At 59.6% G+C, this 63,571-nt stretch overlaps 10 protein-coding genes across 15 annotated transcripts; 4 read left to right on the top strand and 6 right to left on the bottom strand.

Annotated features, from left to right (window-relative positions):
* The first annotated feature begins 25,218 nt into the window (after positions 1-25,218).
* Positions 25,219-27,056, top strand: LOC136044552 (structure-specific endonuclease subunit SLX1-like). Its single transcript, XM_065729885.1, has 6 exons — positions 25,219-25,421; positions 25,511-25,562; positions 25,897-26,211; positions 26,564-26,685; positions 26,777-26,861; positions 26,935-27,056. The coding sequence occupies exons 1-6, from the start codon at positions 25,264-25,266 to the stop codon at positions 26,986-26,988; spliced, it is 786 nt and encodes a 261-aa protein (XP_065585957.1). The 5' UTR covers positions 25,219-25,263; the 3' UTR covers positions 26,989-27,056.
* A 2,939-nt stretch (positions 27,057-29,995) lies between these two features.
* Positions 29,996-32,853, bottom strand: DLL3 (delta like canonical Notch ligand 3). 3 transcript variants are annotated; one of them, XM_065729879.1, is made up of 8 exons: positions 32,193-32,853; positions 32,001-32,058; positions 31,362-31,601; positions 31,220-31,272; positions 30,850-31,126; positions 30,327-30,777; positions 30,175-30,259; positions 30,013-30,097 (listed from the first exon to the last, which is right to left on the bottom strand). In XM_065729879.1, exons 1-8 carry the CDS (start codon positions 32,295-32,297, stop codon positions 30,092-30,094), a joined length of 1,275 nt encoding a protein of 424 aa, XP_065585951.1. In that variant the 5' UTR covers positions 32,298-32,853; the 3' UTR covers positions 30,013-30,091. The 3 variants fall into 3 exon arrangements, with proteins under 3 accessions (XP_065585949.1, XP_065585950.1, XP_065585951.1); XM_065729877.1 differs by having other exon boundaries at positions 29,996-30,259; XM_065729878.1 differs by lacking the exons at positions 32,001-32,058; positions 32,193-32,853 and having other exon boundaries at positions 29,996-30,259; positions 31,362-31,872.
* A 48-nt stretch (positions 32,854-32,901) lies between these two features.
* On the bottom strand, positions 32,902-36,071 carry TIMM50 (translocase of inner mitochondrial membrane 50). 2 transcript variants are annotated; one of them, XM_065729875.1, is made up of 11 exons: positions 35,922-36,071; positions 35,694-35,841; positions 35,579-35,610; positions 35,015-35,036; positions 34,695-34,753; positions 34,320-34,439; positions 34,128-34,232; positions 33,943-34,041; positions 33,703-33,859; positions 33,520-33,626; positions 32,902-33,422 (listed from the first exon to the last, which is right to left on the bottom strand). In XM_065729875.1, exons 1-11 carry the CDS (start codon positions 36,069-36,071, stop codon positions 33,318-33,320), a joined length of 1,104 nt encoding a protein of 367 aa, XP_065585947.1. In that variant the 3' UTR covers positions 32,902-33,317. The 2 variants fall into 2 exon arrangements, with proteins under 2 accessions (XP_065585947.1, XP_065585948.1); XM_065729876.1 differs by lacking the exons at positions 35,579-35,610; positions 35,694-35,841; positions 35,922-36,071 and having other exon boundaries at positions 32,908-33,422; positions 34,695-34,782.
* A 230-nt stretch (positions 36,072-36,301) lies between these two features.
* On the bottom strand, positions 36,302-43,704 carry SUPT5H (SPT5 homolog, DSIF elongation factor subunit). Of its 2 annotated transcripts, XM_065729873.1 has the most exons (29): positions 43,539-43,704; positions 43,309-43,462; positions 43,164-43,229; positions 42,581-42,592; positions 42,393-42,462; positions 42,229-42,297; positions 42,073-42,138; positions 41,879-41,909; positions 41,728-41,796; positions 41,393-41,644; positions 41,224-41,313; positions 41,080-41,150; positions 40,865-40,970; positions 40,516-40,609; positions 40,301-40,437; positions 40,035-40,190; positions 39,779-39,925; positions 39,432-39,578; positions 39,096-39,221; positions 38,910-38,994; positions 38,717-38,821; positions 38,539-38,641; positions 38,319-38,446; positions 38,018-38,123; positions 37,653-37,811; positions 37,287-37,455; positions 37,011-37,214; positions 36,818-36,913; positions 36,302-36,569 (listed from the first exon to the last, which is right to left on the bottom strand). In XM_065729873.1, the coding sequence occupies exons 1-29, from the start codon at positions 43,617-43,619 to the stop codon at positions 36,426-36,428; spliced, it is 3,243 nt and encodes a 1,080-aa protein (XP_065585945.1). In that variant the 5' UTR covers positions 43,620-43,704; the 3' UTR covers positions 36,302-36,425. The 2 variants fall into 2 exon arrangements, with proteins under 2 accessions (XP_065585945.1, XP_065585946.1); XM_065729874.1 differs by lacking the exon at positions 42,581-42,592.
* A 468-nt stretch (positions 43,705-44,172) lies between these two features.
* Positions 44,173-45,621, bottom strand: LOC136044550 (proline-rich protein 36-like). The gene is made up of 3 exons (XM_065729881.1): positions 45,520-45,621; positions 45,340-45,440; positions 44,173-45,244 (listed from the first exon to the last, which is right to left on the bottom strand). Exons 1-3 carry the CDS (start codon positions 45,619-45,621, stop codon positions 44,527-44,529), a joined length of 921 nt encoding a protein of 306 aa, XP_065585953.1. The 3' UTR covers positions 44,173-44,526.
* Positions 45,622-45,989: 368 nt separating this feature from the next.
* On the bottom strand, positions 45,990-47,135 carry MED29 (mediator complex subunit 29). The gene is made up of 4 exons (XM_065729871.1): positions 46,941-47,135; positions 46,726-46,784; positions 46,400-46,484; positions 45,990-46,218 (listed from the first exon to the last, which is right to left on the bottom strand). Exons 1-4 carry the CDS (start codon positions 47,133-47,135, stop codon positions 45,991-45,993), a joined length of 567 nt encoding a protein of 188 aa, XP_065585943.1. The 3' UTR covers position 45,990.
* A 76-nt stretch (positions 47,136-47,211) lies between these two features.
* On the top strand, positions 47,212-50,346 carry PAF1 (PAF1 homolog, Paf1/RNA polymerase II complex component). Its single transcript, XM_065729869.1, has 14 exons — positions 47,212-47,353; positions 47,446-47,475; positions 47,572-47,664; positions 47,766-47,887; positions 47,989-48,055; positions 48,154-48,255; positions 48,340-48,445; positions 48,552-48,620; positions 48,705-48,808; positions 48,896-49,012; positions 49,247-49,375; positions 49,446-49,551; positions 49,629-49,716; positions 49,799-50,346. Exons 1-14 carry the CDS (start codon positions 47,304-47,306, stop codon positions 50,167-50,169), a joined length of 1,554 nt encoding a protein of 517 aa, XP_065585941.1. The 5' UTR covers positions 47,212-47,303; the 3' UTR covers positions 50,170-50,346.
* Positions 50,347-50,881: 535 nt separating this feature from the next.
* On the bottom strand, positions 50,882-55,452 carry SAMD4B (sterile alpha motif domain containing 4B). Of its 2 annotated transcripts, XM_065729867.1 has the most exons (12): positions 55,005-55,452; positions 54,266-54,724; positions 53,662-53,904; positions 53,455-53,564; positions 53,265-53,351; positions 52,793-53,030; positions 52,615-52,700; positions 52,409-52,527; positions 51,772-51,967; positions 51,296-51,413; positions 51,115-51,198; positions 50,882-50,996 (listed from the first exon to the last, which is right to left on the bottom strand). In XM_065729867.1, exons 1-12 carry the CDS (start codon positions 55,198-55,200, stop codon positions 50,968-50,970), a joined length of 1,965 nt encoding a protein of 654 aa, XP_065585939.1. In that variant the 5' UTR covers positions 55,201-55,452; the 3' UTR covers positions 50,882-50,967. The 2 variants fall into 2 exon arrangements, with proteins under 2 accessions (XP_065585939.1, XP_065585940.1); XM_065729868.1 differs by lacking the exon at positions 53,662-53,904 and having other exon boundaries at positions 55,005-55,451.
* Positions 55,453-56,297: 845 nt separating this feature from the next.
* Positions 56,298-61,946, top strand: LRFN1 (leucine rich repeat and fibronectin type III domain containing 1). Its single transcript, XM_065729866.1, has 4 exons — positions 56,298-56,478; positions 57,961-58,008; positions 58,490-59,828; positions 60,423-61,946. The coding sequence occupies exons 3-4, from the start codon at positions 58,501-58,503 to the stop codon at positions 60,985-60,987; spliced, it is 1,893 nt and encodes a 630-aa protein (XP_065585938.1). The 5' UTR covers positions 56,298-56,478; positions 57,961-58,008; positions 58,490-58,500; the 3' UTR covers positions 60,988-61,946.
* An 831-nt stretch (positions 61,947-62,777) lies between these two features.
* SYCN (syncollin) lies at positions 62,778-63,355 on the top strand. The gene has a single exon (XM_065729872.1). The coding sequence runs from the start codon at positions 62,784-62,786 to the stop codon at positions 63,177-63,179; it is 396 nt and encodes a 131-aa protein (XP_065585944.1). The 5' UTR covers positions 62,778-62,783; the 3' UTR covers positions 63,180-63,355.
* Positions 63,356-63,571: the final 216 nt, after the last annotated feature.

Genomic DNA, 63,571 nt, shown 5'->3' with positions numbered 1-63,571 from the left:
CCGTGGGATTCTCCAGGAGATAAGTACAGGGGGGTGCTGGGATGGGGACACTATTGGCTGCGTAAAGAACAAGTGCCATGGCCGCGTCCATAGGGTGGGACTGTAACCAGTGTCATGTCCCAAGTGGAATTCGGGCCTGTCCAAAATCTTTATTGATGAACTGGGTGAGGGACCGAGTGCACCTGTGCAAGTCTGGAGACGGCGTCGCGGCTGAAGGAAGCGTCGATCGGCTGCCGTAGAAGAGATGTGGACAGACGGACGTGGACGCATTCGATCGCCGGGCTGAGGACGATGAAACGAAGTACAGTCGATGTGAGTGCTGCATCCCACACGGTGTGTTTACAACTGCAGGTGATGCTACGGGCCGGAACTGAGCGGTGCTGAAGAGACCTTCACCTGTAACAACAAGAGACATCATTTAGAAAGAGACATTGGTAACTCTACAAACACATAGACGCAAGTAGAGCTCGCCGTCAGCCCGGCCCTGTAAACGGTGCAAGAGTCAGGTTAGGGTTATTACAAAGAACTTTCAGAGTTGTTTGAGATATGACTTTGAAGGTCATAGATGGTCACAATGCACAACTGAGGTGTAGAGTTCTGTCGCTATGCCTGTACTGCTGTACGGTTCTTAGGTTACAACTACACATGCACACACACACGCGCACTCTACGCTACGGTGACCCAGATTGAAATCCGGGGCACAAAGTGATGCAGTACAACACAACTGGATAACCATCTTCTAGAAACGCAGTAATTTATTAATAAATAAACATTGGTGCGCACACGTTGTCCTTACCTCTTAAGGCAGCTGGGCAGCAAAGTGCCATTCCAGGAGTTGCGGCTTACCGTTTCTCGCTGAGTCTGTGAAGAACAATGGATCCCTCCGTGTGGTTTTTGCGGCGCAGTTCTCCGTTCCCACCTGTGGAACGCAACAAAGAGTGAGTGCGCTGTTCAGAAACACGGGGGCTGCACTGTGTGTGCTGCTAAAGACGCCTGGGGCCAAGAGACATGGAGACACAAAGGAGTTTGGTGATCAGAGGCAATTGGGAGTGCGGGAATGTCTCTGCAATCAGAGTTATTGGAGGATTGGGCGTTACCATCACCGTTGGGTTGGATGGTTTTTAATGAGGTTAATACAGTAATCAATAGGAAATGGACAGTTAGGGTTAGTATTACAGTTACAGTGTGCATTAATACAATTATCTTTAGAGCTCCCATTAAGCTTGGGGTTCAAATCGGCATTAAAAACGAAGCTGCCACCCAACCGAACCCAGTGAAGGAAAGGCAAGCAAGAACCCAGGGTAGGCGAAAGCAAGGTGAAATCCCAAGAAAAAAAACAAAGAAAAGGAAAGGAGAAGAGGCAGGGCATGCAAAGTCAAGAACATCTCAGGAAAAGACAATGGGATAAAGGCAAAGGCGAGGAGAACTGTGCAGGGAATGCCGAGGAGAAAACGGGAGGAAACAGAACGGCACGAGGAGAAGGGCCACAGCAGCACCACGAGAACGGTGCCAGGAGAAGGGCGTGGACAACATCGCAGGAAAAGCCAAGGCGCAACAAAGGGCAAAGGCAGCAAAAACAACACAGAGCCAGAGCAACACAGAGAGAAAACGAGGGAGCGGTGCAAAAAGCAAAAAAGGGAAAGGGAGGGAGGGAACGGCGCAAAAACCCGAGAAGGAGAAAGGGAGGGAGGGAACGGCGCAAAAATCCGAGGAGGAGAAAGGGAGGGAGGGAACGGCGCAAAAAAAGAAAGCGCTATGGGGGTCAAGAGTATGGTGCCAAAAGAAGGCCCCGAGCTGGACCAAGAGAACGGCACAAAGACAAGGCCCCAGCAAAACTAACGGCAAACACAAGAAGAACACTGCAGGGAAAGCCATGGCAAAGAAGGGGAATGATGCAGGAAATTCATCGAAGGGGCCAAGAGAACGATGCCAAGAGAAAGCCTGGAAATGGGCCAAGAAAACGGCGCATAAAGGCCCAGGCAGAGGCAAAAGCAAAGGGTGAGCAAGGGGAACGGCGCAGGGAAAGCAATGGGGGGCAGAGAACGATGCCAAGAGGAGGTCAGGGCAGAACTTAGGGCCAACACAAGGAGAACACTGCAGGGAAAGGCAAAGGGCAAGGAGAAGAAACAGGGAAAAGTGGGGGGAAAAGCAAAGGGGAAACGCAAAGAAAACACCACAGGGAAAGCTAAGGGGTAAAGACAAAGAAAACAGCCAGAAGGAAACAGGCAGGCAGCTCTAGATACTCTACAGCACTGGAACAAGCTCTGGGAGCGCTGCACGGCACGACGGGCAATCGCCGGTGGGCGTGCGCAGCCCTTACCTGGTTGGGGAAACAGTTACCGGTCAGCACAGTTCGGTTCCAGAACATTCCAGGAAATGCAGCTTCCCATTCCTCGCCGCTTCCGCGTTCCGTCCCCAGGAGTGCTGCAGCTCCCCATGGCCTCCTGCTGGACACAGAACAACAATGAAGGCACTGTCCCACACATACAGGACAACGTCTCTTACGCAAACACGCACGGCAGTGCTCCTTTCCCAGAGCAACGTGGTTGAACCCTGTGCGCAATGCTGCTCACCAGGAGCAGTGCTGCAGCTGTAACAGAGCACAAGGAGAAGTTTCAGCGCTCAGTTTTATTGCTTCTGTCCCCTCTGATGACTGCTCATTGCACAGCCCTCAGATGCTTTGGTTTGGGATATGGGGACTGGAGAAGCGATGCCGCCCACCCCCCACCGCGAGCCGAGATCGGGTACCGAACCGCCTGGGGAACCGGAGCGTCCCAAAGTCTATGGGTCCCGATGAGACGCATCCTGGAGTCCTGAGGAATGAGCCGATGGAGTCGCAGAGCTGCTCTCAATGGTGTTTGAAGTCAGAGCAATCAGGTGAAGTCCCTGGTGAGAAGAATAAAGGCAACATCACACCTCTTTGGAAAACGTAGACAAAGGATGACCCCAGGAACCACTGACCCCTCGATCTCACCTCTGTGCTGGGAAAGATGGTGCAGCGGATCCTCAGAGAAGTGCCGCTGAGACACGTGGAAGGTCAGGACGCGATATGGGAGAACCGACAACTCTGCCTGCTGACGGCTACCAGGAAACTCACCGAGTGCTCCTGTTGGTGCGATCCCCGGGGTCTGCTGCACCTAAGCTGGAACAGCTCTGTCGCAGGGTGCGGGGCTCTGAGGAATTACCTTCTGTGGGCCGCCTAGTCCCGCAGCTGCACAGTTCCCTTCAAAATAGGGCCTGGGAGATGGGAGGGAGAGGGGTGGGGGCAGCAGGGATACGGAGGCTCAGTAGAGTCAGGAAGTGCAAGGTCTTGACGCTGACTGCTGTAAGCTGAGGTCCGGCTGCTGGACTCTGGCTGCAGTGCTCCAGGCAATCGGTGTTATTGGAGGATCTAGATGTTGTTAAATAGGGTTAACAGAGATAAGTAGGAAAAAGACAACTAGCATTAAGTTTAGGGTTACGCTGCACATGATTACAATTACCTTTAGAGCTCCCATTAAGATTACAGTTCAGGTGATAATTAAAATCAAAGCTGCCTCCAACGCATCCCAGGGAGGCAAAGGTAAGCAGAACACCCAGGTAAGGAAAAGCCAAAGTGAAATCCCAGAGAGAGATGAAGCAAAAGAAAGGCAAGGAGAATGGTACAGGGAAAGGCAAGGGGAAGAACAAAGGAGAACAGCACAGGGAACGCCCTGGGGATGGAAAGGGAACGGCGCAAGGACTGTGCTACGGGGCCAAGAGAGCAGTGTAAAGAAAAGGGCCAAAGCTGGGCCAAGGGAAGGAGAAGAACCAGGGAAAGACACAGCAAAGATGAGGGCAAGGAGAATGGCACAAGGAATGCACTAAAGCCCAGGGCATGGAAGGGGAACGGTGCAAGAATGCGCTACAGGGACAACAGAGCGACGCCAAATGAAGGCCCAGAGCTGGGACGAGAGAACGGCGCTAAAAAGCCCAGGGAAAGGGCAAAAGACAATGAGGAGAAACAGAGAAAGCCCAGGGAACGCGCTATGGGGCAAAGAGAGCGACGCCAAAAGGCCCAGAGCTGGGATGAGAGAATGGCACTAAAATGCCCAGGGAAAAGGCAAAGGACAAGGAGGAGAAGCAGGGAAAGCACAGGGCATGGAAGGGGAACAGTGCAAGGAATGCACTACAGGAACAACAGAGCGACGCCAAAAGGCCCGGAGCTGGGACAGGAGAACGGCGCTAAAATGCCCAGGGAAAGGGCAAAAGACAAGGAGGAGAAGCAGGGAAAGCACAGGGAATGGAAGGGGAACAGTGCAAGGAATGCACTCAGGGGCCAAGAGTGCGATGCCAGGAGAAAGACCGAGCAAAAGTAAGGAGACAGCACAAAGGGAAGAAGAACAAGGCAAAGATAGACGAGGGAAAGGGCAAGGACAACACCCAGGAGGAAAATGAAAAGGACAGGCAGCTTTTGGGTACCCTAAAGCACAGGAAAAAAGCTCTGGGAGGACTACATTGTGCCATGCTAGGTGATAGAAAAGCAGCAGTGAGTGTGTGCTGTCCTTACCTTTGTGGGTGACCAGTTACCAGTCAGCAAAGTCCGGTTCTGAGCCATTCCGGGAGATGCAGCTTTGTTTTACTCACTGCTTTCGTGGAGCACCCCACGTTCCTCAGTGCAGCTGCTGTATCCCCAGGAGTGCTGCAGTTCTCCGTGGCCACCTGTCGGACACAAAACAGCAGTGAAGGCACTGCCCCGCACGTATAGAGCAGCACCTCTTACACAAATGCGCTCCTCTGAGAAAGGAACACTTGTAACCCCATTTCATCTCTTACCACGGCCAGCAGAAAACCTGCCTGCATACGAGTGATGCACAAATGAGGGGCTCGTGGTATTCCATTTCCTGCTCTGCAGATCTCACAATACTTACACCATCAATTAGAGGAGTCTCGGCAAGCCTTAAACACCACTAAGCTGTAAAAAGAGATCAGAACAAAGAAACACATAATGTAATTCATTATGTGATAACGAGTCACAAAATGCCTTTAAACAATACTCCACCTAAGCTGATGTAGAGCACCATTTACCACAGTTGTAAAACAGGCTGGGATGATGCAGGAGCAAAGTTCAGGACCCCAACGTGGAGATGATGAGATGAAAACTGTAAAAGAAGAAACAAAGGCTTAACCAAAAAAAAAAAAAGAGCTTTAAAAAGAAGCACAAAAAAGATTGTGAGAATACTGAACCCCTTTATAGAAAAGGGCATAAGCCCCAGACATTCTCAGAGCTGCAGTGCTCTATCAGCTGAGCAGTGTTACCCTGGGGCTGATTGAAGCGCTCCAGAAATGAGGCAGTAGTGAAAGAACAGAATAAACAGCAGCTCCTCCATCACCAGTTCAGAGAAAAAAAAGTAACCCCAGCACCTCCCTTACAGAAAAAAGGAAGGGCATAGAAAGAACACAGAGAACAAACATAGCTCCCTTAAACCAGAATCAAATCCCCAAAATGACAAAAAGCATAACCCAAAAGCAAAACAGAAATCACTGACCTTACTCCAAGGAACAGCATTCACCCACAGGCTCCATAGGAAGCAGCTCCAGGCTGAGATGCTGCCCCTGCGGCTGCCGGCCCTTAAATGAGGGCAGGGGGGGGTGGAGCCAGGGATCTCCTCCTATCCCCTCCCACGGCTCAACTGCTCCCACCTGTGCTCCCAGGGCTGGCCACGCCCCCCTCACCAGGTGCTCCATCACAGCTCGGGCTGTGACTGACAGTTCCCATACAGGTGTAAGTAATGACTGACAGTTCCCATACAGGTGTGAATAAACTAAAATAAACCAGGTCTGCCTGTCCAACGGGGGGGATGAACAACGGATGAGCTCCCCCATTACTGCCCCAGTGTCCCCACATCCCCCACTGCTCCACGATGTCTCTACAACATCCGCAGTGTCTCCCCAACGTCCACAGTGTCCCCGCATCCCCCTGGATCCCCACAGTGTCCCTCTCCATGTCCCCGTGCCCTGGTGTTGCCACACCATCAGCTTACCCACAATGTCCCCTCAATATCTCCCCACTGTCCTCAATGTCAGTGTGTCCCCAGTGTCACCCCCAGTGTCCCCAGTGTCCCCACATCCCCCAGAGGCACATCCCCGGTGTCCATCAATTGTGTGGAGGTGATGGTGACAGTTCTGGTGACAGCAGGGACAGAGGTGGGGACACTGCTGTGCCATGTGGGCCACCCCATGCTGTGTGCCAAAGCCACGGTGAGGTCATGGTGGTACATGAGGGCACAGAGGGGACACGGAGACATGGGGGGACGTGGGGCGCACGTGGCAACATAGGAGACAGGGGACACGGCGCTGGACTGTCCCTGAAGATGCTGGTGGAGGTGACACCGAAGGTGACACAGAACCACTCATGGGGCACTGCACTGCAGTTGGGGGTCAGAGTAAGCAGGTGGGACCAGAGGGACATGGGGGAACGGGGGGGATACAGCAGGGATGGGGGCTGGGGAGGGATGGAGGGACAGGGGTACAGCATGGGGATTGGAGGACAGGGGGACAGTGTGGGTGACAGCAGCAGTGATGTTGGGGTAATGCTGGGGGAGTGACACCAGGGAGTGACAGTGGGGGTGAAATTGGGGTGACACCAGGGAGTGACGCTGAGATGACATTTGGGTGATGAGGAGTGACACTGGGGGGCGATGTTGGGGTGATGCTGTTGGGTGACGCTGTAGTGATGATGCTAGGGTGATGCTGTTGGGATGATGTTGGGGTGACGCTGTTGGGATGATGTTGGGGTGACACTGTAGTGCTAATGCAGTGGTGATGCTGTAGTGATGATGCTGGAGTGGCGCTGTTGGAGTGATGTTGGGGTGACACTGTATTGGTGATGTTTGGGTGACGCTGTAGTGGTGATGTTGGGGTGATGCTGTTGTGGTGACGCTGTTGGGGTGATGTGGAAGTGACGCTGTAGTGGTGATGTGGGGGTGACGCTGGGGGTGCAGTGGAAATGCTGTGAAAACTTGGAGCAGAGATGGCGCATGTGGTGGGGGGCGGGGCCAAACCAGAGGAGCTCAGGTGTTTGCAATGCTGCTGATGACAGGAAGGGGAGGGGCTGGGACCACCCCTTCCTCTCCCTCATTTAAAAGCAGGAAGTGGAGGAGAGCGGTTCTTCCTGGACCTCTGTACGTACCGGAGATCATCCAAGGTAGGGTAGTTTTTGCTGATGGTATTGTTTGATGCGGGGGAGATGCTGTTACTGGTGTTGGTGATGGGGGGGAGATGCTGTTGCTGGTGTTGTTGATTGGGGGGGAGATGCTGTTGCTGGTGTTGTTGATTAGGGGGGAGATGCTGTTGCTGGTGTTGTTGATTGGGGGGGAGATGCTGTTGCTGGTGTTGTTGATGGGGGGGAGATGCTGCTGCTGGTGTTGTTGATCAGGGGGAGACGCTGTTCCTGATGTTGGTTGGGGGGGAGACGCTGTACCAGGTGCTGGTTGCAAGGAAGAGATGCTGTTCCTCGTGTTGGTTGTGAGGAGGAGATACTGTTCCTGGGGTTGGTTGTGTGGGGAGGAGACGCTGTTCCTGGTGTTGGTTGTGTGGGGAGGAGACGCTGTTCCTGGTGTTGGTTGGGGGGGACAAGACGCCCTTCCTGGTGTTGGTTGCGAGGAGGAGACGCCCTTCCTGGTGTTGGTTGCGAGGAGGAGACGCCCTTCCTGGTGTTGGTTGCGAGGAGGAGACGCCCTTCCTGGTGTTGGTTGCGAGGAGGAGACGCCCTTCCTGGTGTTGGTTGCGAGGAGGAGACGCCCTTCCTGGTGTTGGTTGCGAGGAGGAGACGCCCTTCCTGGTGTTGGTTGCGAGGAGGAGACGCCCTTCCTGGTGTTGGTTGCGAGGAGGAGACGCCCTTCCTGGTGTTGGTTGCGAGGAGGAGACGCCCTTCCTGGTGTTGGTTGCGAGGAGGAGACGCCCTTCCTGGTGTTGGTTGCGAGGAGGAGACGCCGTTCCTGGTGTTGCTTGCGAGCAGGAGACGCTGTTCCTGGTGTTGCTTGAGGGGGGAAGAGACGCTGTTCCTGGTGTTGGTTAAGGGGGGAGGAGACGCTGTTCCTGGTATTGCTTCCGAGGAGGAGACGCTGTTCCTGGTGTTGCTTGCGAGGAGGAGACGTTGTTCCTGGTGTTGGTTGTGTGGGGAGGAGACGCTGTTCCTGGTGTTGGTTGGGGGGGACAAGACGCCCTTCCTGGTGTTGGTTGCGAGGAGGAGACGCCCTTCCTGGTGTTGGTTGCGAGGAGGAGACGCCCTTCCTGGTGTTGGTTGCGAGGAGGAGACGCCCTTCCTGGTGTTGGTTGCGAGGAGGAGACGCCCTTCCTGGTGTTGGTTGCGAGGAGGAGACGCCCTTCCTGGTGTTGGTTGCGAGGAGGAGACGCCCTTCCTGGTGTTGGTTGCGAGGAGGAGACGCCCTTCCTGGTGTTGGTTGCGAGGAGGAGACGCCCTTCCTGGTGTTGGTTGCGAGGAGGAGACGCCCTTCCTGGTGTTGGTTGCGAGGAGGAGACGCCCTTCCTGGTGTTGGTTGCGAGGAGGAGACGCCCTTCCTGGTGTTGGTTGCGAGGAGGAGACGCCGTTCCTGGTGTTGCTTGCGAGCAGGAGACGCTGTTCCTGGTGTTGCTTGAGGGGGGAAGAGACGCTGTTCCTGGTGTTGGTTAAGGGGGGAGGAGACGCTGTTCCTGGTATTGCTTCCGAGGAGGAGACGCTGTTCCTGGTGTTGCTTGCGAGGAGGAGACGTTGTTCCTGGTGTTGGTTAAAGGGGGAGGAGACGTTGTTCCTGGTGTTGGTTAAGGGGGGAGGAGACGTTGTTCCTGGTGTTGGTTAAGGGGGGAGGAGACGTTGTTCCTGGTGTTGGTTGAGGGGGGAGGAGACGTTGTTCCTTGTGTTGGTTGGGGGGGAGATGCTGTTCCTGGTGTTGGTTGCGAGGAGGAGGCGCTGTTCCTGGTGTTGGATGTGGGGGGAGAAGACGCTGTTCCTGGTGTTGGATGTGGGGGGAGGAGACGCTGTTCCTGGTGTTGGTTTTGGGGGGAGGAGACGCTGTTCCTGGTGTTGGTTGTGGGGGGGGAGACGCTGTTCCTGGTGTTGGTTGGGGGGGAGACGCTGTTGCTGGTGTTGGATGAGGAGGGGAGACAATGCTCCTGGTGTTGGGTGGGGGACAAGACGCCCTTCCTGGTGTTGGTTGCGAGGAGGAGACGCCCTTCCTGGTGTTGGTTAAGGGGGGAGGAGACGCCCTTCCTGGTGTTGGTTGCGAGGAGGAGACGCCCTTCCTGGTGTTGGTTGCGAGGAGGAGACGCCCTTCCTGGTGTTGCTTGAGGGGGGAGGAGACGCTGTTCCTGGTGTTGGTTAAGGGGGGAGGAGACGCTGTTCCTGGTGTTGGTTGCGAGGAGGAGACGCCCTTCCTGGTGTTGGTTGCGAGGAGGAGACGCCCTTCCTGGTGTTGGTTGCGAGGAGGAGACGCCGTTCCTGGTGTTCCTTGCGAGCAGGAGACGCTGTTCATGGTGTTGCTTGAGGGGGGAGGAGACGCTGTTCCTGGTGTTGGTTAAGGGGGGAGGAGACGCTGTTCCTGGTGTTGGTTGGGGGGGGAGGAGACGCTGTTACTGGTGTTCGTTGTGGGGGGAGGAGACGCTGTTCCTGGTGTTCGTTGGGGGGGGAGGAGACGCTGTTCCTGGTGTTCGTTGGGGGGGGAGGAGACGCTGTTCCTGGTGTTTGTTGGGGGGAGAGATGCTGTTCCTGGTTGTATTTTTGTGGGGGTGGCACTGATGGGTGACACTGAGGGATGGTACTGAGGTGGTATTGGGGGAGTCATTGGACAGCGAAGTGTTGCAGTGATGTTGAGGTACCACTGATGTTTAACAGCAAGGTGTGATAAGGGGATGGCACTGCTGCAGACATGCCAGAGTGACACAGTGGCATTGGTGTGATGTTGGGAAGTGACACTGGGTGGGGACTTAAAAGAGGGATGCTGGGAACATTTTTGGGGGCACTGTTTTGGGACAATGTGGGGTGTGGATGATGGGGTAATGCTGGGAGTGATGCCGGGCAGGGATGTTGGGGAGTGATGTTGGAGAACCACTGAGAGAGAAATCAGAGAGTAACACTGGGGCGACATTTTGGGGTGACACTGTTGGGGGGGGCTGCGTTGGGGACGCAAACCAAGACTTATTGTGCGAGCAGGAGTTCCACTTGGGCTCCGTGTCCTGCGCTGGCCACGCAGATGCGGTGCAGCAATGGAACAAACCCTGCAGACCCTGGGGAGAAGCACAGCTGGAGAGAGGCAGCGGTGGGGGAGAGGCACAGTGCCCTTTGGTGCAGGGGACGCCCTGCTGGCACTGCCTGTCCCACCCACCGCTGCCGGGTTCTGCTCTCTCCTTGCCGGCGCTTTGCCGTCTCTCTAGGATCTTAAAGTAATGCTGCACTGTGGGACTGCGATGGGTCACATCAAGAGAGATGCTAGGGGAGATGTGGGGTGATACTGTTGGGAGGGTGACATAGAGCAGTGACATCGGGGGGTTATGTTGGGGTATCAGTGGGGGCTGAAGTCAAGGAGTGACACTGGGATGATGCTGGAAGATGACGTAGTAGGAGAGACATTGTTTGCGATGACAGGTGATGTTGAGGTATCACTGGGGGTGAGATCAGGGAGTCAAACTGAGAAAAGGCATGGAGGTGGGGGTAGGAGACCAAGAGTTTGGGGGGGAGATGCTGATGGTGTTGGATGGGGGGGTGATGCTGTTGCTGGCAGTGTTGGTTGGGAGAGGAGATGGTGTTGCTGGTGTTGGTTGCGAGGAGGAGACGCTGTTCCTGGTGTTGGTTGAGGGGGGAGGAGACGCTGTTCCTGGTGTTGGTTGTGGGGAGAGGAGACGCTGTTCCTGGTGTTGGCTGTGAGGGGAGGAGACGCTGTTCCTGGTGTTGGTTGTGGGGGGAAGATGCTGTTCCTGGTGTTGGTTGGGAGGGAGACGCTGTTCCTGGTATTGGTGATGAGGGGGAGATGCTGTTGCTGGCGGTGTTTGTTGGGAGGGGAGGTGCTGTTGCTGGTGTTGTTGATTGGGGGGGAATATGGTGTTGCTGGCGTTAATTGGAGGGGAGATGCTGTTGCTGGTGTTGTTGTTGGGGGGAAGATGCTGTTGCTGGTGTTGTTGTGGGGAGGGGAGATGCTGTTGCTGTTGTTGATCGGGGGGAGACGCTGTTCCTGGTGTTGGTTGAGGAGGGGAGACACTGTTCCTGGTGTTGGTTGGGCGACGAGACGCTGTTCCTGGTGTATGTTGGGGGGGAGATGCTGTTCCTGGTGTTGGTTGCGAGGAGGAGACGCTGTTCCTGGTGTTGGTTGGGGGGGGAGGAGACGCTGTTCCTGGTGTTGGTTGTGGGGGGAGGAGGCGTTGTTCCTGGTGTTGGCTGTGGGGGGAAGATGCTGTTCCTGGTGTTGGTTGGGGGGGAGATGCTGTTGCTGGCGTGGTTGTTGGCGGGAAGATGCTGTTGCTGGCGTTGTTGTTGGGGGTAGATGCTGTTGCTGGCGTTGTTGTTGGAGGGAGATGCTGTTGCTGGCGTTGTTGTTGGCGGGGAGATGCTGTTGCTGGTGTTGTTGATGGGGGGGAGATGCTGTTGCTGGTGTTGTTGATTGAGGGGGACATGCTCTTGTTGGTGTTGTTTTTGGGGGGGAGATGCTGTTGCTGGTGTTGTTGATTGGTGGGTAGATGCTGTTGCTGGCGTTAATTGGGGGGGAGATGCTGTTGTTGGTGTTGTTGATGGGGGGGAGATGCTGTTGCTGGTGTTGTTGTTGGGGGGGAGATGCTGTTGCTGGTGTTGTTGTTGGGGGGGAGATGCTGTTCCTGGTGTTGGTTGCGAGGAGGAGACGCTGTTCCTGGTGTTGGTTGAGGGGGGAGGAGACGCTGTTCCTGGTGTTGGTTGTGGGGGGAGGAGACGCTGTTCCTGGTGTTGGTTGTGGGGGGAGGAGCCGCTGTTCCTGGTGTTGGCTGTGGGGGGAAGATGCTGTTCCTGATGTTGGTTGGGGGGGAGATGCTGTTCCTGGTATTGGTGATGAGGGGAAGATGCTGGCGGTGTTGGTTGAGGAGGGGAGGTGCTGTTGCTGGCGTTGTTGATTGAGGGGGAGATGCTGTTGCTGGCGTTGTTGTTGGGGGGGAGATGCTGTTGCTGGTGTTGATTGGGGGGAGATGCTGTTGCTGGCGTTAATTGGGGGGGACATGCTGTTGCTGGCGTTGTTGTTGGGGGGGAGATGCTGTTGCTGGTGTTGTTGTTGGGGGGGGAGATGCTGTTGCTGGTGTTGTTGTTGGGGGGGAGATGCTGTTGCTGGTGTTGTTGATTGGGGGGAGATGCTGTTGCTGGCGTTAATTGGGGGGGACATGCTGTTACTGGTGTTGTTGATGGGGGGAGATGCTGTTGCTGGTGTTGTTGGGGGGGAGACGCTGTTCCTGGTGTTGACTGGGGTGAGACGCTGTTCCTGGTGTTGCTTGAGGGGGGAGGAGACGCTGTTCCTGGTGTTGGTTGAGGGGGGAGGAGACGCTGTTCCTGGTGTTGGTTGGGGGGGGAGGAGACGCTGTTCCTGGTGTTCGTTGTGGGGGGAGGAGACGCTGTTCCTGGTGTTCGTTGGGGGGGGTGGAGACGCTGTTCCTGGTGTTGGTTGTGGGGGGAGGAGACGCTGTTCCTGGTGTTCGTTGGGGGGGGAGGAGACGCTGTTCCTGGTGTTCGTTGTGGGGGGAGGAGACGCTGTTACTGGTGTTCGTTGGGGTGGAGGAGACGCTGTTCCTGGTGTTGGTTGGGGGGGGAGGAGACGCTGTTCCTGGTGTTCGTTGGGGGGGGAGGAGACGCTGTTCCTGGTGTTCGTTGGGGGGAGAGATGCTGTTCCTGGTTGTATTTTTGTGGGGGTGGCACTGATGGGTGACACTGAGGGATGGTACTGAGGTGATATTGGGGGAGTCATTGGACAGCGAAGTGTTGCAGTGATGTTGAGGTACCACTGATGTTTAACAGCAAGGTGTGATAAGGGGATGGCACTGCTGCAGACATGCCAGAGTGACACAGTGGCATTGGTGTGATGTTGGGAAGTGACACTGGGTGGGGACTTAAAAGAGGGATGCTGGGAACATTTTTGGGGGCACTGTTTTGGGACGATGTGGGGTGTGGATGATGGGGTAATGCTGGGAGTGATGCCAGGCAGGGATGTTGGGGAGTGATGTTGGAGAACCACTGAGAGAGAAATCAGAGAGTAACACTGGGGCGACATTTTGGGGTGACACTGTTGGGGGGGGCTGCATTGGGGACGCAAACCAAGACTTATTGTGCGAGCAGGAGTTCCACTTGGGCTCCGTGTCCTGCGCTGGCCACGCAGATGCGGTGCAGCAATGGAACAAACCCTGCAGACCCTGGGGAGAAGCACAGCTGGAGAGAGGCAGCGGTGGGGGAGAGGCACAGTGCCCTTTGGTGCAGGGGACGCCCTGCTGGCACTGCCTGTCCCACCCACTGCTGCCGGGTTCTGCTCTCTCCTTGCCGGCGCTTTGCCGTCTCTCTAGGATCTTAAAGTAATGCTGCACTGTGGGACTGCGATGGGTCACATCAAGAGAGATGCTAGGGGAGATGTGGGGTGATACTGTTGGGAGGGTGACATAGAGCAGTGACATCGGGGGGTTATGTTGGGGTATCAGTGGGGGCTGAAGTCAAGGAGTGACACTGGGATGATGCTGGAAGATGACGTAGTAGGAGAGACATTGTTTGCGATGACAGGTGATGTTGAGGTATCACTGGGGGTGAGATCAGGGAGTCAAACTGAGAAAAGGCATGGAGGTGGGGGTCGGAGACCAAGAGTTTGGGGGGGAGATGCTGATGGTGTTGGATGGGGGGGAGATGCTGTTGCTGGCAGTGTTGGTTGGGAGAGGAGATGGTGTTGCTGGTGTTGGTTGCGAGGAGGAGACGCTGTTCCTGGTGTTGGTTGTGGGGGGAGGAGACGCTGTTCCTGGTGTTGGTTGTGGGGGGAGGAGACGCTGTTCCTGGTGTTGGTTGTGGGGGGAGGAGACGCTGTTCCTGGTGTTGGTTGTGGGGGGAAGATGCTGTTTCTGGCGTTGGTTGGAGGGGGTGACGCTGTTCCTGGTATTGGTGATGAGGGGGAGATGCTGTTGCTGGCGGTGTTGGTTGGGGGCAGATGGTGTTGCTGGTGTTGTTGATTGGGGGCAGATGGTGTTGCTGGTGTTAATTGGAGGGGAGATGCTGTTGCTGGTGTTGTCAATGGGGGGATATGCTGTTGCTGGTGTTGTTGTTGGGTGGGGAGTTGCTGTTGCTGGTGTTGATCGGGGGGAGACGCTGTTCCTGGTGTTGGTTGAGGAGGGGAGACACTGTTCCTGGTGTTGGTTGGGCGACGAGACGCTGTTCCTGGTGTATGTTGGGGGGGAGATGCTGTTCCTGGTGTTGGTTGGGGGGGGAAGAGACGCTGTTCTTGGTGCTAGTTGTGGGGGGAGGAGGCGTTGTTCCTGGTGTTGGCTGTGGGGGGAAGATGCTGTTCCTTGTGTTCGTTGGGGGGAAGATGCTGTTGCTGGCATTGTTGATTGAGGGGGAGATGCTGTTGCTGGTGTTGTTGCTGGGGGGGAGATGCTGTTGCTGGTGTTGTTGTTGGGGGGGAGATGCTGTTGCTGGCGTTGTTGTTGGGGGGAGATGCTGTTGCTGGCGTTGTTGTTGGCGGGGAGATGCTGTTGCTGGTGTTGTTGATGGGGGGGGAGATGCTGTTGCTGGTGTTGTTGATTGGGGGGTAGATGCTGTTGGTGGCGTTAATTGTGGGGTAGATGCTGTTGTTGGTGTTGTTGATGGGGGGGAGATGCTGTTGCTGGTGTTGTTGTTGGGGGGGAGATGCTGTTCCTGGTGTTGACTGGGGGGAGACGCTGTTCCTGGTGGTGGTTGGGGGGAGAGGAGACGCTGTTCCTGGTGGTGGTTGTGGGGGGAAGATGCTGTTCCTTGTATTGGTGATGAGGGGGAGATGCTGCTGCTGGCAATGTTGGTTGGGAGGGGAGATGGTGTTGCTGGTGTTGGTTGCGAGGAGGAGACGCTGTTCCTGGTGTTGGTTGGGGGGGGAGAAGACGCTGTTCCTGGTGTTGGTTGTGGGGGGAGGAGACGCTGTTCCTGGTGTTGGTTGTGGGGGGAGGAGACGCTGTTCCTGGTGTTGGTTGTGGGGGGAGGAGATGCTGTTCCTGGTGTTGGTTGGGGGGGGAGGAGACGCTGTTCCTGGTGTTGGTTGGGGGGGGAGGAGACGCTGTTCCTGGTGTTCGTTGTGGGGGGAGGAGACGCTGTTCCTGGTGTTCGTTGGGGGGGGAGGAGACGCTGTTCCTGGTGTTGGTTGTGGGGGGAGGAGACGCTGTTACTGGTGTTCGTTGGGGTGGAGGAGACGCTGTTCCTGGTGTTGGTTGGGGGGGGAGGAGACGCTGTTCCTGGTGTTCGTTGGGGGGGGAGGAGACGCTGTTCCTGGTGTTCGTTGGGGGGAGAGATGCTGTTCCTGGTTGTATTTTTGTGGGGGTGGCACTGATGGGTGACACTGAGGGATGGTACTGAGGTGATATTGGGGGAGTCATTGGACAGCGAAGTGTTGCAGTGATGTTGAGGTACCACTGATGTTTAACAGCAAGGTGTGATAAGGGGATGGCACTGCTGCAGACATGCCAGAGTGACACAGTGGCATTGGTGTGATGTTGGGAAGTGACACTGGGTGGGGACTTAAAAGAGGGATGCTGGGAACATTTTTGGGGGCACTGTTTTGGGACGATGTGGGGTGTGGATGATGGGGTAATGCTGGGAGTGATGCCAGGCAGGGATGTTGGGGAGTGATGTTGGAGAACCACTGAGAGAGAAATCAGAGAGTAACACTGGGGCGACATTTTGGGGTGACACTGTTGGGGGGGGCTGCGTTGGGGACGCAAACCAAGACTTATTGTGCGAGCAGGAGTTCCACTTGGGCTCCGTGTCCTGCGCTGGCCACGCAGATGCGGTGCAGCAATGGAACAAACCCTGCAGACCCTGGGGAGAAGCACAGCTGGAGAGAGGCAGCGGTGGGGGAGAGGCACAGTGCCCTTTGGTGCAGGGGACGCCCTGCTGGCACTGCCTGTCCCACCCACCGCTGCCGGGTTCTGCTCTCTCCTTGCCGGCGCTTTGCCGTCTCTCTAGGATCTTAAAGTAATGCTGCACTGTGGGACTGCGATGGGTCACATCAAGAGAGATGCTAGGGGAGATGTGGGGTGATACTGTTGGGAGGGTGACATAGAGCAGTGACATCGGGGGGTTATGTTGGGGTATCAGTGGGGGCTGAAGTCAAGGAGTGACACTGGGATGATGCTGGAAGATGACGTAGTAGGAGAGACATTGTTTGCGATGACAGGTGATGTTGAGGTATCACTGGGGGTGAGATCAGGGAGTCAAACGGAGAAAAGGCATGGAGGTGGGGGTCGGAGACCAAGAGTTTGGGGGGGAGATGCTGATGGTGTTGGATGGGGGGGAGATGCTGTTGCTGGCAGTGTTGGTTGGGAGAGGAGATGGTGTTGCTGGTGTTGGTTGCGAGGAGGAGACGCTGTTCCTGGTGTTGGTTGAGGGGGGAGGAGACGCTGTTCCTGGTGTTGGTTGTGGGGGGAGGAGACGCTGTTCCTGGTGTTGGTTGTGGGGGGAGGAGACGCTGTTCCTGGTGTTGGTTGTGGGGGGAGGAGACGCTGTTTCTGGCGTTGGTTGGAGGGGGTGACGCTGTTCCTGGTATTGGTGATGAGGGGGAGATGCTGTTGCTGGCGGTGTTGGTTGGGGGCAGATGGTGTTGCTGGTGTTAATTGGAGGGGAGATGCTGTTGCTGGTGTTGTCAATGGGGGGAAGATGCTGTTGCTGGTGTTGTTGTTGGGTGGGGAGTTGCTGTTGCTGGTGTTGATCGGGGGGAGACGCTGTTCCTGGTGTTGGTTGAGGAGGGGAGACACTGTTCCTGGTGTTGGTTGGGCAACGAGACGCTGTTCCTGGTGTATGTTGGGGGGGAGATTCTGTTCCTGGTGTTGGTTGGGGGGGGAAGAGACGCTGTTCTTGGTGCTAGTTGTGGGGGGAGGAGGCGTTGTTCCTGGTGTTGGCTGTGGGGGGAAGATGCTGTTCCTTGTGTTCGTTGGGGGGGAGATGCTGTTGCTGGCATTGTTGATTGAGGGCGAGATGCTGTTGCTGGTGTTGTTGCTGGGGGGGAGATGCTGTTGCTGGTGTTGTTGTTGGGGGGGAGATGCTGTTGCTGGCGTTGTTGTTGGGGGGAGATGCTGTTGCTGGCGTTGTTGTTGGCGGGGAGATGCTGTTGCTGGTGTTGTTGATGGGGGGGGAGATGCTGTTGCTGGTGTTGTTGATTGGGGGATAGATGCTGTTGGTGGCGTTAATTGTGGGGGAGATGCTGTTGTTGGTGTTGTTGTTGGGGGGGAGATGCTGTTGTTGGTGTTGTTGTTGGGGGGGAGATGCTGTTCCTGGTGTTGACTGGGGGGAGACGCTGTTCCTGGTGGTGGTTGGGGGGAGAGGAGACGCTGTTCCTGGTGGTGGTTGTGGGGGGAAGATGCTGTTCCTTGTATTGGTGATGAGGGGGAGATGCTGCTGCTGGCAATGTTGGTTGGGAGGGGAGATGGTGTTGCTGGTGTTGGTTGCGAGGAGGAGACGCTGTTCCTGGTGTTGGTTGGGGGGGGAGAAGACGCTGTTCCTGGTGTTGGTTGTGGGGGGAGGAGACGCTGTTCCTGGTGTTGGTTGTGGGGGTAGGAGACGCTGTTCCTGGTGTTGGCTTTGGGGGGAAGATGCTGTTCCTGATGTTGGTTGGGGGGGAGATGCTGTTCCTGGTATTGGTGATGAGGGGAAGATGCTGGCGGTGTTGGTTGAGGAGGGGAGTTGCTGTTGCTGGCATTGTTGATTGAGGGGGAGATGCTGTTGTTGGCGTTGTTGTTGGGGGGGAGATGCTGTTGCTGGTGTTGTTGTTGGGGGGGAGATGCTGTTGCTGGTGTTGTTTTTGGGGGGGAGATGCTGTTGCCGGTGTTGTTGATTGCGGGGAGATGCTGTTGCTGGCGTTAATTGGGGGGGACATGCTGTTGCTGGTGTTGTTGATGGGGGGGAGATGCTGTTGCTGGTGTTGTTGATTGGGGGGAGATGCTGTTGCTGGCGTTAATTGGGGGGGACATGCTGTTGCTGGTGTTGTTGATGGGGGGGAGATGCTGTTGCTGGTGTTGTTGATGGGGGGGAGATGCTGTTGCTAGTGTTGTTGTTGGGGGGGAGACGCTGTTCCTGGTGTTGACTGGGGGGAGACGCTGTTCCTGGTGTTGATTAGGGGGAGAAATGCTGTTCCTGGTGTTGGTTGCGAGGAGGAGATGCTGTTCCTGGTGTTGGTTGGGGAGGGGAGATGCTGTTCCTTGTGTTGGTTGCGAGGAGGAGATGCTGTTCCTGGTGTTGGTTGGGGGGGGAGACGCTGTTCCTGGTGGTGGTTGGGGGGAGAGGAGACGCTGTTCCTGGTGTTGGTTGTGGGGGGAAGATGCTGTTCCAGGTGTTGGTTGCGAGGAGGAGATGCTGTTCCTGGTCGTGTTTTTGTGGGGGTGGCAGTGATGGGTGACACTGAGGGATGGTACTGAGGTGGTATTGGGGGAGTCATTGGAGAGCGAAGTGTTGCAGTGATGTTGAGGTACCACTGATGTTTAACAGCAAGGTGTGATATGGGGGTGACGCTGCTGCGGACATGCCAGAGTGACACAGTGGCATTGGTGTGATGTTGGGAAGTAACACTGGGTGGGGACTTAAAAGAGGGATGCTGGGAACATTTTTGGGGGCACTGTTTTGGGACGATGTGGGGTGTGGATGATGGGGTAATGCTGGGAGTGATACCGGGCAGGGATGTTGGGGAGTGATGTTGGAGAACCACTGAGAGAGAAATCAGAGAGTAACACTGGGACGACATTTTGGGGTGACACTGTTGGGGGGGGCTGCGTTGGGGACGCAAACCAAGACTTATTGTGCGAGCAGGAGTTCCACTTGGGCTCCGTGTCCTGCGCTGGCCACGCAGATGCGGTGCAGCAATGGAACAAACCCTGCAGACCCTGGGGAGAAGCACAGCTGGAGAGAGGCAGCGGTGGGGGAGAGGCACAGTGCCCTTTGGTGCAGGGGACGCCCTGCTGGCACTGCCTGTCCCACCCACCGCTGCCGGGTTCTGCTCTCTCCTTGCCGGCGCTTTGCCGTCTCTCTAGGATCTTAAAGTAATGCTGCACTGTGGGACTGAGATGGGTCACATCAAGAGAGATGCTAGGGGAGATGTGGGGTGATACTGTTGGGAGGGTGACATAGAGCAGTGACATCGGGGGGTTATGTTGGGGTATCAGTGGGGGCTGAAGTCAAGGAGTGACACTGGGATGATGCTGGAAGATGACGTAGTAGGAGAGACATTGTTTGCGATGACAGGTGATGTTGAGGTATCACTGGGGGTGAGATCAGGGAGTCAAACGGAGAAAAGGCATGGAGGTGGGGGTCAGAGACCAAGAGTTTGGGGGGGAGATGCTGATGGTGTTGGATGGGGGGGAGATGCTGTTGCTGGCAGTGTTGGTTGGGAGAGGAGATGGTGTTGCTGGTGTTGGTTGCGAGGAGGAGACGCTGTTCCTGGTGTTGGTTGAGGGGGTAGGAGACGCTGTTCCTGGTGTTGGTTGTGGGGGGAGGAGACGCTGTTCCTGGTGTTGGCTGTGGGGGGAGGAGACGCTGTTCCTGGTGTTGGTTGTGGGGGGAAGATGCTGTTTCTGGCGTTGGTTGGAGGGGGTGACGCTGTTCCTGGTATTGGTGATGAGGGGGAGATGCTGTTGCTGGCGGTGTTGGTTGGGGGCAGATGGTGTTGCTGGTGTTAATTGGAGGGGAGATGCTGTTGCTGGTGTTGTCAATGGGGGGAAGATGCTGTTGCTGGTGTTGTTGTTGGGTGGGGAGTTGCTGTTGCTGGTGTTGTTGTTGGGAGGGGAGATGCTGTTGCTGTTGTTGATCGGGGGGAGACACTGTTCCTGGTGTTGGTTGGGGGGGGAGGAGACGCTGTTCCTGGTGTTGGTTGTGGGGGGAGGAGGCGTTGTTCCTGGTGTTGGCTGTGGGGGGAAGATGCTGTTCCTGGTGTTGGTTGGGGGGGAGATGCTGTTGCTGGCGTGGTTGTTGGCGGGAAGATGCTGTTGCTGGCGTTGTTGTTGGGGGGGAGATGCTGTTGCTGGCGTTGTTGTTGGCGGGGAGATGCTGTTGCTGGTGTTGTTGATGGGGGGGAGATGCTGTTGCTGGTGTTGTTGCTTGAGGGAGACATGCTCTTGTTGGTGTTGTTTTTGGGGGGGAGATGCTGTTGCTGGTGTTGTTGATTGGGGGGTAGATGCTGTTGCTGGCGTTAATTGGGGGGGAGATGCTGTTGTTGGTGTTGTTGATGGGGGGGAGATGCTGTTGCTGGTGTTGTTGTTGGGGGGGAGATGCTGTTCCTGGTGTTGGTTGGGGGGGAGGCGCTGTTCCTGGTGTTGGTTGCGGGGAGAGGAGACGCTGTTCCTGGTGGTGGTTGTGGGGGGAAGATGCTGTTCCTTGTATTGGTGATGAGGGGGAGATGCTGCTGCTGGCAATGTTGGTTGGGAGGGGAGATGGTGTTGCTGGTGTTGGTTGCGAGGAGGAGACGCTGTTCCTGGTGTTGGTTGAGGGTGGAGGAGACGCTGTTCCTGGTGTTGGTTGTGGGGGGAGGAGACGCTGTTCCTGGTGTTGGTTGTGGGGGGAGGAGACGCTGTTCCTGGTGTTGGCTGTGGGGGGAAGATGCTGTTCCTGATGTTGGTTGGGGGGGAGATGCTGTTCCTGGTATTGGTGATGAGGGGAAGATGCTGGCGGTGTTGGTTGAGGAGGGGAGTTGCTGTTGCTGGCATTGTTGATTGAGGGGGAGATGCTGTTGCTGGCGTTGTTGTTGGGGGGGAGATGCTGTTGCTGGTGTTGTTGATTGGGGGGAGATGCTGTTGCTGGCGTTTATTGGGGGGGACATGCTGTTGCTGGTGTTGTTGTTGGGGGGGAGATGCTGTTGCTGGTGTTGTTGTTGGGGGGGAGATGCTGTTGCTGGTGTTGTTGATTGGGGGGAGATGCTGTTGCTGGCGTTAATTGGGGGTGACATGCTGTTGCTGGTGTTGTTGATTGGGGGGAGATGCTGTTGCTGGTGTTGTTGTTGGGGGGGAGACGCTGTTCCTGGTGTAGATTAGGGGGAGAAATGCTGTTCCTGGTGTTGGTTGGGGAGGGGAGATGCTGTTCCTTGTGTTGGTTGCGAGGAGGAGATGCTGTTCCTGGTGTTGGTTGGGGGGGGAGACGCTGTTCCTGGTGGTGGTTGGGGGGAGAGGAGACACTGTTCCTGGTGTTGGTTGTGGGGGGAAGATGCTGTTCCTGGTGTTGGTTGCGAGGAGGAGATGCTGTTCCTGGTCGTGTTTTTGTGGGGGTGGCAGTGATGGGTGACACTGAGGGATGGTACTGAGGTGGTATTGGGGGAGTCATTGGAGAGCGAAGTGTTGCAGTGATGTTGAGGTACCACTGATGTTTAACAGCAAGGTGTGATATGGGGGTGACGCTGCTGCGGACATGCCAGAGTGACACAGTGGCATTGGTGTGATGTTGGGAAGTAACACTGGGTGGGGACTTAAAAGAGGGATGCTGGGAACATTTTTGGGGGCACTGTTTTGGGACGATGTGGGGTGTGGATGATGGGGTAATGCTAGGAGTGATGCCGGGCAGGGATGTTGGGGAGTGATGTTGGAGAACCACTGAGAGAGAAATCAGAGTGTAACACTGGGGCGACATTTTGGGGTGACACTGTTGGGGGGGGGCTGCGTTGGGGACGCAAACCAAGACTTATTGTGCGAGCAGGGGTTCCACTTGGGCTCCGTGTCCTGCGCTGGCCACGCAGATGCGGTGCAGCAATGGAACAAACCCTGCAGACCCTGGGGAGAAGCACAGCTGGAGAGAGGCAGCGGTGGGGGAGAGGCACAGTGCCCTTTGGTGCAGGGGACGCCCTGCTGGCACTGCCTGTCCCACCCACCGCTGCCAGGTTCTGCTCTCTCCTTGCCGGCGCTTTGCCGTCTCTCTAGGATCTTAAAGTAATGCTGCATTGTGGGACTGAGATGGGTCACATCAAGAGAGATGCTAGGGGAGATGTGGGGTGATACTGTTGGGAGGGTGACATAGAGCAGTGACATCGGGGGGTTATGTTGGGGTATCAGTGGGGGCTGAAGTCAAGGAGTGACACTGGGATGATGCTGGAAGATGACGTAGTAGGAGAGACATTGTTTGCGATGACAGGTGATGTTGAGGTATCACTGGGGGTGAGATCAGGGAGTCAAACGGAGAAAAGGCATGGAGGTGGGGGTCGGAGACCAAGAGTTTGGGGGGGAGATGCTGATGGTGTTGGATGGGGGGGAGATGCTGTTGCTGGCAGTGTTGGTTGGGAGAGGAGATGGTGTTGCTGGTGTTGGTTGCGAGGAGGAGACGCTGTTCCTGGTGTTGGTTGAGGGGGGAGGAGACGCTGTTCCTGGTGTTGGTTGTGGGGGGAGGAGACGCTGTTCCTGGTGTTGGCTGTGGGGGGAGGAGACGCTGTTCCTGGTGTTGGTTGTGGGGGGGAGATGCTGTTGCTGGCGGTGTTGTTTGGGGGCAGATGGTGTTGCTGGTGTTGTTGATTAGGGGGAATATGGTGTTGCTGGCGTTAATTGGAGGGGAGATGCTGTTGCTGGTGTTGTCAATGGGGGGAAGATGCTGTTGCTGGTGTTGATCGGGGGGAGACGCTGTTCCTGGTGTTGGTTGAGGAGGGGAGACACTGTTCCTGGTGTTGGTTGGGCAACGATACGCTGTTCCTGGTGTATGTTGGGGGGGAGATGCTGTTCCTGGTGTTGGTTGCGAGGAGGAGGCACTTTTCCTGGTGTTGGTTGGGGGGGGAAGAGACGCTGTTCTTGGTGCTAGTTGTGGGGGGAGGAGGCGTTGTTCCTGGTGTTGGCTGTGGGGGGAAGATGCTGTTCCTTGTGTTCGTTGGGGGGGAGATGCTGTTGCTGGCATTGTTGATTGAGGGGGGATGCTGTTGCTGGTGTTGTTGTTGGGGGGGAGATGCTGTTGCTGGTGTTGTTGTTGGGGGGGAGATGCTGTTACTGGCGTTGTTGTTGGGGGGGAGATGCTGTTACTGGCGTTGTTGTTGGGGGGAGATGCTGTTGCTGGTGTTGTTGTTGGCGGGGAGATGCTGTTGCTGGTGTTGTTGATGGGGGGGGAGATGCTGTTGCTGGTGTTGTTGATTGGGGGGTAGATGCTGTTGCTGGCGTTAATTGGGGGGGAGATGCTGTTGTTGGTGTTGGTGATGGGGGGGAGATGCTGTTGCTGGTGTTGTTGTTGGGGGTGAGATGCTGTTCCTGGTGTTGACTGGGGGGAGACGCTGTTCCTGGTGGTGGTTGGGGGGAGAGGAGACGCTGTTCCTGGTGTTGGTTGTGGGGGGAAGATGCTGTTCCTTGTATTGGTGATGAGGGGGAGATTCTGCTGCTGGCAATGTTGGTTGGGAGGGGAGACGCTATTCCTGGTGTTGGTTGCGAGGAGGAGACGCTATTCCTGGTGTTGGTTGAAGGGGGAGGAGACGCTGTTCCTGGTGTTGGTTGTGGGGGGAGGAGACGCTGTTCCTGGTGTTGGTTGTGGGGGGAGGAGACGCTGTTCCTGGTGTTGGCTGTGGGGGGAAGATGCTGTTCCTGATGTTGGTTGGGGGGGAGATGCTGTTCCTGGTATTGGTGATGAGGGGAAGATGCTGGCGGTGTTGGTTGAGGAGGGGAGACACTGTTGCTGGCATTGTTGATTGAGGGGGAGATGCTGTTGTTGGCGTTGTTGTTGGGGGGGAGATGCTGTTGCTGGTGTTGTTGTTGGGGGGGAGATGCTGTTGCTGGTGTTGTTGTTGGGGGGGAGATGCTGTTGCTGGTTTTGTTGATTGGGGGGAGATGCTGTTGCTGGCGTTAATTGGGGGGGACATGCTGTTGCTGGTGTTGTTGATGGGGGGGAGATGCTGTTGCTAGTGTTGTTGTTGGGGGGGAGACGCTGTTCCTGGTGTTGACTGGGGGGAGACGCTGTTCCTGGTGTTGATTAGGGGGAGAAATGCTGTTCCTGGTGTTGGTTGGGGAGGGGAGATGCTGTTCCTGGTGTTGGTTGCGAGGAGGAGATGCTGTTCCTGGTCGTGTTTTTGTGGGGGTGGCACTGATGGGTGACACTGAGGGATGGTACTGAGGTGGTATTGGGGGAGTCATTGGACAGCGAAGTGTTGCAGTGATGTTGAGGTACCACTGATGTTTAACAGCAAGGTGTGATATGGGGGTGACGCTGCTGCGGACATGCCAGAGTGACACAGTGGCATTGGTGTGATGTTGGGAAGTAACACTGGGTGGGGACTTAAAAGAGGGATGCTGGGAACATTTTTGGGGGCACTGTTTTGGGATGATGTGGGGTGTGGATGACGGGGTAATGCTGGGAGTGATGCCGGGCAGGGATGTTGGGGAGTGATGTTGGAGAACCACTGAGAGAGAAATCAGAGAGTAACACTGGGGCGACATTTTGGGGTGACACTGTTGGGGGGGGCTGCGTTGGGGACGCAAACCAAGACTTATTGTGCGAGCAGGAGTTCCACTTGGGCTCCGTGTCCTGCGCTGGCCACGCAGATGCGGTGCAGCAATGGAACAAACCCTGCAGACCCTGGGGAGAAGCACAGCTGGAGAGAGGCAGCGGTGGGGGAGAGGCACAGTGCCCTTTGGTGCAGGGGACGCCCTGCTGGCTCTGCCTGTCCCACCCACCGCTGCCGTGTTCTGCTCTCTCCTTGCCGGCGCTTTGCCGTCTCTCTTAAAGGATCTTAAAGTAATGCTGCACTGTGGGACTGCGATGGGACACATCAAGAGAGATGCTGGGGGAGACATGGGGGCGAAATTGTTGGGGGCGGTGAATCCGTGGTGATATAAGGCAGAGACATTGGGGGAGTTCTGTTGCCATCTCTCAAGGTTTGTAAAGTAAGAGTGCTCTTGGAGTGGGGGGGGTCGGGGGCTATTATTAGCGGGCAAGGTGGAGCTGAGGAGTCAGTTGCTATGGTGCTGGGGGGGATGTGGGTAGCGAGGCGGAAGTACCTCTCTAGAGAGGCAACGGGATAGCACCGGAAGAGCGTAATTTCGCCCGGAAGCGATTAGAGGGGAGCAGAAATGAATGGGATAACCCGGAAGTGAGTGGGTAGGGAACGGATATCGCGGGATCGCGGCGCCGGATTTGCGACGCTCTCTTGGACTATGCCGCTGCGTGCTGTGTACCTGCTGAGCGCCCCCGGTCCCCGCGGTCGCCCCCGCACCTACGTGGGCTTCACGCACGACCCGTGGCGGCGGCTACGGCAGCACAACGCGGGTCGGCAGCGGGGCGGAGCGCGGCGCACGAGCGGGCGCGGGCCGTGGTGGGTAACCGAAATTTGGGCGTCCTGGGCCAGAAGTGTGGGGGACGTCGGGGGGAGGGGAGATCGTCACGGCCGCTCTGTCCCCGCAGGCGAATGGAGCTTTATGTGCACGGCTTTCCGTCAGACGTGGCGGCGCTCCGGGTAGGACACGCACCCCCCATCACCCCTTGGCCACACCCCCACAGACCTCCAAGAAGCGCTTCACTCGCTAAGTCCCGCCCCTCACAAATCCACGTCCTTCCCCGTGTCCGTCTCTCTCTGTGGGTGGACCTCTCTCCGTATCCTACATGTTACCAAAGCCCCCCTCCCCCTAAGCCCCAGCCATCCAGGGATCCCTCACCTCTGTTAAGCCATGCCCCTAATTTTGCTAAGCCCTGCCCACCCAACACTGTCAACCTTATCTAGTCTGGCTGCCAAGCAACCACTGCATCCACCTGAGCCACGCCCCTTTCACTAATTCCCGCCCCCTCTGCAGTTCGAGTGGGCGTGGCAGCACCCTGCTGCCTCCCGCCGCCTTCAGGACGCCAAACCTCGCCCCCTGTCCGGTGAGCAGCCAATCGCCTTCGCGCTCCGCATGCTGCCCCGCCTTCTCTGGGCCCCGCCCTGGTACCGACTTCCGTTGCGCCTGCGCTGGCTCCGCCCCCCTCCATGCCCCACCCTCTGCCCGGTCCCGCCTCCTCACGTCGTTGTGGAAACAGACCCGGGAGGGCCAAGGCCACGCCCCCGGAAGCGGCCCACGCCCCTTTTGGCGACACCCTCTGTGTGCACGCTGTGTTTGGAGCCCTGTGAGGTGAGGGGGGGTTAAAATATTTGGGCTCATTAGGAGGAATTAGTGGTGTGTTAAATGTGCATTTTGGAGGCGCACTCCTGTCCTGCTGGAACACTGTGAGACAAGTTTGGGGCGCTCAGGGTCCCTGTATGGCATATTGGGGTCATTCAGAGGGCTCTGTGGGCCAGGGGTGTTTTGGGGTCATTTTGTGGGGACTGGGGTCTCAGTGTGGCATTTTGGACTCATTGATGGATCTCAAAATTGTTGTTCTGAGGCCATGGCAGGATGTTAGGGTCTCTGATAAAAGGGGCAAAATGACCGAGAGGGCATAGCTTAGTGTGACCCCACTCCCTCTTTGTGCCTTCATCCCCAGGGCCCCACCCTGCGCTGTCCCCGACCCGCCTGCCACGCCTGCTGCCATGCCCGCTGCCTTGCTCCACGCTTCCTGGGGGCAGAACAAAATGAATTGCTTCCACTGGATGGGAACTGTCCCAGGTGAGTGAGCAGGGATTGGGGAGGGTGGGGTCAAGGTGAAGGGGTGGGGTCAAGGTGAAGGGGTGTGGCCTGCACTGAGCCCCACCCCCAGATGCCAACAGGCAGTGCTGTGGGGAGAGCTGATTGGCTGCGGTGATGGCGACGATGAGTGGGCAGAGCTTGGAGACCCAGCACTGGTAAGCCCCTCCCACACGTATCTATCCGAGCCCCCATCTCTCTGACCCCACACACTGACCTGTGACCCTGCAGGGCCATTGGACGGATGAGCTGCTGCTGCACAGACAAGGGGGAGAGCCTGAGTGAAGTCACACCCCTCGGCTGTTTTTTTGTGTAATTTATTCTCAATAAAGCAACGTGCAGGGCTGCTCCCAGCACTGTTCTTTTGAGTCCTGAAGGGAATGGGGTCCTTTTGGCATCTTCCCATGGACACTTCCGAGTCCTGCAGGGTGGTGTGGGGTCCTAGATTCTCTGGGGGCCCAGTGGGGTGAGTTTTGGAGTGGAATATTCTGATTTCAGGGCCCTCACTATGACATCCCTACAGATCCTCTCCCCTGACAACGAAAAGCCAAAACACCCTAAAATTCACCCTAAAGCACAACCCAGCACACCAGACTTTAGTGTAACCCTTAGGGTAAAGACCCTCAGACCACCAGAAATCTGTGGGGGAAAGAGAGGGTGGGGGTGAAGCTGAGGCAGCTGATGGTCAGGTGCAATACTGAGCCAGTTGGGAGCCGTGACGTGTGCAGGGGCTGCAGGGAGCAAAACCAGTCCGTTCTCCAGGCAGACTTGGGCATAAAACCACAGAAATAGACACTGGTCATCCTGGATTGGAAAGTGGGGCAAACACTGCTGAGCTGGTGGTCCAGGAATTGACTGCTCACCCGCACCCGGGGTACTTCGTAAAAACAGATGTTTTTTCAAATTTTCAGGCTACTGCCTGGAGGATTAATCACAATTAAACCTGTCGGATTAGCTGTGTAGAGCGGTCAGAACAGATACGCCAGTTCCGCATTTCTGTGCCTGCTGCCTGCAGGACCACCACACTTCGGCAGTTCCGAGCATTGGCCACGCGGGGGCAGCAGAGACCGCGGGAAGAATCCTATGGGATTGACACAGGGCAGCAGCACAGCCGCTGCCGTCGTTATCTTTCTTTTGATGACAAGGAGAGAACACAAAGTCAGAAGATAAGGTGGAAAGGAAAAAAAAAAGCAAAGAAAACAGAGGAAAACTTTTCCAAACCCAGGTAACCTGTGCTAAGTGCATATGAACATCTGTAAAAAAAAATAATTGATGTTATCATGCTTTTTTGTGTGTGCCAGCATTTACTATGCTGTTTTTAAATATTCACACACCACAATTTAACTGCCTAGCAGATCTAATGACAGGGAAGTGAAGGCGCATGAGCAGAAAGCACAGGGCCATGTTAATGCTCCCTCAGGCTCTTTGTTGCTGGTGGTCAGCCACAGTGTCCTATGAGAACAGTGTGGTCCATTACCATTGACAAATTTCCAAGAGAGATGTAGCAGAGAACCAGGGAAAAGTGGAACAGAACACCTGAGGTGAAAATGCTTGAGTGGTGGAGACATATTATGTCAAGAGAGGATGAAGAAAATGGCTGCTGAGTTCTGAGACCTTCCTTAAGCTTACATCCCAGCCTGGTAGATGCACCTCACTCTATGACCAGCCACGTAGCTCACTGGGCTGGGAGAGCAGACCCCCAAGCGAGTGAGGTGAACCTCTTGTGACCCCCATTTGATCTCTAAGGGAGCTTCCCTCAGCCATCCCAAAACCTGCCTGCAAACATAACAGTGCATAAACAAAGGGCTCCATTATCTGCTCCACTAGATTTCACAATGCTATAGCCACTAACTAGAGGAGCCTTAGCTATGCTTAAACCCCACTGAGCTGTAAAATGGGATGAGCTCAAGACAGAGACAGAACATAACTCAGTGCCTGAGAATGATGCACAGAAAACATTTAAACAACTCTCTGCAGGGACAGAATTAATGCATAGCATTGTTAGTTACAGCTGTGAAGTGGGCTGCTACAATGTGCTACCCAGCAGACAAGTAAAGCTTAAAGCCCCAGGGTTGAGATCATAAGCCAAGACCCATGAAGCAGGGAACAGAGCTCAACCACAAGGAAATTAATTTTAAAAGGTGCAAACAAAATCTCAACAACGCAGAATTCCGTTATGGAAAAGGGCATTAGCTCTAGGCATTCCCAGAGCTGCAGTACACAGTCAGCTTGCTAGTGCTAGCTTAGGGCTGAGGGAAGCATTCCAGAAACAAGGTAGTATTGAAAAAAAGGAACTTACATCAACCCCTTCAACAGCAGCCCAAAGTATGAGATAATCCCTTTGCCTCCCTTAGAGAAGAACTGAAGGGCATTAGAAGGACACCCATAGCAGATACAACTGCTTTAAACCAGTTTCGGATCCCCCCAAAAAGGCAGATATCACAATCCGGTTATTAAGAAGGGTCTAGGGAGCCTGCTTTGGCAGAGGGGGGTTAGATTAGATTACCTCAAGAGGTCCCTTCCAACCACTACAATTCTGTGAAGGAAACACTCACCCCTTTCCAGGGACCAGGGCTCACCCAGCACCCAAAGGAGGCAGCCTGCAGACAGACGTGCTCTCCTCCCAACTGCCAGACCTTAAATGTGGGGCCACCTGTGCTCCCAGGGCTACACCCCTTCACCAGGTGCTCAATCAACAGTTCAGGCTGTGACCTAACAGTTCCCATGCAAAAAAACAAACAAAAAAACCCCAACCAACAGCAATGACCTGGAGCAAACCCAGTACAGAACCTGAGGTACCTGGCTACATAGGCCTGATCACCCAGCATATCCCCAGCACCCGGGTCCACAGCTCGGAGCAGTGCCTTCAGCATTTTGTTCAGCAGTGGGAAGCAGCGGACCATGGCTCAGAACTGTCCCAGCTGAGTGATTTTACTCTTCGGTCCTTTAAGACAGCAGTGGGAACCATGCCTACAGGACTTGGAACAGACCCCAACTACTCTGGCCAAGGCTCCCAGGAACCCTCCTCCATGACTGCCTCAGGCAGCAGTGCCACCCAACAGCTCTCTGTGAGGGAACACCTTTAATTGATGGGATTCATTCTTTATGCACATAATTTAAGACAAATCCACATGTGTGCCTTTTCTTTTTTTTAAATGATGCTTCTGTATTTTGCAAGCAGCCTCCACCCCCAGCACCCTTTGTCCACAGAGGGGCCCATCTTCATCATCACTTGCCTCAGGCTGCTGCGTGTCCTTCCTCCTCCCCCTGCAGTGACAGAAAAGGAACAGCAAAGGAACAGCGGTGCTACAGCCAGTGAGGATCTCGCAAAGAGGTAAAATTTCTCCTCCAAAACGAGTGGGCAGGGTGGAGGTTCATTACCGTTGCATCAGACCTGGAAGAGGGGAAGAAAGAACAAAGTGAAGAAAGTGCTGATACTGAGGGACAGCCCCACTCCCGCTCGGGCCCTACCTGGGTGGCAGAGGCACGGGGCAGCTGCTGATCCATCCCACGAAAGCTCAAGCTCGGGGCCCTCATGGGCTCCAATGTGCGGCCGCTACGGAGGTAAAGCCCTTCAGGTGCCGGCCCTATGCTCCCCCCACACCCAGCAGCCCTGCTCTCACCTCTCGCCTGCTGGTCGCCGCCGCCACCCACGAGCCGCCAGCACCAAGCCCAGACCAGGGCCCAGCAGGGCTATTGGGAGGGCGCACGCAAGGGCCAAGGGAGCTGGGGGCTGGTGGAGGGGGGCAGCCGGCCCCCCCCCCACCTCCTCCTCACAACGGGGACCCATGTAGCCTGGGGGACAGGCGCAGACATGGCCAGAGAAGTGGGTGTAGCAAGTAGCACCATGCAGGCAGGGCCCCGAGGCACACGCATCAGCACGCTGGCGGCAGTTGTCTCCAGCGTAGCCCAGGGTACAGGAGCAGCTATAGCTGTTGGTGCCATCTACACAGGTGCCACCATTGGCACAGGGGTTGGGGCTGCAGTCATCCACGTTGTGTTCACATCGTGCCCCTGAGAAGCCCGGCTGGCATTTGCAGATCACACTGTGACCAAGGTCCAGGCAGTGCCCACCTGCAGCACGAACCAGGGGTCAGCACGGGCTGGGGGAGCACAGCGTGGCAGGAGGAGCTCTGTCCCACTCACCATGCAGGCAAAGGCGGTTGGCACAGCGGTCAGCACGGCGCTCGCAGTTGGACCCATGGAAGCCAGGGGGGCAGCGGCAGCTGTAGCCAGCGCCAGGGGTGGGTGCAGGAGCACAGGCCCCTCCATTAAAGCACGGCCCGAGGGCGCAGGGAGATGGCGATGCCTCTGTCAGTGGCTCCAGCACAGGTTCCTCTGCTGCTTCTGGGGCTCTCGGTGACGCGGGCCGTACTGGGCCAGGGGGGTCACAGCGCAGCCCCACAGCATCACTCCGAAAGACCTGGAAAGGGGGCACCAGATACATCCTGAAGGTTGCAGGGGCTGGAAAGCCCTGGGAAGGTGGCAAGAGAGGGGTCTCAGGGGTGTCACTTACTGTGCTGTTAGCACTGGAGAGGGCGCAGCCCCGGCCATCAGTCCCACAGCCCTCTGCGTGGGGACAGGCATCAGAAGATGGTGGGGACAGAACAGAGCCAGACAGGGAGAGGATGCACAGTGGGAGGTGGACAGGCACTCACGGTGGGTGCAGCAGAGAGGCCAGCAGCGGCGGTGGGGGGGGACACGGCAGGCAGCAGAATAGGGGAGGCAGCGGCGGACGCAGGGGGGGCAGTGCGGGAGGCAGTAGGGGCCACGGGCAGGGGGGCGGCAGCGCAGGCGAGTGCTGAAGCGCAGCCCCCCCCCAGCACCCTTCTGCCACGGACCCCCTGGCACCAAGTGCTGCTGTGCCACCGCACGCCCCAGCAGCCGTCTCTGGGGACCTGGGACAGACAACAGTGAGCACAGCAGGACACCCCCATAACCCTGAAAGCTTCCCCCCAGGCCTATGGCCTCCCCTTTGCCCTCACACCTCCATACTTTTGACATTTTTTTCTGTGGACACACATTTAGCCCCAAACAACCTCCACCTGCCCCTCTTGGACAACTCCCCCTGTCCTCCCAACATCCCCTTCAGATCTCATGACTTCCCACTTGCAAGCCCCACCACCAAATGCCTGAGGCTTTCTCCTTACACTCAGTTCTACTGGCAGCTCTCCCCCATCCGCCTCCCCTCATGTCCCCTAACGACAAAAGGATTCTCTTCACCCTGCTCCCACAGAACTCACTTGGCCCTCAGGAAGCCCCGCACTGTTGCTCCCTCCTTAACCCCCCCCACTCACCTCCAGGGTCCTTGGCCTCCTCCAGCCGCCAGGACTCAATGATGAGGGAGACAGTGCCCTGGTGGCAGCGGGGAGCAAAACTGACAGTCAAAAACATGGGGCCATGTGGATTGAGGGGGGGGGGGGCTCTGATAGGATCCCAGAGAAGCCCAGAGTCTCGGCTCCATCAGGGTGGGCTGGGGGAATCCTCACCGGCCAAGGGAAGGTGAAAGGCAAGCGAAGAATGCGTGGAGCCCCTGGGGTTGGAGGGGGCCCAGGAGGACTACGAGCAGCCCCCAGGCTGCAGCCAACCCCCATGGAGGGGCGCAAACAGAGACGGAAGACGAGGCGACAAGAAGGGGGGCCCCTGCATGGCCCCCCCCACGCCGACAGCACCCGCAGCTCCAGCACCCCGGCCAGCTGCACCTGCAGGTGGGCGCATGAGGATCCCAAACCCCTCTTTCCCTCCAGTTACCCACAGCACCCCAAAGCCCCTACTTGCACACCAGTACGCTCACAGCAAGTCTACAACCCGCAGAAACATGCCCTCGGGATTCCTCCCACCAGCATCCCACACCCATCATCAAACCGCCTCAGAATGGCCCCTACCAGTGACACAACAGCATGCCTCTCTTCAGCACTCTCAAAAGGCCCTTAGGGTAACTTGAAACCAATTCACCTCCTTCTTCCTCCCACCCCCTCTTTTGAGAGCTTAAAGGACGAAGACACCCAGTGAAGTAACCAAAGCAAAGCATTGAGGGAATCCCCCAATTCCAAAAATCCCTGACAAAGGCATCCTGAGCCCTCCAGGGCAGCCCAGGACACTCTCACCATGGGAGGGCACAGCAGGGCAAGGATGGTCGCTAGGAGCAGCAGAGCCATGGCCTGGTGCTGGGTGGGACGGGGGTGCTCTCACGTGGCTCCAAAGCTCAGCAGGGTCTGAACCCACTGCCACTCCTGGAACCCCTTGATAAGGGCCAGGCCCTATCCTGCGAATAAACCACACCCCCAACCCCACCTACTTCAAGCACAGACCACACCCCCACAGTGGGGTGAGGCAGCCCCCCCCAGCTCCCTCTATTCTCCCACAGACTGTCAGGTCACTGGGAGAAGAGACAACACTCCCTGACCCCCAACACAGAATCAGTAGTAGAATACCCACAGCTCCACGTAACCCTTTATTTACCCTCAAGGGGTCAAACCTCCCCCCCACCCCACTCTTCCCAAAATAACAAGGGAAAATGTAGCTCAGACACGCTGCCAGGACCACCAGTAAGTCCAAGGGCAGGGTAACGTGATGATAACATCCTGGCGACACGATGACAACATCTTGGGCCATCACTGCTGCTTGGAACGTGCCCAGAGGCGGCCGGCCAAGGCGCCTAGGAAGAGCCCCGTCGGCTTCTTGCCCTGTGCCATCTCAGCCAAACGCTGCTGCTCCTCCTGCACCCCAACCAGAGCAGGAAACACCCATTACCCCATAGATCAGCACATCTCCACACCTTCCTAACAGCCCCGTGTGACACCCAGGAGTCCTCACCTCCTCCAGCTGCGACTGGCGTCGTTTAAAAGCTGCCAACGGGTCATCCTCCAACGCGTAGTTCTCCAGCACAGTCCGCACATCCTCAACACCACTGAGGGCAATGGCTGAGGGAAGCACAATGGGAATGCATCAGGGCTGGGGAGGGATACATGGCAGACACGCAGATGCAGTTTTTCTCACTTTTGAGGAAAGCAGTCAGGTCATAGAGTGCACGATCGTCAGAGCTGCCGTCCCAGCGGCGAAGTGCCAGCCCATTATAGGGCTGCAAGCAGAAGGCTTCTTTACGGTAGTCCACAACCACCACCTTGGCAGGATCTCTGTTGAGGCAGGAGATGTCCTGGGGGTGGATAGGGACAGAGAGGGGCTGCCACACGGTCAGAGGGAGAACCAGTGTGTCCCTCTTCCTCTCCCCATCCCCACCTTGACGTGATGCCCATCCATGTAGCGGGTGGCATCGCGGAAGAGGCGGTAGGAGATGAAGCCATGTGGATCGATGCTGTCGATAAGGGGGAAGGCAGTCTGGGGACAGAAGGATGAGTAGGTGGGTGGCCAAGTCAAACCCACCTTTGGGCTGCACAGCCCTCCCTCCCAATGGCTGCACGCACCATGCCAGTTTCAGAAGTGAAGATGACAATCTCATAGAGCGGTGCAAGCTGCTGCAGAAGGCTGTCGATGCCTGGGCGCTTCTTGAAGCGCCACCCAGTGATGAGCTGGAGCAGAGAAGGGAAACAGAGGGGCATCGGAAGGGGCATCTGCCAGCAGAGGGAGGGATACAGGAACAATTATCTGACACTCACCGACCATTCTGGATGCAGCAAGACATCGGTGAGCTCAATGACAAGAGTGTAGGGTGGCTGGTAGTAGGGCTCGCGCAGAGGGTCTGGCAGCAGCTTGGCACTGGTAGGCTCAATGATCATCTTGATTGGGAGAGAATAAGAGATAGGCCACCAGCACTGGGACAAAGGCCCCTCAAAGATGGACGAGAGTCCTTACTTAGTGACACAGACCCACAGTAAATGTGGGGTACCCCAAAGCCAGAACACAACAACAGAATGAAAAAGTTCCCCAGAAGATGGGGATCCTGAACTACTACTTCTGATATCAGCAAGGCTTCCAACAAGTACAGCCCCAAAATGAGATAAAGAAACTAAATGGGGAAAGCCCCCACGCACCTGCCTGTAGTCCTTGAAGTATTTATATGTTCTGCGGAGCTGCTGGATGCCCACAGGGTCTGTGGAACCAAGCATGGGTGAGTGCTACCTGGGGTCCCAAGAAAGGTGAAAAATTCCAATCTCTTTCTTCCTACCATTTCCCCCCACTCCCATATAAAGAAGAAACAATATGTAGAAGAAGCAGCCCCACTATGGTGATGACTCAGTGCTGAGAACACCGTAAAAGGCTGCTTCAACGTGTCAAATGGCCATCAGGATACAGCTTGTTCCCACACCCCTGGCAAGGGCCACCACCTCCCCCTGCTCCATTTGTTACTCACCACCATCAAACTCATCAGGGACCTGCAAAGAAAGAAAAGCAAATGCAGAACACCACAACTGAGACAGAGAAGAGCAGGGACAGTGGGGGGTGGGGGCGAGGGGAGGGGGAATGGACTCCGCATGGGGTGACATGGGCAATTTACAGCTAAGTGAGGTGGTGTTCATATGCTAGCAGGGGACTTCCTTCCGCCCACAGGTGTCCCTGACTGATCTTTCCACCGTTATGCTGATAGCTTTGTCACCCCCTTACCACTCTCCCTTGTCCTTTTGATGTCCCTACCCCCTCCGGATGATGGAGGCAATTCACAGCTTCGTGCCCCCCCGCTGGGCTGAGCTGCACATCAAACCCTAACAGCTCTTCTCAGGCCCCAAAAAGGCGCTTTTAATGAAATGGGAACGTGACAAACGACGTCGCTCCACGCCTCGGGGAGGAGACCCCAAAAGGAAGCGACAACAATAGGGAAGAGCGAGGAGTGAGTGGGAAAGGCCGGGGCGTTCTCGGTCTGTGCCGAGTGCGGCGCGGAGCCGCTGCCGACCACGAGCACGCGTCACTCGGCCCTTACCTTGGCTCCGTGCTCATCCACTGCGTTGCTGCCTGAGGAAAAGGGAGAAAGTGAGGCGGGGGACGTTGGGGCGCGACCGAGCGGGGCTAGAGTCGGGGAGGGGGGAGGCGCTCACCGAAGATGTAGATGATGGTGACGCCGGTGCCGGCGCCCAGCAGCCCCGCCAGCCGCAGGGCCAGGCGCCGCACGGCCGCCACACGCTGCCGCCGCCGCTCCTCCTCCTCAGCTCCGGGGGGCGGCTGCCCGGGGGGTCCCTCTACGTCCTGCACGGGGGCGGCGATGAGAGCTGGAGGCCCCGCTGCGAGCGCCGAGCCCTCAGAACCGCCCTTCCCGCGCCGCCTACCACCTGCTGCCGTCGTAGCCGCTCCTGCAGCACTGCCTCCGTGCCTGAGGTGCCGGCTCCGCCGCTGCTCACGGCGCGACTCAGCGCGGCGCAGGCCCGGCGGGCCGCGAGGGCGACGCGAGCCCCACGCGCCGCCGCCGCCGCCGCCATTTTCCCGCAGCGCTTCTCTCCGAGGCTGAAAGCGCCGCACTTCCCGGCGTGCAGCGCAGGGAGCGCTGATTGGCTGAGAGCGCCGCACTTCCCGGCGTGCAGTGCGCTGCGCCGTCGCCTGTTGCCACGCCTCCCCACGGGACACCCCTGGGGGGCGGTGACAAAGCGCGCAGAGAGGGGCGGAGGCCTGGGAAGGGGTACGCGCTCGAACCCCACAAAGGGAATGCGGGTCAGGGGGGTGAAACGAGTGTTTATTGGACACAGCCATCTCACTTGGAACAGGCGGCCCGGAAAGACAGGGGTTTAAAAAAAAAAAAGAAATAGAAAGAGAAAAATGAAGCGCCCAGGCAGCACTCAGGCCTCTAGCAGCTTGCCCAGGAAGCGTAGGTTGAGGATCTTGAGCTGCTCGTCCAGGTCCATGCGCACGATCCCATCCTCACCGTCAATGCTGAGCAGGATACCCGTAGCCTCGCGGTCCTCGCCCAAGATCACCTTTACCTGTAGGGACAGCAGGGGCCCAGTGGAGCTGGGGGGTATCTGGCAGGTAGCCCAGGAAGGGGCACGGGGATCCAAGAGCACCCCTTTAAGTGTGTGGTAGGATCCAGGCATAGTTAAGGGGACTGGGAGGGGTGAGTGAGCCAAGAGAGGCCCTGGACACAGCCTGGAGAGGGCAGGAGGGGGAGGCAGAGAGAGCAGCAGGGGTAGAGGCGGCAGTGACCGTGGTGGAGGACCAGTGATGACCATACCTTGTTGCTCTTGGTGGGGGTAACGGGCTCCAGGTGCTCACTGGAGATGCTCACCACCTTCTCACTGTCCTTCAGGTACACAGAGCACATCCCGCCCTGCATGGGGACAGGAGTGAGTCAGTGGTGGTTATACCATCCGTCAAGTTTGCCACAGTACAGCCGCTGCCACGCATGCAGTACCACCAAGGCTCACCGTGACACTGCGGATGACACCGGTCTGTCCCACCGCCTGGCTATCCAGATAGGTGTCTCGGACCTTCACCTGGATGTCAGTTGTGACCCAGTCGCTGGAGCTCTGCTCGATGCCTGAACCAGGGGTGTGGGGGTTGTAGCCCCCTGGAGATGGTGCTCCAGGTGTCATGGGGCTATAGCCCACTGGGCTTGGGCTAGGGCTTGCCTGGGTGAGAGAGGAGGAAGTGTGAGCAGCAGCAGGAGGCTATGGGGGACAAGGGAGAGGGACTGGGTGTACCTGGTAGGCCATTGGTGATGGTGTTGGGTGGTAGCTGGCTGGTGAATGGGTGTTCTGGTAGCCCACAGGGCTGGGGGCCACCTGATGGTAGCTCTGGGGGCTGGGGCTGGGCTGGTAGGAGCCCTGCGGCGATGGCACAGCATAGGGTGAGAACTGGTCGGTGTTGTACCTGGCGGGGTGAGAGGGAGTCTATGGGATCCTGTATTGCACCATAGCGGAGCCCAGGGAACATGATGTCAACCCAGGGCCATGGTTTGGGATACTCTGGGGTTGTAGTTTCCCCTTAAGATCCCAACTATGGTTCCACAGAGCTGTGGTTCCCTTTTCAGAGCTCCAGGGCCAGTGCAGAGCGGAGGGAATGCTCACATGGCTGGTGTGCCGGGTGTCTGGGGGTTGTACGGCTGGGTGACCTGCGGTGATGAGGGGTCAGGGTAACCAGGGGTCTGTGGGTTGGGGGTGCCACCGTAGCCTTGCGGTGACGGTGTGGGCTCATCATCAAAGCCATACTCAAAGTCCTCATCGGCTCTGCGGAAGGAAAAGCAGTGTCATCATCGCAGCCAGGGTAGTTCAGTGAGTGGGACCCCACAGTGGGGGCAGTACAGAATCACTGGAGCCACGGCAGTGACCAGAGATTGCAAAAATATGACTGCTGTGATGTTGTTAGGGCCATCCTGGTGACCCCAGACCCTGGGGTGGGTGTGTCCTGGTCAGCAGACACCCCTGGCACCCACCTAGAAGGTGTGTTGGGGTTGTTGGGGTCCCATGCACCGCTCTGAGCAGGCGTGCGGCTGCCATCATGAAGAGGAGTCTGTGAGCCATAGTGCGGTGTGCGGCTGCCTGCAACAGACCCACAATGGCTGTGTCAGTCCCCTCTGTGTCCCCTCCAGTCCTGTCCCCTCCAACTCAGCCCTGTCCCCTCCTCAGCTTCAAAGGTTCGTACGTCCCTTTCCCTCCAAAAGATCACCCCAGGATCTACTCAACCGCTTTCTGCACTGTGTCCCCATCAGCCCTGTCTCCCCCAGTGCCACTCACCATCATGCAGGGGTGTCTGCGAGCCGTACATGGGAGTGCGGGAGCCAGAGCCGTACATGGGGGTCTGGGACCCATACATGGGGGTGCGTCCGTAGGTTGACGTCATCCCACCTGGGCGCCGCGAACCCCTGCAGGGACATAGTGTCAAGGACAAGAGGAAGCCCCTATCAGCCCACCCCTGAGAGGGAGCAGCACAGTTCCCCATCTCTCCTGCACTCACACAGTGGTCAGGCGCTGGCGGTCCACCGAGATGGTCTGGCAGGTGGAGTGCAGCTCCACCCGCGCCGTCGACTCTGTTGCATCCTTCACCACTCCGATGTAGCCTGTGAGGCGCAATGGCCGTTTGATGAGAGAACCCGGGCAATCCACAGCTTCTTCCCCAGCCAAAAAGCACCCACCTTTGTAAGGTCCCTGGGAGATGCGCACCGTCTGCCCGATGAGGTCGTTGTCCCGCCGCCCGCGCCCACGGCTCATGCCACCACCGCCGAAGCCACCACGCTGGCCTGCAGGACAAGGAGGGGCATGCTCAGGTTGGGCAGGACGTCCTTGGGGAGGTTCTTTTGCCTTTGGGGACACCCCTGCAGTGCTCACCAGCCCCACTGGGATGCATTGGGCTGCTGATACGAGGGCTCATGGGAGCAAAGCTGCCCACAGTGAAGTTCGTGACATCCCGTGGCTGCAAAAAGGAAATATAATGGTGCAGGAGGGCAGCAGCGGCAAAGGCACAGGGTCACGGCCCGCTCCAGCAGCCACCAGTGGTCCCCAACATGTCCCCACCTTGGAACCACCAGCCAGGACGAGGTGTCGGGTCTTGCAAACGAACATGCCGCCATTCTCCACCAGCTTCTTGCAATGCAGGAAGGCAAAGCCCCGGAAGAGGTGCCTGATCTCTCCCTCACGGCCCTGTGACAGTGGCAGGGGTGAGCCCCAGGGGGTGACAGGACCTCCCCCAGCAACAGAACTCTGAGGGCTGTCAGGAAAAACCCAGTGTTCCCTACGTGCCAGAAAGAGCCCAGAAAGCACACATATGGCAGACTAGGAACAGACCAGGGATCCCCATGGCAACCGAAAGGATCTGTCTCACCCCAGTCACCCCCACTCCATGGTTCCTACCGAGTGGGGCCCATCTATGACTTTGACGATGTCTTTGACGTGGATATTATTTTGCTCTGAGTCAAGGGCGACAGCAAACCGGTTGTCCTTCTTCCTGGTGACAGCCTGGTGCCGCACTGTCACCACCTTTCCGTACATGTTCAACACCTGCAACCAACAGGAAAGTCGAGAAGCTGGGAGAAGTACTGCTCAAAACAGCCCTCGAAGGCAGCAGGGACCGCACGGAGGCAAAACAGAAGGTGGGGAGGCATTTATGGCACAGGGCTGCATGTTTTCACCCCTGACAAGACACCCAAAAACACAGAGAAACACAGCTCCTTCCACCACTGTGGGCAACTGGGGCTCACCTGGAAGGTCTCACGCTCCAGACGTACAATAACACCCACTGTCTGAGGGTCAAGCTGCACCAGCTCACCCCATTCGTGCTGACCCCCCACATCCACACCTGACGCCGTCTCTGAGCAGAGCTGCAGGTCCCGTGGTAGAACCTTGAGCTGGTGGTGGGGCAGGAAGATAAGTGAAATGCAGTGGCTATGGACATTTTCCCTCCTTCCTACCAGCACCACACTGAGCCAAACTCTGGCATTCCACCTCTCCACTCACCTCATGCATAGTGAGGTCTGAGAAGAGGATGACAAAGTTCTCCTCCACCCTAACAATGAGGCCCGTGTCACCCTCAAAGCGGCCTGCAATCACCTTCACGTGGTCACCCATCTTGAAATATTTCCGCAGCTCCTGAGCTGGGAATTCCAGCATGTCCTATGGGAAAGAAGAATGCTGTGGACGCTGGGGAGGTGGCACACAGCATCCTGACAAGGCTACAGCAGCCACACAGAGCATTTGGCTCTGCTCCCTGGGTGCTCTGCTACCTTCAAGTCCTCGTGTTTGGGCATGATAGTGATCTTGTTGCCATCCACGCTGAGGATCTTGCCCTGCAGATTAATCAGTTCACCCTCGCACACCTCCACGTTGTCACCAGGCTGGAAGTTATGCTCACGCTCCTTCCCTAGGGGCGACAGCAGAGAAAGTGAGGGGACAACAATGCATGGGGAACGGCAGTATGCACATGAAGACACCCACACACCTGTGCTCTCCGTCACCACCTCCAAGTCGATGCCTTCAGGCTGGTCTTCAAACTTCTCCAGCTCCGACAAGGTGGGCTTCACACCCTCCGTAATCTGTCAGGAACGGAGTGGGTGGCCACAACACCCCATTCCTCCCCAGAACTCACCTACTTATCTAAGCTGTGCCAACGCCAAACCCACAGCGTGCCAAGGCAATGCCATCACTACTGGAGAACAGGGAGCCTCCAGCCTCCCACCACCCTCTTTCCCTCCAGCACCTCAGTGTTTGGGTCTTGACATCAGAAGGAAAGCAGTTTTCAGGGAAAGCAGATGGGTTTAGGCTGGATTTAAACACAGTCCCACACTCACCACTGCCGACATGGCGAAGCTCTTGAAGAGAAAGCCCTTGCGGCTGTAACGGTTGCCTTCAAAGATGAGAAAGTCTCCATCGGAAGCTACATCACCTCCCAGAGACCTAAACCAAAACAGAGGCAAAACCAAATCACCCCTTTGGGGAGGACAGCTCACCATGGGGCTTTTTTTTCAGCCGTGTTCTTTTCTTTCAGTCTGATGTTCTCTCCTACCGGATCTTCTCAGCGTCAAAAAGCCGCTGAGGGGGTCGCTTGAACTTCTTCCGCTTGGCAAACCAGTCCTTCTGCAGGGTGGGAGGCAGTACAATAAGCCAACGGCCCCAGCACAGCAGCACAGCACAAGATCGCTCCACCTACCAGGCTCATCCGGGCTTTGATACGGTCAAAGTCAATACGGGGGATCATCTTTAAGGAAATCTGGTTCTGGCTGGGCTCCACGTAATCCACCTGCCCGCAGGGAGACAGCGGCAGTGAGCCAAGTGTCCTCGATTGCCCACTACGGGGCCTCTGTCCCCTCCTGCCTCACCTGGGCAATGTCATCCTTGTAGATGCCCCTCTTCAGACGTACCCAGGACTTGGGCTTGAGATTGGTTACCTCCTTCACTACCTTGAGCACGTCTGTCATCTCCTTGATTGGGACCATCTGCTGGTTCCAGTAGCCCATTCGCAGATTTCCTACCCCCTCAATTGCCTGCTTCACGTGAGTCTGCTTGTAGGCCTCCACGTAAATGTAGCCCTTGACGTGCTCGGGGGCCACCACCGACTTTATCTGGAGGGGCTGGAGGACAAGGGAGCACATCAGGGCCAGGGGTTGCAGGTGGCACAGACCCTCAGCTTCCACGTGGCTCCCCGCAGCCTCACCGTGTCAGTGAATTGGTACGCAATGAACTTCCGCATCAGAGCAATAGCTGTAGCACGCTCCTCTCCGATCTATGGTGGAAACGGATTGCTTTAGGGTTGCGAATATGACTCCCAAATGGCGACTCCCACTCCAAAGTCCCCGAGCACCTACCTTGCATTTCACCGTCCAGAGATTGGGATCCCTATGTAGGACCAGAGAAAGGCAGTTACAGGGTGGCCTGACCAAGCTAAACCCGACAAAGCCCACCTGGCTGGGCAGCTCAGCATGCCACGGACCTGAGTATCTGATTTTTTCCCCCAAAAAAGCCACTTGTTTTCTGCCCCAAGGTGAAACGTAACACTCACTTGACTCCAGGCAGCAGCTGCTGCTGTGTGATGTCATCCGAGAGCTCATCAGAGCCACCATAAACACTGAGAAAATAAGAATGAAAGTTAAAACAAAATAGTTGAATCCTTGATATGTGATCAGACAGAGTACCAGGGCCACATCTCCCAACTCACGTCTCTCCTACTGAGGACTTGGCATATTTCTTCATATAATACTCGCCCAGCTCTTCCTCACGCTGGTCCCTGTAGGTGTGGAGGGGAGGGGGTGGAACTGGGCATCAGTGCAGCACCTACAGCACCTCAAGGGGTAAGGGGGTGGCGCACAGAGCTGGCATCACCTCCACAGGTTCTGCAGCCGCCGAGCACCAGAGCGGTCCTCATCCAGCACCACATTGTCAATGTTGGAAGCTGCAGGGAAGAGGGTTGAATGTGGCCCACAGCATCACAGGGGTATGGCTGAGCTTGGCTGCCCCCAGGGGGTGGCAGTGGTTACCCCTGGAGGGGGCCCAGGCTGACTCAAGCTTACCTTCAATCTCTTCTGCTCAGGAACAAGGAGGTGGCGGTGGAGGGCAGACAGTATGGAGCAAATAATAGCGGCAAAACCACCCATGGGTGAGGGGGAACAAACGGGAAGGAACAAAATTAAGACGGCAGCACAGGAGGGAAAGGAAAACACAGGAAACGTTTAAAAAAAAAAAAGGGCAAAAAATAAAACCAGGCAGGTGCGAATGAGATGCGTTAAGCAGACAGACAGAGGATGGACAGAAAGACGGACACTGGCATGGAAGGAGGCAGGGGATCTGGGGCCACACAGTCCCATTCCCAACCCTGAGTGTGGGGACTGGGGGGAAAAACGCGCTCAGAAGTGGGGAAAGTGCAACAGCAGCTACCCCGTTTTAACCCAGCGCAGCTGCACCTGAACTGATCCACCAGCACAGCACTGTAACCCAGAACAGCGCACCACTCCCAAAAGAGCCGCACCACCGCAGAGCTCTGCTCCCATCCTCTTCAGGTCTTAAGGCCAGAGAGCAGGGACCAAAGCCCGAGGGGGACCTCAAAGCCCCGGGGAACATCTTCAAAACTGGGGAGTCCCCATGTGGCCTCCTCACCTTTCTCCAAGATGTCCTCAGCCCCATCCTCCCACTGATCTTCATCCTCGTATTCATCATCCACATCTGGTGGAAATAACAGTGGTAAGAGGGAAATGCAAAGGCAGCATAGGCCCCCACCATCCCTGCTTCACCCCCAGCTCACCAGCTTCATCTAGGATAAAGCCGCCATGCCGTGGCTTCTTTGCAGGCCGGTCATCATCTTCCTCCTCCTCCTCCTCATCGTATTCCTCTTCCTCCTCCTCCTCCTCGACCTCTTCCTTCTCGCTGCCCGCTGCACTGGCGCGCTCCTCCTCGGCCTGCACAGCGGCGAAAGGGGAGATGCTGAGGGCGGGGGGAGGCAGGGCAGGGTGCACCCCCCGCGTTCAGCCTCACCTCAGCTTCCTCAGCCTCCTCTGCCTCACTGCTACGTTCGCTCTCCTCCTCCGAAAAGTTGCTGTCGTCACTGTCCGACATGTCGGCGCGGGGGCTGAGAGAACCCGGGGGTGGGGGGTGACTCCAGAGATGAGCTACGGGAGCGGGAAGCAGCCCCCGAGAAGGTACGCGAGAATCCAAAGAGGGCACACGGGGGAGACCTCGGGCTCAAAGGGGCCCAGTGACAACAGAAGGCGGGGGGAGCAGCCCTCGCCCGCTCCCGGCAGCCCCAACCGCCGCTACGAAGACCACGGCCCTACTCCCCCCCAAAGGCTTTCCGGTTCCGGTAAGCCGGAGCCTCTCGCGAGATTAGCCCCATCACGTGATTACGGCAAGAGGGAGGGGGATAGGCAGAGGAGGGCGGCAGATCACGTGGTCGGGGAGGCGGAGGCACAGGAACGGGGTGGGGCGAAGCGCGACGCGGGCAGCGGGCGGGGTTTGACGTCACGCCGCGATCCCGCAGGGCCGTCACACCCCGGCCCCGCCCCTTCACCCCCCCCCCCCCCTCCGCAATCTCAATACAACATTACAAGCAACACCAGAGAAAGAGTTCATTTATTTAAAAAAAAAAAAGACAAAAAAACGAGAACCAGAATTTCCCTTCCATCCCCCCCCGCCCCCCCATTACAAAACACATAAATACGATATAAAATCTCTGGCCACCAAAAGAAGCCATCAGTAGGGGCAGAAACGCCCCTAAGGCACCGAGTGAGCAATAAATAAAGGCAGAATCGGGGCGGGGGACGACAGGACCTGCCAGCCTCGTCTCCCTGTGCCCCCCCTTTCGGGGTGGGCGGGCGGAACCGAGTGGAGAGCAGCCAGACCCCGCCCCCTCCCGCAGGGAATGCTACATCTGTCATTGCCACCTCCCTCCTACAGCCCAAAGTTCCTGGGGTGGGGGTAAGCTGTCTTTTGCGGGGGAAGGGCTGTCACCACAGCACCACGGCCCTCACTCCGACACTGAGATACGGTCGAATACCGGGAGGCGGTGGGGGCTGCCCGGGGAGCCCGTGCTTCCCTCCACCGGCGTGGACGGCGTGGGGCCGTGCAGGAAGTGGCAGCGGGAGCCGTACGGGCACGTCCCGCAGCGCTGGAAAGTGCTGCACGGCTGCGTGCGGTACTTGGGGTGGCGGCGGAGCCCCCGCAGCTCCTCGGGGCCGTGGGCAAACTGGCAGCGGGCGCCATAGCGGCAATGGCCGGTGGCGGTGAAGGGGCGGCACAGTTCCGTCTTGTAGAGCGGGGAGGGCGGCGAAGAGGGCGGCGACAGCGAGAAGCTGAACGGGGACTGCGGCGATGACAGCGACGGGGACAGCTGAGACGCTTCGTGCGACGTCGGGGACAGCAACGTCAGGCCGAGGGCGGAGAGCGGGGCCGATCTGCGGGACGGGAACGGCGCCGGGAGTGCCCCCGGTGGGTCCGCGCCCAGGGTCAGCGCCGCCGCCAGCGCCAGCAGTGCGGTGTCGGGGGGCTGCGAACGGGACAGGCCGGGGGGGGCTCCGCGGGGCCGAGGAGAAAAGCCGGGAGGGGGGGGGCACGGCGCGGCCGCTCGGGGCGCTGAGGGAGCGCAGGAGACGGCCCAGCTCCAGCGGGGGCGGCCCCCATGGGGAGCGCGGAGGCCGCGGGGGCTCCGGGGACGGCTCCCGAGGCGGCTGCCCGCAAAACGGGCCCTACAACGGAGAAAGGGTCGTCGTCAGACGGGATGGGGGGGCTGACAGCGTGAGGAAGATGCGAGGGGGACGGAAGAAGGGGAGGGGGGCCGTACCTGACGCTGCGGCTCCGGAGCGGGCCCAGCTGTAGCGGCAGCCATAGCGGCGGGGACAGACGCGGAGGAGCGGCGGTGCCGTTCGCGCTGCGCTGCAGCGCCTTTATGGGCGCTCCCGTGACATCACGACGATGGGTGGGCGTGGCCGGAAGCGAGCGCGAGGCGTGCCCATGAGCTCACCGCACGGGGCAGCGCTCGGTCACGCTCGGGGTGGGGCGGGGACGTCAGCAGAGTTGCGAGGGGGCGCGGCTCCCGATGGAGGGGCGGTCCGGGCTGAGTCATTCTGCCGGGAACCGCGAGGGCGGTGCATCGGGGCGTGGGTGACTCCCGTGTACAAGTGACCCCCCCGGGTAGGGCTGACACCCCCTGCATATGGGTGACCTCCTCCCCCCCCCCGCTTTTCTCGAGAGACATCCTCTATGTATGGGTGACCTCCCCCCAAGAATGGGTCACTTTGTGTATGGATGACCCGTCCCCCAGTGTATATCTGATCCCCCACACATATAAGGTGCCATCGTCTACGTAGGGAAGACCCTCCCACCCGACCCTCCTTAGAAACACTCCTCAGGGACACTGCCGTGCACGTGGGTGCCTTTATTGTCACAGGGCTGATGGAGGTGGGGCTGCCTGCTGCCTATCCCCACGGCCTCATCAGGGCCCCCCCGTGGGAGGCAGCTTGCCGGTGATCTTGTTGGCACCCTCCAGCAGGGCATTGTGGATGTCCTTGGCGCCTGCAATCTGTGCCTTGATGAGGGGCAGGTACTGTGTGTAGGGGAGGCTCTCGCCTGCAGCCCCCTCGCCCTTGGGGGCCGCTGGCACCAGCGCAGGTGCGTGCTTTGCACTGTCGAAGCTCTGCGAGAGGCACTCGTGCGCCAGGCGCTGGGGAGGGGGTGTCACCAGAGGGGACACGGGGCTGTGCGTGCCAGGGGGACAAGGAGTGCGCAAAGGACGTTGCCAAAGGGAAACGGGAAGTGAAAATGGGAAGGGAAAGTGACACCGGGGGGGGGGGGGGGGAGTGAGGGGGGAGGAAAACACAGACGGCACTTGGAGGGTCACTTACAAGGCAGAGCTCTAGCTGATCACACAGTGCGTAGAATTCCTCCAGGCTCTTGTCAAAGCGCTGCAGGGCTCCGTCGGCGCTCTTTCTGCCCATGGGACATGGCCACCATCACCCCACTGCCGCCACACTGCCACCACAGCCTGGGTGACACTAAGGGGCCAAGGAAGGGGTCCTGGAGAACGATGGGGAGGGTCTTGTGGGGGTTGCTGGGGCACTAAGGGTCAGGGAGAGGGGCCTGGGGACACTGGGTAGGACCCAGGGTCACTGGTGCGGTCCTGGGATGGGACTGGGGTCTCTAGGTGAGCACCCCCGCTGGGCTCACTCACTGCCCGTTGTCGATGTTGGAGTTCTGCACCAAGTTCTGCGCCGCCACCTTCATCAGCGTCTGGTGGGGGGGGGAGCACAGCGAGTCACGGCGGCACAGACCCCGCGGGATTCCCCGCCGCCAGCCCTGGGCTCGCCCCCGCGCCCCGGGAACGCGCGCCCGCCCCATCGGCAGAAGGGCCCTAACGCCACGCCCCCCAGCAGCAGGCCCGCCCACCTGCAGGCTCTCCTTCAACTGCGGGATGAGCAGCCGGAACCGCTGGACCGGGTCGAAGTCCTGTGCCTGCGCGGCCGCCACCTGCGCCGGAAGCGGCGGTCCCGGCCCCGCTCCCTGTCCCGGCCCGGGCGCGGCGGACAGCGACGGCGCGGGCGCGGCGGGCGGTCCCGACGGTGGCTGCGGCGGCGCCGCCATCTTCCCGCTGCTCCCTTCACTTCCGCTCCCAGTCGGCCCCGCGCGCGCCGCGCCGGGAAGCGACGTAACGCCCGAGGGCCCCGTCGCCGGCCGGAAGTCGCCCGCTCGCTTCCGGCCGCGGCTGCCCCGCTCGGTGCCTGCGCAGGGCCGCCGCCGCCCGGCCCCGCCATGGCGCCCACCATCCAGACGCAGGCGCAGCGGGAGGAGCCGGGCCACCGGTACGTCACGGACGTGACGCCTCGGCCGTGGGCGTGACGTCAGGGGGCTGCGGGTTGCTCCCCTCACGCCCCCCTCCTCTGTGTCCCCGCAGGCCCAGCTCCCACCGAACGCTGCCTGAGAGGTGAGGGGGGACGCTCGGCCCCTCGAGGGGGGCTCAGTCTCCAAGGGGAGTCCCGGGGGGTCCCAGTTCCCGCCCCGCTGACAGCGCTACCTGCAGGTCGGGCGTGGTGTGCCGAGTGAAGTACTGCAACAGCCTCCCCGACATCCCCTTCGACCCCAAGTTCATCACCTACCCCTTCGACCAGAACCGGTACGCTGAGGGCAATGAAAGGCAGTGGGGACCCCTCCCCGGTTATTTAGAACCAAATTGTGGTCTCCGGGGGCAGTCCTGGGACGTGTTGCGCTCTCCAGGTTCGTGCAGTACAAGGCCACATCTCTGGAGAAGCAGCACAAGCACGACCTGCTGACTGAGCCTGACCTGGGCGTCACCATCGACCTCATCAACCCCGACACCTATCGCATCGACCCTAGTGGTGAGCTCGGCCCTGAGGGGGTGTCCCTGCCCCTGCATACACCTTAGTGGGGGGCGGAGGGGACCCAGCACTGCAGGGATACCGGAGGATTTCTTTGGTAGTGCTCCTGGACCCGGCGGACGAGAAGCTGCTGGAGGAGGAGATCCAGGCACCCACCAGCTCCAAGAGGTAACGGCATCCCCAGGCCCTCCGGAACCGGTGGGAGGCATGGTGCTCCCCCAAAATCTTGGAGGAACCCTGTGTCACGCACCCCACCTGTGGCCCAGATCACAGCAGCACGCAAAGGTGGTACCATGGATGCGAAAGACGGAGTACATCTCCACCGAGTTCAACCGCTACGGTGTCTCCAACGAGAAACCCGAGGTCAAGTGAGTCTGAAGGAGGGCACATGGGGGGCGCAGCCTCCTGATCCCCGTGACCTCCCCAGCTGCCATGTGTCCATCCCTGTCCAGGATCGGAGTCTCAGTGAAGCAGCAGTTCACAGAAGAAGAGATCTACAAAGACCGCGACAGCCAAATTGCTGCCATTGAGAAGACTTTTGAAGATGCTCAGAAAGCGGTGAGAGGGGACTGGGGGGTGGGGGCAGGTTGGGGTCTTCCGCCCTGCATTTGGGAGCAGGGGCATTTTGACCCCATCTTGTGCGGTCTCCCCCCACCCCTCTCAGATCACACAGCACTACAGCAAACCTCGTGTCACTCCCATTGAGGTGATGCCCGTCTTCCCTGACTTCAAGGTACGGTGAGGGGTGCATAGGGTGTGTTTTGGAGGGGCAGGTTAGTTGCAGCCCCACCCACCTCTGCTTTTGTCCCTGCACCAGATGTGGATCAATCCCTGCGCTCAAGTCATCTTTGACTCAGATCCAGCGCCAAAGGATACAAGCGGTGCTGCGGCACTGGAAATGATGTCCCAGGCCATGATCAGGTGACTGGGGTGTGGGGGGGTACAACTAGTGCTCAGGAGGGGAATGGCAGTGATCCTGCAGCTGCGATAACCCTTTTCTGCCCCCAGGGGAATGATGGACGAGGAGGGGAACCAGTTTGTGGCTTATTTCCTTCCTGTGGAGGAGACACTGCGCAAACGGAAGAGGGATCAGGAGGAGGAGATGGACTACGCCCCTGAGGATGTGTACAAAGGAGTGGGCTTGGGGCTGGGGAACCCTTAAAGTGATGGAGGGGGGCACCCTACAGAGGCTGCGGGCTTGCAGAACCCAAATCAAGAGCATCCTACCGATGTTTGTGGAGAAGGGTCAGAAAGAAGTTGGGAGGGGGGGCATCTGGCAGCAGACGAGGATGGATTTGGAGGGGGAGGTCCTAGCACCCCAGTTCATTCCTGTCTCTTGACCTGTATTTCCTCTCCCAGGTACGACTACAAAATTGCACGTGAGTACAACTGGAACGTGAAAAACAAAGCCAGCAAGGGCTATGAGGAGAACTACTTTTTCATCTTCCGTGAGGGTGATGGTGTTTACTACAACGAGCTGGAGACCAGGTGAGGCTGGGAGCCCCACTGTGCAAAGGGAGGATAGGCACAGGGCTGCCTGACCCCCTCTGCCCCTCAGGGTGCGGCTGAGCAAGCGGCGAGCAAGGGCAGGGGTGCAGTCAGGCACCAATGCTGTGCTGGTGGTGAAGCATCGTGACATGAATGAGAAGGAGTTGGAGGCACAAGTACGACCCCCTCTGCCCCCCAACCTTTTGGGACTCCTCCTGTTCGGGGTGCAGCTGAGTTCCCCTTTTCCCTGCAGGAGGCACGGAGGGCACAGCTTGAGAACCACGAGCCTGAGGAAGAGGAGGAGGAGGAGATGGAGGCTGAGAAAGAGGCACCAGGGTCAGGTGAGTGGCACTAGGCACAGGCAGCCTTCTTCGAGGGGAAAGGGGTCTGCCCTGATGGCTGCCCTCTGATTTCTCCTTGTAGATGAAGAGCGCGAGAAAGGCAGTGAGAGCGAGGGGGCAGCAAGTGGTGAAGAAGAAGAGGAGGGCGAAGGCTCTGGTGCTAGCAGCAGTGAGCAGGGAGGCTCAGCCCGCAGTGAGGATGAGGCAGAAGATGAAGAGGAAGAAGAGGCCAGAGGGGCGCGCAGGGGAGGAAGCGATGCCGCCCGTGCTGCCCGTGACCAGGAGGAGATCTTCGGCAGCGATGATGATGAAGATGAAGAGGAGGAGGATGAGGAGGAAGAATCGGAAGGTGGAGGCAGTGAGGGGGGCCCTCCCCGCAGTCCTCGGCTCAGCCCCAGTGAAGCTTCTGACGATGAGAGCCCCAGCGAAGCCTCCGACTCCTCCAGCGACTGATGCTGGGGGGATCTGGGCCAGACCCCCCCCAAACCCCTGCCCCATAGGGCAGAGAAAGGTGATCTGGGTGGGTGTTTGGTTTTTTTTTTAATTTTATTTTTATCTTTAATAACGTAGTCATGGTTACCAGCCATAGTCATAACAAAAGTTATTCATAATAAAATGTATCTAAAATAACGTTTCTATCTCGAGGGCCGTGGCGCTACGTGTACAAAGGGGAGGCTGTACCGACCGGGGCAAGGGGGGCAGAGGTGCCAGGGCCACCCATCCTCCCTGGGGCATCAACGTGTACCTAAATCAGGGGTGTTTCATTTCCCCCTCCCAGGGCACAGGGGACGCGGTGAAGTGCACCCCCCTTCCCCGCCACCCTGGGGAGCTGCTCTTGCCGGGGCAAATAATATTAATATAATAATAATAATAATAATAAAGATAAAGAAAAAAAAATAGGGGATTATTAAAAATGTTAAACGCAACAAAAACTCAACTGAAAATGGGCCAGGAGAGCCCCGCCCCCACGTGCAGCCCCTGTAGTGTTCACACGCCCTGCACACATGTGCCCCCCCCTCCAGCAGAGTCATTGGCCCCAGGAGCTCCTTGGTTGCATGGGGATCAGAATGCCCCCCCCAACCTGGCCTTTAGTGGATAAAGGAGGGAGGAAATTCCCCATTTCCCCCCCTCCCCACATACACATCTTAGGGCCCCCCAGGGTGGGGTCAATGGTCACAGCACAGAGTGGGGGGGAAAAGGGGGAGGGGGGGCAACAATGGGTGTGGCACCCCTGCGGTGGGGGCAGGGCCGTCAGATGGTTGAGGTCTTGTCTGTGCCGTCTGCAGGGAGATGGAGAAGGGGGTCGGGGGGAGATGGGGGTGGCACCTCTGGCCACCCTCCCTTCTCCTGTGCCTCACCCCCAGCCCCTTGCTCCCTCCTCCCCGTGCCCATGCTCACCCCCCAGTGCGTGCTCCGTCATGCTCAGGCACAGTGACTCCAGCGTGGGGTTGATCTCTAGGTCCGTGCCAGGGACAGGACACTCTGTGGGGTCAAGGTGGGGTGGAAGAGGCAGAGGTGCGGGGTGGGGGCACATGGTACTGTGCTCCCCTCCCGGCCCCAAGGCTCAGTCTGGACTTACCCTGGGGGAAGGCAAGCAGGGCCTGGGGTGAGGTGTGGACGGGCAGCGAGTGGGTGCGCTGCACCACGCTGCGGCTTCCAGGGGCACCCCCAGCCCCCCCACTGCTGAACCACAGGCTCTGGTGGATGGGGAGAGCAGGCATTAAGACACGGTAGTGAGGGGGCACTGGTGGCCAAGAGCCTCACCCAGCCGAGAAGGCCCCCCATAAGGATCCTAGCATCCAGGGGCTCCTCCCCCTCCCCGATCCCATCTACAGAAGACCTCCCCCCAGTACCATGAACATCCCCCGCATCCGCATGCGGCTCTCCCTGCAGGGCCCTCCTGCAACAGCCCTCTTCAATTCCCTAGGACCCCATCACCCTTCTAACTTCCACAGTTCCAACCCAAAACCATCACTCCCACAACGCCCACACCGAACACAGTCCCCTCAGCACCTTGGCCCCAATACAATGCCCACTCATATCACTGCCACTCACCTGGCGTCCTTGCGCCCCAAGTGGGGTGGCACCGAGGGGAGGCCGTGGGGCAGGACCCCCCCCAGCAGGGCCCAGCAGCCCCAGGCGGGCGGGGGGCAGTGCACGGGGGGGCAACGCAAAGGGGCGCTGCCCCCGCCGCCCCCCCGCCCCTCCCACAGAGCCAGCTATGGGGAGTGAGTTGGAGCCAAAGCCCCAGCTGTGGGCAGGGGGAAAACAAAGTGAGTGGGAGGAGATAGGACAATATCAGCACACTCAACCCCGCCCACCCCCCCCAACTGCTCCCCCAAAAAAGGCATAGGGATACCCCAGACTCCACCCGGGGGAGGGGGGGGACACACTCTAAACCTTTCGGGTGGAAAATAGGGCACCTACAGGACATAATGGGGCGTAGAAGCAGCTTGAGAACTCCTACCCAGGGGCAGGGGGAGAGCACAGGAGGTAAAGAGGCAGCTCTAGGGGGGGGGGCCAGGCTCCCGGGGAGGGGGACATGTGTAAAGAAAAATTCAGGAGTTGGAGGTCCCGGGGTGGGCAAATAATGCACCAAGGGGAACAAAGTGGGTGTTGGGGTGAGGCCCATGTAGAACTGAGGCCCAGAGGGTACCAGCACCCCCCCCGTGACCCCCATGAGCCTTCCTACCCTTTGGGAGGCCGGTAGCCCTGGCCATCAAGTGGCACCTTCTTGGGGAAGGCGCGGAGCAGCTTCAGGACCTGCTGCTTCCAAGACAAGAGCCTCTTCTTCTGCGTCTCTGTGAACGCCTGTGCAGGGGGGGAAAGGGGAACACGAGGTGGGTGGGACACAATGTGAGGTCCTGTGCCCCTCCCAGGCCCCCAGCTCAACCCTACCTCGTGGCTCAGGCACTTCTCAAGGAGCTGGAGGTAACTCGTGATGTTCTCCTCATCTGGCCGTGACACCAGCAGCTGGGTGCAGACTGGGGAGCAAGGGAAGGTGCGTGTCAGTGGGCTCAGGGCACGGTGCTCCCTCCCCCCAAAGCAGCCCACCTCACAGAAATGGAGCCCTCACCTTTGCCCATGACGCGTGTGAACTGCCCTGGGATGTCTCCGTCAGGGACGGGGGCTGCAGGGGACTCAGTGTCGGCAGCTGGGTGGGGGGCAAAGGCATCGGCAGCCCCTGGGGGAGCCCCATCATGTGCTCCATTAGCAGGGGGAGCAGGTGGGGGCCTGAAGGCCTTGATGGGCGTCACCATGATCTGCTGCAGCTCCTGCAGTGCTGTCCACAGGTTCCCACCTTCCAAGATGTCCTGCAGAGACATAGAGGCAAGCAATGGTCACAAGGAGAGGCTTGGGGCAACCAAACAGCCCTGGGGATACTGAAAGGGGAAGAAGGATCTGAGATAATCAATGACCCCCCCCCAGCTACAGGATGTGGCTGAGACCGAGTACATCTGGTACCACTTCTGGGGACACGGGGTGATGAAAACATAGAGTGAACAGGAGGATGCCAACACGGGGCGGCCCAAGGCCGCTCTGCCCACCTTCTCCAGCGCCTTGAGGACACTCTGCCGCTCCCGCAGCTTCTGAATGCTGAGGGCAATCTTGTGCCGTGCGCCCTTGGTGACGTTCTGCAGTGACAAGGAGGGACCAGCAGGGAACATGAGGCACATCCCAGGCCTGGGGCGGTGGGACTGGGTGGAGGGGGAGGGGACAGAGGACAGCACTGCTCACCTGAGACTCCAGGTGGTGTTCTGTCAGCGTCATCATCTCCTCGTACGTCATCTGGGAGAAGAGGGCTGCGTACTTGTGGAGCCGCAGACTCTTCAGCCAAGAGGGGACATCTGAGGGGGAAACACGACGTGGAGCGGTGAGGTGGCAAGCCGCCCCTTCTCTACGTTGCCCTCTGCCCTCCCCAACCCCCATGAACACCCCCTCAACCTTTCATGCCGCTGCCATCCTCCTGAAAGGTGTTGCGGCCACCGGTGGGCTCCTCGGTCTGCTCACTGCCCGAGGAGGCCACGCTGCTCTGGGGTGAGAGGGGCGCGTGGTCGCCGAAGGGGGTGCGAGGGGGCCCTGGCTCCTCGCCCCCCCCTGGCCATTCTCCGCTGCCCCCCTGGGGGCTGCCAGGCACCAGCGACAGGGAACGCTTCAGTGGGCTGGGGTGCAGCTGGCAGGGCAGCGCTGCGGAGAGGCGGCTGTTGGGTCCATGTCACCCCCACTCCCAACACCCTCTCGCCCCCTTACTCCACTCCCACATTGCCTTTGGTGCCCTTTCTGGTAGCCGTGGCCCTCTTAGTTCCTGCATCCTCCCAGACACACCTCCTACCCCCCGTGTTCCCCCCATCCGAGATTCTCCCCCCCTTCTCAGTTTAGGCACTCAGCCCCTCCTAACCCCTATATCATCTCCGGTAACCCCACTGCGTCCCTTCAGAACCCCTTCCAGTTCCCCATGCCCCTCCCCTCCCCTCCCCACCCCACCCCCCTCCAGCTCTGCTCTATCTTCCTACATCCCCTACACCCCTCCCCCCCCAGCCCCACTCACCTGTGCCCCCCAGGCCATTGCCACTGCTGGGGGGGTGGAAGGGGGGGTGGCCGTTTTCCCGGGGAGCTGCCTCAGGCCACGGGGGCCCAATCTCAGGGGGTCCGTGCTCAGGCCAGTCGTGGGGGGCACGGCGGGGTGGGGGGGGTGCAGCATCAGGGCGAGGAGGGGGACGCGGCGGCTGTGGGGCTCCGGCCAAACGCTCCTCCAGGTGGCCCAGCCACAGGGCCAGCGCGCTGCGGTCATCCAGGGTGGTAGCAGGGTGGATGAGGGCATAGGAGAGGAGCTGCCGGCTCTCCTCCACGCACCGGTTGCTCTCAATGGCATAGGCCAGCACCTTCTGCAGCCGCTTCATGTATTCAGCCTTGGCGGCCGCATTGCCTGGCTGCAGCAGGGGTAGGTGGGCCAGCAGCAGGGCCACTGCTGCCTCTGCCGGCTCCTGTGGCCACTGACTGATGGCAGCTGGGGGGAGGCGAAGGAGCAGTAGGTTAGGGGAGAGCGAGAGGGGCATATTCCCCACTGTGAGGGCAGCAGGTGGAAAAACCTTCCAAGGGTAACGACAACATCTCAATCACCCCCCAGGGAACAGAAATCTGGAGAAAAGAGACCGACCCCATGCCACAGAGTGTGCCCCTCTAAAGCGCTTGAATTGCAGCAGGAGCCCCTCTGGCCACAGAAACCCACAGCAATGGCATTCTAAAGGGGCACTCAGAGCGAGGGGGACCCAGTGGCTCCCACTCACCGGCACTATTGGCCTCAGCCTCGAGGAGATGGATGTCAGCACAGTCGGCCAAGGAGTGCTCGAGGCAGAGCTGGAGGAAGCGTGCCTGGGTGCGGGTGACGCGCTTCAGCAGCGAAAGCAGCGCCACAGTTTGCTCACACTCGTTCCAGCCCTTGAACCACCCGGCCACGATCCCCACCTGGTCCCGGAACATCATGGCGAGTGGGGGGCAGCGGCAGGGGGGGAGGGGGGAAGACTCGGACCCAGCCGTGCCCCCCCCCTCACATGGCGGCAGTGCGGGGGCCGCGAGAGGGCCTGGAGCAGCTCTCGGTGGCCCCCGGGGCCTGCGTGGGCATGGGGTGGGCTGGAGGCCACGAGGGCTGCGGCCGGGTCTCGTCGGCGTCGGTGCGCAGAGAGGGCCTCGGAGATCCCTAGGGAGAGAGGGAGCTGAGAATGGCACCCGAAAAGCGAACAGGAGCACCTCAGGGCCCGGTACCCCCGAGGGCCCCACGCTCTGCGGAGATGGGAGCGGGGGTACGCGGGGACCGGGGCAGCTCCGGGGCAGCGGGGCCCGCCCGAGGGCGGAGGCGGCACCGGGGAGCGGTCACGCAGGGCCCGACCCGGGAAGGCCGCGCCGGGGCGGTGCGGACGTGTAGGCCGCGAGGAGGGGCCGGGGCCCGGCCCGAGGACCTGGAGAAGTGGGGAAACCGAAGCCCGCGCCCAGGCCCACACTCACCGCCACCGCCGCCGCAGCCGCACTCGGAGGCGCCGTCGCCGCCGCGCAACGTCAACGCGCACGGCACGCACAGTGCGTCACCGCGCCACCGCGCGTGCGCTCCCCGCCTCGCCTCGTCTCTTCCGCTGCCCTCCCGGCGGTGGCCAATGGGAACGCGATGGAGCGGGGCGGCGGCTTCCGCCGCAGGATTGCCCGCCCCTCCCGCCCCGCCCCGATTTCTCATTGGTCGGCGGTGCTGCCAATGGGATGGAGCCCGGTGGAGGGGCGGGGCGCTAAGGCGACCACGCCCCTTTACGCCGCTCCGCCCCCCACCGCGTATACCCCGAGCGCTGCGGGGGGCGGGGCCTGACGGAGGGGCGGGGACTAGCGGAGAGGGGCGGGATATTCAGGGGGCGTGGTCATACCAGGGGCGGAGCTTCGACCGCCGCGGAGCCGTCGCGCGGTGCTGGTGTCCACGCGCCCCCCCCCCCACGCAGCGTGGGACCCTCCCGGTGCGGGAGAGCGGCCCCGCCCCGCCCCGCCCCGATCCGCCCCGCCCCGCCCCGCCCCGGCGGCGCTGCGGCTCCGAGCGGCGGCCCTGGGCCGGCACCGGGCACCGCGGGCCCATCCCGCGCCGCCCGCACCGCCACCCCCCGCCACTCCCCGCCCCGCCGGACCGGGGCCGCCCCCGCCTATGGGTCGCCGCCGGGGCGAGGCCTGAGCGGGCCGCGAGCACCGGGAGCGGCGATGGGAGTGGCCGTGGGCTGAGCCCCCACCCAGGTACCTTGGGGAGGGGAGGGGCCCTTGGGGTGCGGGGATGGATGGGGGTAGCGGGGAGCGGATGGGCCGGGCCGGGTGGTACTGGGCCGTACTGGGCCCTGCTGTGCCATCATGGGCTGTGCAGGGCCGTTTTGGGTGCTAATTGATGGTACTGGGTGGTATTGGGCTATGCTGCGTGGTACAGGGCCGTGTTGGGCCTTATTAGGTGGTGCTGGGCTGTACTGTGATGTGTTAGATTATACTGGGCAGAGCTGGGTTGTACTGGGTGGTACTGGAGCCTACTGGGCAATGATGGTCTGTGATGCTGTATACTGGGCTGTGTTGGGCCTTACTGGGCGGTACTGGGCTATACTGGGATGTGCTGTTCTATACTGAGCAATACTGGGACCTATTGGCCCCTGCTGGGTTGTACTGGGCAGTAGTGGGACATATGGGGCTATAGGAGATGGTACTGGGCTGTGCTGGGTTATACTGGGCAGTACTGGGATCTACCGGGCTCTGACAAGCTTTGCTAGGCAGTACTGAACTCTACTGGGTTATGCTACTTTATACTGGGACCTACTACGTCCTGCTGTGCTATGCTGTGCTGGACTCTGCTGGGCAGCACTGTTCTGTACTGGGAGCTACTGGGTTGTGCTGGGCCTTACTGCAGAGTTCTGAGCTCTACAGGGCTCTGCTGAGCCTTCTTGGGTGGTACTGGGTTATGCTGGGCTAGGCTGGGCTCTGCTGAGTTATACCGGTGTAGTACTGGTCTTTCTTTACTGAGCTGTGCTTGATTTCATGGGGTTGTACTGAGTTCTGCTGGAGTGTGTTGTGCTTTTCTGGGTTATACTGGGCTACACTGGGCCATACTGGACGGTACTGGGCTCTTTTGAGCTGTGCTGGGCCCTGTTGCATTATACTGGGTGATGCTGGTCAGTACTGAGCTGTGCTGAGCCTTACTCTGTGATAGGGCTATACCGGGCAGTGCTCAATCTTACTGGGGCATGCTGTGTTCTGCTGGACCTTACTGAGTTGTTCTGGTCATAGTGAGCTGTGCTGCCTTGTACTGGGCCATACTGGGCTGTGCTGGGCTTATATTGGGCTCTGTTGGTTTACGTGGGACTACTTTGGGCCATATGGGGCGGCTTTGGACCATCCTTGGCTATATTGGCTTGTACTGGGACCATTTTGGTTTGCACTGAGCCGGAGTGGGTCATGCTGGGGCATACTGGAACATTCTGGGCCATACTGGTTCACCCTGTCCTATGTTGCACCACTGTGATTTGCACTGGCCAACGCCGTTTTGTACTGGCCTACACTGGGCTGTGCGCACACTGACCCTTACTGGCCCAACACTGGGTCGTGTTGGAATGTAGTGGGCTGTACTGGGCTTTTTCTGTGCTGTTCCAGGCCTTTCTGGGTCATACAGGGCTATAGAGAGGAGTTACTGGGGTGTGCTGGTGTGTACTGGTCCATACTGGCTCGTCCCCTGTCCCACAGGCCCTGTGGCGACGCCCAGCCGGGATCAAGATGGAGCTGTGAGAGGAGGTACTGGGCTCACAGGATCACTCATGGGATTGCACATGGGAACCACACACAGGATCACACGGGATCACGTACAGCGTCAGACAGGATCATACAAAGGGTTATGAGATCACACGGGATCAAGCATGGGCTCGCTCAGCATCACACAGTGTCACATGAGAGTGGGTACGGGAGCACACGGGGTCATACATGGGATCATGGGGTCACACAGAGGATTGCACGTGGGATTATTCCACGCGGGATTATGGGGCTGTGGAATCACGTGTGGGGCTGTGCATGGGACGACACCTGGGACCGCACCACAGGATCACACGGGACTGCTTCGTGTGGGATTATGGGATCACATTCTGCACTGCACGTAGCATCATATGGGATCGCACACGGGGCCGCACAGGGTTGGGTGCAGGATCATACCTGGGATAACGTGGGACTGTCTCACCCGGGCTCACCCCAACCTCACACCCCTCCCCGGGCTCACCCCCAGGCCGGCGCAGGATGGCGAAGCTGCTGGTGCCGCTGGTGGTGCTGGGGGCGGTGGCACAGCGCTGCCCCCCGCGCTGCCTCTGCCCCGCGGCCGCCCCCAGCCCCACGCTGCTGTGCGCCCGCACGGGGCTGCTGGCGGTGCCGCCCAGCCTGGACCGCGGAGCCGTGGAGCTGCGCCTGGCCGACAACTTCATCGGGGCCGTGGGCCGTGCCGACTTCGCCAACATGAGCAGCCTGGTGCACCTGACGCTGTCGCGCAACGGGCTGCGCCGCCTGGCACCCGGCGCTTTCGCTGACCTGCGGGCGCTGCGGGCGCTGCACCTGGACGGCAACCGGCTGCCGGCGCTCAGCGGCCCGCAGCTGCGCGGCCTGGCCAGCCTGCGGCACCTCATCCTGGCCAACAACCAGCTGGCCGCCATCGAGCCCGCCGCCTTCGCCGCCTTCGCCGCCACCGTGGAGGACTTGGACCTGTCGCACAACAACCTGCCGGCGCTGCCCTGGGAGGCGGTGGCGGCCATGGCCAGCCTGGCCACGCTGACGCTGGACCACAACCTGCTGGAGCGCGTCCCCGCCACCGCTCTCGCCCGCCTGCCGCGCTTGGCCCGTCTAGACCTGACCGCCAACCGCCTGCGGGCGCTGCCCCCGGTGCCCGGCCCTCCGGGGCCCAGCCTGGCGGCGGGGGGCAACCCGCTGCACTGCAACTGTGAGCTGCTGTGGCTGCGGCGCCTGGCGCGGCCGGACGGGCTGGAGAGCTGCGCCTCGCCGCCGTCTCTCGCCGGCCGCCTGCTCTGGGCTGTGCCCGAGGAGGAGCTGGCGTGCCGCGCTCCCCACATCGCCGGAGCAGCTGCCAGCCCCAGCGCGGTGCTGGAGGGGCAACCGCTGCGCCTGGGCTGTGCCGCCAACGGGGACCCTCCGCCCGCGCTGCACTGGTTGGGCCCCGACGGGCGCTTGGTGCAGAACGGCTCTCGGCGGGCACTGGGTGCTGATGGCTCCTTGCAGCTGCGCGTGGCCACGCTGCGCGACCACGGCGCCTTCACCTGCGTGGCCTCCAACGCCGCCGGGGAGGCCGCTGCCCGCGTGGAGGTGGCGGTGCTGCCGCTGCCGGTGCCGCACCGCCACGGGGACGGGGACGGGGAGGCGCAGTCGGGTCCCAGCCCCTCAGACATGGCGCGTGCAGGAGCCAACGAGTCGCTGCCAGCAGGCGCGGAGCGGCGCATCGTGGCGGCGGATCTGACGGCGTCGTCGGCGCGCATCCGCTGGCTGCCGCAGCGCCACGTGCCTGGGCTGCGCATGTTCCAGATCCAGTACAACAGCTCCATCGACGACTCGCTCGTGTACAGGTGGGGCCGCGGGGCGCTCTGGAAGGTGGGGAGGGGCTGTGAAGCTTCAGAGCGTGGGGCTTGATGGCGTTGCTCTGATGTGCATGGCATTGTGCAGCGTTGCGCGGGGCTGTGCTGCACAGAGCTGTGCGCAGCTGTGGGACATTGCACGGCATTGTGACAAAGCTGTGAGGCACTGCGAGTTATTGCAGGGTCGAGGGCATTGCAGAGCATTGCTCAGGGCTGTGGGGTGTTGCACAGTGCACCACTGTGCTGCGGAGCTTTGTGCGGGGCTGTGGGGTCGCACAGCATTGCACAGGACAGGAGAGTGTTTGCAGGGTCAGGGGGCTCTGCATGGCACTGCACGGGGCCACGAGGCACTGCATGGCACTGCATGGCAATGCACGGCACTGCACAGGCCCCAGGACGCGCGGAGCATCGCATGGCATTGCACGGGGCAATTTGGTTTTGCGGAGCGTTGCAGGAGGCCGCGGTGCATCTCACAACACTGCATGTGATGATGGGGCCGCGCGGAGCCGCAGAGCGACGGGGTGCACTGCGGGGGCCCTGAGCTGCCCCCCACCCACCACCCGTTCCCCCCCCCCCCCCCCGCAGGCTGCTGCCCCCCTCCAGCCGGAGCTTCGTGCTGCGGGATTTGGCCGCGGGCCGCGAGTACGACCTCTGCGTCTCTGCGCTCTACGCCGAAGGCACCGCTGCCCCGCCCGCATCCCGCGCCCTGGGCTGCGTCCGCTTCGCCACCGCTGGGGGGGCCCCGGGCTGCGCCGCCCCCCGGCCCCATTTCCTGGGGGGCACCGTCATCATCGTCATCGGCGCTGCCATCGCCGCCTCCGTCCTCGTCTTCATCCTCATCCTCACCGCCCGCTACAAGGCCGCCCGTCGGCCGCCCGCCGCCGTCGCCAGCGTCTGCTCGCAGACCAACGGCACCCACAGAGCCCCGGAGCCCGAACCGCCCCCCCCGCAGCCCCTGGCGGTGCCCGCGGTGCCCCCACCCCTGAGCGCTCCTGGCGGTGCCCGCGCGCTGTTCCCCAGCCACAGCTTCCCACGGCGCGCCCGGACTCGGCGGCACGGATCGCTGCCGCGCCTCGACGCGCCCGACACGCTGCCCGCGCTGCGCCCGTCCTTCGGCAGCACCCACTGGATGCTGGAGAGCACTGTCTGACGGGGGGGGGGGAGGGGGGGGGGCGGCGCCCCGGGGTGCTGACGGCGGCTCTGGGGGTGCCCCTGGGTGTGCCCTTGGGTGCTGGAGGCGGCTCCAGGTGCTGGTGAGCACCTTTGGGTGCCCATAGGGGCTGGAAGGCATTGGGGGGGAGGGGGGGCTGCTCCTCCGCACCCTTTTATGCCAACGGACCTTTGGGTGCCCGATCGCAGCCTTGGTGCCTCCCAGCTTCGTTGGGTGCCGGTGGGCACGGGGGGGGGTGGGGGGTTGTCTAAGTGTACCCTTGGATGCCCCTCTACACATTCAGGTGCTCCTCTGCACCCCTGGGTGCCGGTGGACCCCTTGGGAGCCTGACTGCACCCTGGGCACTGGTGCAGCTGTGGGTGCAGCTGTGGGTGCTGGAGGTGGCTCTGGGTGAGCAGCTGTGGGTGCCCTTTGGGGGCTTGAAAACAGCTGGAGGGGGGGCTCCTCCGCACCCTTAGGTGCCCCAATGTAGTATTGGGTGCCAGAGAACGTAGGGGTCCAAATACACTCTTGGACGCCCCTCAGCACCTTTGGTTGCTCCTCTGCACCTCTGGGTGCCAATGGACACCGCGGGTCTGAATGCCCCGAGGCGTCTGCGCACCCATGGGTGCCTCCGTGCAGCCTCAGCACCTTTGGGTGCCGCCACCGTATGCACCCACCCACTCTGTACCCTCCCGCCCCCGGGGCGCCCCTGGGTGCTCCCCCCACCCCACCCCGACACACGTTGCGCTCGGCCCCCCCCGCGGTGCCTTCGGCCGGGCGGCGGCGGGGGGGCCCCGCGCACGCCCCCGCAATGTCTGCACAGATGACACGAGCCCCGCAGCCCCCCCCGATCTGGCTGGTCTGGATACCCCGCGGGGGTCGGGCCCCCCCCCGCGACTGTCCCCCCCCCCCCCCCTCCCCATAAGCCCTATCTGTCCCCTCCCGTGTCCCTTCGACTCGTTTGCCCACCCCTCCCGCTCCGTCCCCCCTCCTTCGCCCGGTCCCATTTCTCCTCCCCTCCCCCTCGTTGCCCCCCACCAGCCGCCCCCGGGCCCCCCGGCCCTCCGCAGTGTTTAACACAAGTTTTTACATTAAAAACCTGTGCCCCCCCCACCCGGGGCCATTAAACCTTTTGTGTGTGGAGCGCAGCGGGAACCGCTCTTCTGTGGAGGGGGGGGCGGCGCGAACGGGGCGCTCAGCCACGCCCCCCGTGCATAGGCCACGCCCTATATGCAAAATGAGAGGCGGATCCATAGGGGGCGGGGGTGGGGGGAGCGGTTGCCAGGAGACCACCGGCCCCAGTCCCTCCACCGGAGGACGGGCAGGCCTTGGGTTCATTACTATGCAAATGAAGGGGCGCGGCTTCTTCCCCCACCTCTTCTCTCGCCCTCCCCTGCTTCCCGCCGCCGATTACCCGCTGCCGTCGGCGGAGGACGGGGACACGTGGGCGCCCGCCCGGCCTCGTTCCCTCTCCGCCACACCACGTCCCGGCCTTGTCGTCCTCCCCCCGCCCCACGCGTGGCTGGGAACGGCCCAGGTGCGGCTCCTGGCGGGGGGGCAAATGGACACGGCGTCCCCTCGCGGGGGTCGGGGGTGACAGCTGTGTCTGCTCCCAGAGTTGGTGGTCGGGGGGGTAGGGGGGGGTTGGGGGGTCGGGCCTGGCCAGCTGGGCCCCTTCCCAGGAAGGAGGGGCCGCGCTGCGAGCGGGGGCCTTCAGCTGGCGCTGCCCCCTCCCTCCCGCATCCTTGGGACCCGCTATAAGTGGGCAGCGGGCGCGGGGACGGCGCGGCGCGATGGCGGCGGTGTTGGCAGCGGTGCTGGCGGCGGTGCTGGCGGTGTGCGGGGCCCAGTGCCCGACCGCGGCCGACCTGAACCCGACCAACGGCACGCGGCTCTGCGCGCAGCTCTACACCAAAGACAGCGCCTACTACAACGAGTGCTGCTCCGGCAGCTCCCTGGCGGTGCTGCCCGACTCCGACGTCCCCTACATGACCCACGAGTGGGCCGGCAAAATCTCGTCGCTGGTGGTGGGCACGCGCTGCGAGCTGACCGTGTGGTCGCGGGCCGGGAAGGAGGGCAGCACCAAACACTTCTCCGCGGGCGCCGTGCCGCGGCTGCAGGAGGTGCGCAGAGGGCTCTTCCGGACCTGGAACGACGCCATCAGGTCCTACTACTGCAAGTGCAAGTGAGGAGGGCACGGGGCCGCTCGGGGCTGCTCCACGCAGCACGGGGCAACAGGAACAGCACGGGGCACCACCGGTCCGCGTGGGTCAACGCGAGTCAACCTGAGCCAACGCTCGTCAGCCCGGGTCAACGCGAGCGAGCGCAGCTCGATGTGGGCTGGGAGCAGTCAACGTGGGGCAACGCGGTCACGGCATCCTGCTGCGGCCCAGCACGTCAGGAGGAGTGGACACAGGTCACCCCCCCAGTGAGCCCACGTGGGACAATGAAGGCCCTGTGGAGCGATGCGAGCCAGCGCACATCGATGTGCCTGCGGGATCAGCACCAGCCCCTGCGTGTCCCCACGGACCACAACCAGGTCAGCAGTGAGAGGTGGGCGCACGGCCGTGCCAGGCCCCCC

The sequence above is a fragment of the Cyrtonyx montezumae genome, unplaced genomic scaffold (assembly GCF_038088225.1).
Source record: "Cyrtonyx montezumae isolate F1298 unplaced genomic scaffold, pur_monq_1.0 scaffold_111, whole genome shotgun sequence".
NCBI classification, from domain to species: Eukaryota; Metazoa; Chordata; class Aves; order Galliformes; family Odontophoridae; genus Cyrtonyx; species Cyrtonyx montezumae.
The sequence above is the reverse complement of the archived record's forward strand: the minus strand, read 5'-3'. Positions and strand labels throughout refer to the sequence as shown.

Coding starts and splice junctions, on each gene's coding strand:
- LOC136044552 (XM_065729885.1), top strand. CDS start 25,264: ATGCCGCTGCGTGCTGTGTACCTGCTGAGCGCCCCCGGTCCCCGCGGT. Junction 25,563..25,896: donor CAGACGTGGCGGCGCTCCGG/GTAGGACACGCA, acceptor CCCCCTCTGCAG/TTCGAGTGGGCGTGGCAGCA. Junction 26,862..26,934: donor AGCTTGGAGACCCAGCACTG/GTAAGCCCCTCC, acceptor GTGACCCTGCAG/GGCCATTGGACGGATGAGCT.
- DLL3 (XM_065729877.1), bottom strand. CDS start 32,297: ATGGGGGTTGGCTGCAGCCTGGGGGCTGCTCGTAGTCCTCCTGGGCCC. Junction 31,127..31,219: donor TCTCCAGTGCTAACAGCACA/GTAAGTGACACC, acceptor CCCCCTTTCCAG/GTCTTTCGGAGTGATGCTGT. Junction 30,778..30,849: donor CAACCGCCTTTGCCTGCATG/GTGAGTGGGACA, acceptor TTCGTGCTGCAG/GTGGGCACTGCCTGGACCTT.
- TIMM50 (XM_065729875.1), bottom strand. CDS start 36,071: ATGGCGGCGGCGGCGGCGGCGCGTGGGGCTCGCGTCGCCCTCGCGGCC. Junction 34,754..35,014: donor CCCTGATGAGTTTGATGGTG/GTGAGTAACAAA, acceptor TTGGTTCCACAG/ACCCTGTGGGCATCCAGCAG. Junction 33,860..33,942: donor TGGATGGGCATCACGTCAAG/GTGGGGATGGGG, acceptor ATCCACCCCCAG/GACATCTCCTGCCTCAACAG.
- SUPT5H (XM_065729873.1), bottom strand. CDS start 43,619: ATGTCGGACAGTGACGACAGCAACTTTTCGGAGGAGGAGAGCGAACGT. Junction 41,314..41,392: donor ACAAGGATGACATTGCCCAG/GTGAGGCAGGAG, acceptor CCCTGCGGGCAG/GTGGATTACGTGGAGCCCAG. Junction 40,610..40,864: donor GCTTCGCCATGTCGGCAGTG/GTGAGTGTGGGA, acceptor CGTTCCTGACAG/ATTACGGAGGGTGTGAAGCC.
- LOC136044550 (XM_065729881.1), bottom strand. CDS start 45,621: ATGACTCAGCCCGGACCGCCCCTCCATCGGGAGCCGCGCCCCCTCGCA. Junction 45,441..45,519: donor ACCGAGCGCTGCCCCGTGCG/GTGAGCTCATGG, acceptor GCGCCCATAAAG/GCGCTGCAGCGCAGCGCGAA. Junction 45,245..45,339: donor CTCCGGAGCCGCAGCGTCAG/GTACGGCCCCCC, acceptor TCTCCGTTGTAG/GGCCCGTTTTGCGGGCAGCC.
- MED29 (XM_065729871.1), bottom strand. CDS start 47,135: ATGGCGGCGCCGCCGCAGCCACCGTCGGGACCGCCCGCCGCGCCCGCG. Junction 46,485..46,725: donor TCCAACATCGACAACGGGCA/GTGAGTGAGCCC, acceptor TCCCATGGGCAG/AAAGAGCGCCGACGGAGCCC. Junction 46,219..46,399: donor ATCAGCTAGAGCTCTGCCTT/GTAAGTGACCCT, acceptor CCCCCTCCCCAG/CGCCTGGCGCACGAGTGCCT.
- PAF1 (XM_065729869.1), top strand. CDS start 47,304: ATGGCGCCCACCATCCAGACGCAGGCGCAGCGGGAGGAGCCGGGCCAC. Junction 47,476..47,571: donor CACCGAACGCTGCCTGAGAG/GTGAGGGGGGAC, acceptor CGCTACCTGCAG/GTCGGGCGTGGTGTGCCGAG. Junction 47,888..47,988: donor CTATCGCATCGACCCTAGTG/GTGAGCTCGGCC, acceptor TTTCTTTGGTAG/TGCTCCTGGACCCGGCGGAC.
- SAMD4B (XM_065729867.1), bottom strand. CDS start 55,200: ATGATGTTCCGGGACCAGGTGGGGATCGTGGCCGGGTGGTTCAAGGGC. Junction 54,725..55,004: donor GGCTGAGGCCAATAGTGCCG/GTGAGTGGGAGC, acceptor GCCTCCCCCCAG/CTGCCATCAGTCAGTGGCCA. Junction 50,997..51,114: donor GACGGAGCACGCACTGGGGG/GTGAGCATGGGC, acceptor ATCTCCCTGCAG/ACGGCACAGACAAGACCTCA.
- LRFN1 (XM_065729866.1), top strand. CDS start 58,501: ATGGCGAAGCTGCTGGTGCCGCTGGTGGTGCTGGGGGCGGTGGCACAG. Junction 59,829..60,422: donor GACGACTCGCTCGTGTACAG/GTGGGGCCGCGG, acceptor CCCCCCCCGCAG/GCTGCTGCCCCCCTCCAGCC.
- SYCN (XM_065729872.1), top strand. CDS start 62,784: ATGGCGGCGGTGTTGGCAGCGGTGCTGGCGGCGGTGCTGGCGGTGTGC.